Here is a 64,152-nt window from a genome sequence, read left to right on the forward strand (position 1 = left end):
CCTAAATTCAGCATTATTGTATAGTCCCTCAGTAGTGGGTGGGACACACATCTACATATGTATATTTATTTAATAGACATATAGGTTATGTCGCAGTGAATGAGATTTGAAGGACGCACAAGAAAATGGAAGTGATGACTTCTAGAAATGGCGTTTATAAATCACGCTATTAAAATGTTTGTTTTTATTTCATACCCATATTTGTCTGATTGTAGGTTAAAGTAATTTCGTCTTAATAAATTGGATTTTTATCAGCAGTCATGTATTTGTGATCAGGATTTATCAGTTTGGTAACTAAAATGTTTTGCACAGATAAAAATCTTAAGTTTTAAAAACCTCTAATATCTCTGAGTGTTAATATGGAGGAGATTTTTGAATTTAGAGTTAATATGTACAAAACACTACATGAACAAAAAGATGGAGACAATTTAAATTGTCCTGATTTTGAGATTCTAGATGATATTATGAAAAGTCTAGAGAAAGCTTTAGTTAGAGAATTGAAACAAAAAACTGAAATTCTATTTTTAAATAAATATACAAACAAAGGATTAATCCCAAAGGGATAAAAATTGAGTAAAAACTGTTCCTTTCCCCTTAAGAAAAGATTTCCAAATAGAATGGGAGGGCGTTTTGAACAAATCCTCTAATGACTTAATAGATATCCTAAAAAGATCAAGAAAAGATACTATAACTGATTTACGTAGGTTGAAACGCGTTAATGTTTTGTTATCTGCAGCCAGAATAATCTTCACTACCTGTACTGTTTGTGAAGTATTCTCCTTTAACGGCTGAGACTCGGCATATTACACAGAAAGGCTGGGATAATACTGCATAGTCTGCACTGATAAGTGCCAAAGACAAGGCCAATTTACATTAAAGTCTCATCGCAAAGTTTTTGAGGATCATCCAGCGTGCAATTGCACTTAAAGGGACATGAAACCCCAATTTTTCCTTTCATGATTCAGATAGAGAATACAATTTTAAACAACTTTCTAATTTACTTTTATTATCTAATAAAAAAATGGTATCATTTGTTGAAGGAGCAGCAATGCATTAATGGTTTCTAACTGAACACATGGGTGAGCCAATCACAATCCATATATATATGCAGCCACCAATCAACAGCTAGAACCTAGGTTCTCTTCTGCTTGCCTAGATAAAACTTTCAGCAAAGGATAACAAAAGAAGGAAGCAAATTAAATAACAGAAGTATATTGGAAAGTTGTTTAAAATCTTATTCTCTATCTGAATCATGGAAGAATTTTTTTGGGTTTCATGTCCCTTTAAGAGCAGATATACTTTCTCCTCTGACATCTGAAAGCAGATAAGTGGATCAGCTGTATCGTTTGAATCTGACACCCACCAATAGGATTGGAACAGATCGATATCCCATACACATGTGACCATAACGGCAGAGGCGCAAACAACACAGAGTCTAAGCAGCCACAAAGTTTGTCTGTTTTCCCGTGTCTGTAACTACTCCGGAAGCCAGGTACTGTGTATTGTTTCTCTAAGGACATACCCTTGTGCTTTCTACTCATTTGCTGCTTGAAAACAGCACAACAAATTTAGAACTTTGTTGCAATATTCATGTGGCAGCTATTTACATTGTCTCATTTGTATTAATTGACTTTCATTGGTGGCAATTTGTTCTCTATTTGTTTTTAAGCTTTGCTTTTTTGCTGTTTTTTATAGTATCGGAGATGGTTTTTCTAGGCCTAGTTAGGTATTAACACGCAATTATATATACACTTCTTATATATATATATATATACTATTCTTACCTTTAGCCACTGAGCGCTCCTAATTACATATTATGGATTAAAAACCTCATGCATGCATGGTATACCCATCATATCCATATACAAATGGCATCCAGATTGTTTAACAGATAAACACCACTCTATCCAATTGCAAAACACACACATGAATTAACCCCTTCAGGACGGACGCATCCGTTCAAGTTTGGATCTTTAAAGGGACAGTAAATGTAAAAAAGAAAGTTACATAATGCAGAATTATGTAACATTATCTTAGCGACAGCTTTAAAAATCTAAAGATTTGATTAATTTTAGCCCTCAAGTTGCACTTACCTGGTCTCCTCTCCAGGCTCTTCTGATCATGTGTTCTTCTAAAGCAGTTTGCGGGCGCGATTGCGCTATTGAACTGAATGTAGCGCGCTCCCACTCTGGTCTGGTAGCGGTAGCGAGCTACATTTAGTTCTAATCACAGCGTGACCGCTTTTAAGTAGTGATGTCCCGAACTGTTCGCCCGCGAACAGTTCACCGCGAACTTAGCTTGTTCGCGTTCGCCGCTATGGGCGAACATATGCGATGTTCGATCCGCCCCCTATGTGTCATCATTGAGGAAACTTTGACCCTGTATGTCACAGCCTTCTGACACATTAGAGCCAATCAGCATCAGACACTCCCTCACAGACCCTCCCAGCTTCTTGGCAGCAGCCATTTTAGACTCATTACGACCTTGCTTTCTTAGTGAGAGGAGCTTTTGTGTTGCTGCTGCTGACATTATAGGGAAATAGATAGCTAGGATAGTGTATTTCGTGTCCACTACAGTCCTGAAGGACTCATCTCATCTCTGCTGCAAGGAAAGCACCCCAAAAAGCCCTTTTTAGGGCTATAACTTCAGTCATTTTTTTTTTCCGTATTTTTATTTGCATTTGCCTGGCTTTCAGCCTGTGTGTGAGGCTCACAGCATATGCTGTGATTAGTGCCTCCACTGATATCTGCTTAACATTAGTTTAAATTTAACCAACAAAAATTTGAAATTATTTTGCTAGTGTAATTTATTTTCATTTTCTATCAGGCCTGTGTCTCAGGCTCACACAGCATAAACTGTGGTTCATTGCTCTGTGCCAGCCACCACTCATATCTGCTTAACATTAGTTTAAATTTAACCAACAATGAAATTATTTTGCTAGTGTAATTTATTTTCATTTTCTATCAGGCCTGTGTCTCTCAGGCTCACACAGCATATACTCTGGTTCATTGCTCTGTGCCAGCCACCACTCATATCCGCTTATAACATTATTTTAAATTTTAAAAAAAACTTTTAAATCATTTTGTAATCTAATTTCATTTTCTATCAGGCCTGTGTGTTTTCCTGACTTACAGAGCATACTGTGGTTAATAGCTTCCCTACCTTGGCTATCAGTCACGACTCATATGTGCTTAACCTTTTTTTAAATTAAACAAAAAAACTTTAAATCATTTTGCTAGTGTAATCTAATTTTATTTTCTATCAGGCCTGTGTGTATCTGACTTACAGAGCCTATTGTGGTTAATTGCTGCCCTACCAAGGCTAGCAGCCGGCCCACGACTCATATGTGCTTAACCTTTTCCTTTAAATTAAAAAAAAAAAAACCTTTAAATCATTTTGCTAGTGTAATCTATTTTTATTTTCTATCAGGCCTGTGTGTTTTGCTGACTTACAGAGCATACTGTGTTTAATTGTTGCCCTCCCTAGTCTATCAGCCACGACTCATATGTGCTTAACTTTTTTTTAAATTAAAAAAAAAAAACTTTAAATCATTTTGCTAGTGTAATCTTATTTTATTTTCTATCAGGCCTGTGTGTATCTGACTTACAGAGCCTACTGTGGTTAATTGATGCCCTACCAAGGCTAGCAGCCATGACTCATATGTGCTTAACCTTTTTCTTTAAATTAAAAAAAAAAAACTTTAAATCATTTTGCTAGTGTAATCTATTTTTATTTTCTATCAGGCCTGTGTGTTTTGCTGACTTACAGAGCATACTGTGTTTAATTGCTGCCCTCCCTAGTCTATTAGCCACGACTCATATGTGCTTAACCTTTTTTTAAATTCCAAAAAAAAACCTTTACATTATTTTGCTAGTGTAATCTAATTTAATTTTCTATCAGGCCTGTGTCTTTCTCACTTACACAGCATACTGTGGTAAATTGCTGCCCTACCTACCAGCCACGACTCATATCTGCTTTACATTATTTTAAAGTAAAAAAAAAAATTAAAATCATTTTGCTAGTGTAATTTAATTTCTTTTTCCATCAGGCCTGTGTGTTTCTGGCCCACATCCACAACCTAGTTAACATTAACAGTGGTTCCCAGACCGCATGTCTTGTTATTAGATTTTGCCAGGATAATCAGCCAGGCCATATAGACCGCCCCCGATAGGGGGAGTAACAGAGATTAAAGTGCTAAGAATAGTAAAAATTAACACAACCTAGTTAACAGTGGTTCCCAGACCGCATGTCTTGTTGTTATATTTTGCCAGGATAATCAGGAACACCGTATAGACCTCCCCCGATAGGGGGAGTAACAGGGATTAAAGTGCTAAGAATAGTACTACTTAACACAACCTAGTTACCATGGGTCCAAGACCGCATGTTTTGTTATTATACTTTGTCAGGGTAATCATGCAGGCCATATAGACCTCCCTTGATAGGGGGAGTAACAGGGATTACAGTTCTAAGAATAGTACTACTTAACACAACTTAGTTACCATGGGTCCCAGACCAGATGTTTTGTTCTTATACTTTGTCAGGGTAATCATGCAGGCCATATAGAACTCCACCGAAAGGGGGAGTAAGAGGGATTAAAGTGCTAAGAAAAGTTTTACTTAACACAACCTAGTTACCATGGGTCCCAGACTGCGTGTCTTGTTGTTATACTTTGTCATGGTAATCATGCAGGCCATATAGACCTCCACCGATAGGAGGAGTTACAGGGCTGAAAGTGCTAAGAATAGTACTACTTAACACAACCTAGTTACCATGGGTCCCAGACCGCATGTTTAATTATTATACTTTGTCAGGGTAATTATATATCTAACAAATCTATCTATTTATCTTCTATCGATTCTATCTAACTATCAATCTATGTATATCTATCTATCCTATCTATCTATCTTGTGTCCGGACTGTTTTGAGACAGCCACTTGTGTTTTTGACAAATTTGAAGTAGGAGGACAGACCAATCATCTTCTTCCATCTCCCGGTTCCAAAAATGCAGGCCATATAGACCTCCCCCGATAGGGGGAGTAACAGGTTGTAGTAAACTGCTAAGAATAGTACTACTTAACACACCATGGTTCACAGACCGCATGTCTTATTGTTATACTCTGTCAGGGAAATTATATATCTTTCAAATCTATCTATTTATCTATCAAATCGATCTAACTATCAAAGGTATCTATCAAATGTATATTGCATCTATTGATCGATGTAATTTGTATCTATAGAATGTATATTACATATTTTGGTTGATGTAATTCATATCTATCAAATGTATATTGCATCTTTGGATCGATAACATTCGTATCTATCAAATGGATATTGCATCTATTGATCTATGTAATTTGTATCTATCAAATGGATATTGCATATATTGATCTATGTAATTTGTATCGAACATATGTATATTGCATCAATTGAGCTATGTAATCTATGTATCTATCTATCTATCAAATCTATCTATCTTGTGGTTGTGCAAATGGACTGTTTGCGGTTGTTTGCGGTGCGTTACACTTGGAGTTCCTCTGTCACTGTGAAGCGGCCGTAACCCTTACACTACCTGATAGATACGACATCATAACTGATGTTTTAAAGCACGTTATTGCAAACAATTTGGGAATGTTAGGTGATTTAGGCCCTTTATGGGTTAAAACCAGACTCTGCATCAACTATGTAATTTTCCATGGGAGTTTTGACATGGATCCCCCTCCAGCATTCCACAGTCCAGGTGTTACTCCCCTTGAAACAACTTTTCCATCACTATTGTGGCCAGAAAGAGTCCTTGTAGGTTTTAAAGTTCGCCTGCCTATTGAAGTCAATGGCGGTTCGCCGGCTCGTGAACAATACCGGAAGTTCGAGTCCGCCGTTCACGAACCGAAATTTTTAAGTTCGCGACATCACTACTTTTAAGACATGATCAGAAGATCCTGGAGAGACCACCAGGTAAGTGCAACTTTGAGGGCTCAAATCTATCAAATCTTTTGATTTTTAAAGCTGTCGCTAAGATAATATAACATAATGCTGCACTATGTGGAGAATTATATAACATTATTTTTTTAAGTTTTACTGTCCTTTTAAGGAAAAAGGAAGCACATGATCGTCACTGCGATCATGTGCTACAAAAACGGTGCTGACTGCCTGCATTGCTAGGCATGTTCCCCAGTTGGATAAATCGGTGTTTGTACACAAAAGGAGCAGGATGCTGCAAAAGTTATGACATTCCATGTCGTCCTAAGGGCGTTAAAGCCCAGCATTTTTAGGATGGCATGGCCCGTCTCAGGGTTTAACCTCTTGGTTTTCTGTTATTGGCATCTTTATTGGTCATTATGGGTGCCTTTGTGGGAAAATGGAAATAGATTCTTGTGGCAGTTATCAGGCTTGGCTGGGTTTGACTCGGAAAGATTGTGATCACTTTGTTAAAGCATTTTATTCATCTTCTGATCTTTTTGTTCAGGGAGCAGCATCTTAATGAAATAATAACTGTGCCAAATAATGTTACTGAGTGTCCCTATTTGACTACTGGGTATATTAGGATTGCCATATATAATTGCCCTATTGGTTTGACAGTGCCCCTCAGACTCTCTCTACCTCAGATCATCCAAGTCCTGATGAGAATCAATTCTTTATTTTTTACTCTATGATTGTGAGACTAGTCTGCAGTGGTTTTATTTCTGTGTCTATAATGAAAAAAAGTAATCAGAACTATAGTCTTGAGATTTTAATATAGATTGTTTAGTTGTGCGGAATGAAACACTGTTGCAATATATTTGTACTGTTTATTTTGTCCCCCTTTCATGTAATTTAGCTCTGAAAATTGATCATTTTCTAATTCTCAGAACTGCAAATGCACCATGCTGACTTCTTGAGGCTAATCCTGCTACATATATGTTTTTAAAAAAAATAAAATATTTTGGCATGTGACAAGTATTAGAGGACACAGGGAAGTCTCCATGTAAAAGCATAATGCGTATTCTTTCACGCCATCTCCTCTTCCTTGATTCTCCCTTTATCCATCTCTCGATATGTTGATGGCGGGGACAATTGTGGGGTGGGGGAGGGAAGAGAGCTGTTTGGGAGGGATCAGGGGGTGTGATGTGTCAGGTGGGAGGCTGATCTCTACACTAAAGCTCCCTATAAGCTACCTAATTAACCCCTTCACTGCTGGGCATAATACAAGTGTAGGCGCAGCGGCTTGTTACGGCCTTCTAATTGCCAAATTGCCAAAGCCATATATGTCTGCTATTTCTGAACAAAGGGGATCCCAGAGACGCATTTACAAGCATTTGTGCCATAATTGCACAAGCTGTTTGTAAATAATTTCAGTGAGAAACCTAAAATTGTGAAAAATTTAAAAAAAAATTTATTCTATCGCATTTGCAGTGAAATGGTGGCATGAAATATACCAAAATGGGCATAGATCAATACTTGGTGGTGTCTACTACACTACACTAAAGCTAAAATTAACCCTACACACTCCCTACAAGCTCCCTAATTAACTCCTTCACTGCTGGGCATAATACACGTGTGGTGCTCAGCGGCATTTAGCGGCCTTCTAATTACCATAAAGCAATACCAAAGTCATATATGTCCGCTATTTCTGAACCTTGGGGATCCCAGAGAAGCATTTACAACCATTTATATTTAATTGCACAAGCTGTTTGTAAATAATTTCAGTGAGAAACCTAAAGTTTGTGAAAAAGTTTGTGAAAAAGTGATTTTTTTTTTATTTGATCGCATTTGGCGGTGAAATGGTGGCATGAAATATACCAAAATGGGCCTAGATCAATAGTTTGGGATGTCTACTAAAAAAAATATATACATGTCAAGGGATATTCAAGGATTCCTGAAAGATATCAGTGTTCCAATGAAAAAAAAATGGTTTGGAAATAGCAAAGTGCTACTTGTACTTATTGCCCTATAGTTTACAAAAAAAGCAAAGAACATGTAAACATTGGGTATTTCTAAACTCAAGACAAAATTTAGAAAATATTTAGCATTGGTGTTTTTTTGGTGGTTGTAGATATGTAACAGATTTTTGGGGTCAAAGTTAGAAAAAGTGTGTTTTTTTCCATTTTTTAATCATATTTTATACATTTTTTAAAGTAAATGATAAGATATGATGAGAATAATGGTATCTTTAGAAAGTCCATTTAATGGCGACAGAAACGGTATATAATATGTGTGGGTACAGTAAATGAGTAAGAGGAAAATTACAGCTAAACACAAACACTGCAGAAATGTAAAAAAAAGCCCTGGTCCCAGGCGGTTACCAAATAGAAAAGTGCTCTGGTCACGAAGGGGTTAAAGGAACATGAAACCCAAAATGTTATTTTCATGATTCAGATAGAACATACAATTTTAAACAACTTTCGAATTTACTTCTATTATCAAATTTTCTTTGTTTTCTTGTTACCTTTGTTGAAAAGCAGGACGGTAAGTTCAGGAGTGTGCAGCACTATATGGCAGCATGTTTGTAACAATGTTATTCATTAGCAAGAGCACTAAATGGCAGCACTATTTCCTGTTATGTAGGGCTCCAGACGTGCACGCTACCTACCTAGCTATCTCTACACAACAAAGAATAACAAGAGAACAAAGCCATTTTGATAATATAAATAAATTGGCAACTTTTTTAAATCGTATTCATGAAAGAAAATGTTGGGGTTTTATGTTCCTTTAGCACTGTATTTTCACAACAAAATGGACGTATGAAATAAAAAAAGGGCGTCAATAAAGTGAAAAACTGTACTTTCTGATTTTTTTTAAAAGTATTCCACAATGTTTTGGATTTATCCTATTATGTTGCTCATGTGAAATGAATTTATGATTTAAATCACTGGTTTTCAAACCTGTCCTCACGCCTCCCTAACAGGCCGCATTTTGAGGATATCTGAACTGGAGCACAGGTGAAATAATCAGCTAATTAGTAAACGGTCATTAAACCTAAATTCAGCATTATTGTATAGTCCCTCAGTAGTGGGTGGGACACACATCTACATATGTATATTTATTTAATAGACATATAGGTTATGTCGCAGTGAATGAGATTTGAAGGACGCACAAGAAAATGGAAGTGATGACTTCTAGAAATGGCGTTTATAAATCACGCTATTAAAATGTTTGTTTTTATTTCATACCCATATTTGTCTGATTGTAGGTTAAAGTAATTTCGTCTTAATAAATTGTATTTTTATCAGCAGACATGTATTTGTGATCAGGATTTATCAGTTTGGTAACTAAAATGTTTTGCACAGATAAAAATCTTAAGTTTTAAAAACCTCTAATATCTCTGAGTGTTAATATGGAGGAGATTTTTGAATTTAGAGTTAATATGTACAAAACACTACATGAACAAAAAGATGGAGACAATTTAAATTGTCCTGATTTTGAGAGTCTAGATGATATTATGAAAAGTCTAGAGAAAGCTTTAGTTAGAGAATTGAAACAAAAAACTGAAATTCTATTTTTAAATAAATATACAAACAAAGGATTAATCCCAAAGGGATAAAAATTGAGTAAAAACTGTTCCTTTCCCCTTAAGAAAAGATGTCCAAATAGAATGGGAGGGCGTTTTGAACAAATCCTCTAATGACTTAATAGATATCCTAAAAAGATCAAGAAAAGATACTATAACTGATTTACGTAGGGTGAAACGCGTTAATGTTTTGTTATCTGCAGCCAGAATAATCTTCACTACCTGTACTGTTTGTGAAGTATTCTCCTTTAACGGCTGAGACTCGGCATATTACACAGAAAGGCTGGGATAATACTGCATAGTCTGCACTGATAAGTGCCAAAGACAAGGCCAATTTACATTAAAGTCTCATCGCAAAGTTTTTGAGGATCATCCAGCGTGCAATTGCACTTAAAGGGACATGAAACCCCAATTTTTCCTTTCATGATTCAGATAGAGAATACAATTTTAAACAACTTTCTAATTTACTTTTATTATCTAATAAAAAAATGGTATCATTTGTTGAAGGAGCAGCAATGCATTAATGGTTTCTAACTGAACACATGGGTGAGCCAATCACAATCCATATATATATGCAGCCACCAATCAACAGCTAGAACCTAGGTTCTCTTCTGCTTGCCTAGATAAAACTTTCAGCAAAGGATAACAAAAGAAGGAAGCAAATTAAATAACAGAAGTATATTGGAAAGTTGTTTAAAATCTTATTCTCTATCTGAATCATGGAAGAATTTTTTTGGGTTTCATGTCCCTTTAAGAGCAGATATACTTTCTCCTCTGACATCTGAAAGCAGATAAGTGGATCAGCTGTATCGTTTGAATCTGACACCCACCAATAGGATTGGAACAGATCGATATCCCATACACATGTGACCATAACGGCAGAGGCGCAAACAACACAGAGTCTAAGCAGCCACAAAGTTTGTCTGTTTTCCCGTGTCTGTAACTACTCCGGAAGCCAGGTACTGTGTATTGTTTCTCTAAGGACATACCCTTGTGCTTTCTACTCATTTGCTGCTTGAAAACAGCACAACAAATTTAGAACTTTGTTGCAATATTCATGTGGCAGCTATTTACATTGTCTCATTTGTATTAATTGACTTTCATTGGTGGCAATTTGTTCTCTATTTGTTTTTAAGCTTTGCTTTTTTGCTGTTTTTTATAGTATCGGAGATGGTTTTTCTAGGCCTAGTTAGGTATTAACACGCAATTATATATACACTTCTTATATATATATATATATATACTATTCTTACCTTTAGCCACTGAGCGCTCCTAATTACATATTATGGATTAAAAACCTCATGCATGCATGGTATACCCATCATATCCATATACAAATGGCATCCAGATTGTTTAACAGATAAACACCACTCTATCCAATTGCAAAACACACACATGAATTAACCCCTTCAGGACGGACGCATCCGTTCAAGTTTGGATCTTTAAAGGGACAGTAAATGTAAAAAAGAAAGTTACATAATGCAGAATTATGTAACATTATCTTAGCGACAGCTTTAAAAATCTAAAGATTTGATTAATTTTAGCCCTCAAGTTGCACTTACCTGGTCTCCTCTCCAGGCTCTTCTGATCATGTGTTCTTCTAAAGCAGTTTGCGGGCGCGATTGCGCTATTGAACTGAATGTAGCGCGCTCCCACTCTGGTCTGGTAGCGGTAGCGAGCTACATTTAGTTCTAATCACAGCGTGACCGCTTTTAAGTAGTGATGTCCCGAACTGTTCGCCCGCGAACAGTTCACCGCGAACTTAGCTTGTTCGCGTTCGCCGCTATGGTCGAACATATGCGATGTTCGATCCGCCCCCTATGTGTCATCATTGAGGAAACTTTGACCCTGTATGTCACAGCCTTCTGACACATTAGAGCCAATCAGCATCAGACACTCCCTCACAGACCCTCCCAGCTTCTTGGCAGCAGCCATTTTAGACTCATTACGACCTTGCTTTCTTAGTGAGAGGAGCTTTTGTGTTGCTGCTGCTGACATTATAGGGAAATAGATAGCTAGGATAGTGTATTTCGTGTCCACTACAGTCCTGAAGGACTCATCTCATCTCTGCTGCAAGGAAAGCACCCCAAAAGCCCTTTTTAGGGCTATAACTTCAGTCATTTTTTTTTTCCGTATTTTTATTTGCATTTGCCTGGCTTTCAGCCTGTGTGTGAGGCTCACAGCATATGCTGTGATTAGTGCCTCCACTGATATCTGCTTAACATTAGTTTAAATTTAACCAACAAAAATTTGAAATTATTTTGCTAGTGTAATTTATTTTCATTTTCTATCAGGCCTGTGTCTCAGGCTCACACAGCATAAACTGTGGTTCATTGCTCTGTGCCAGCCACCACTCATATCTGCTTAACATTAGTTTAAATTTAACCAACAATGAAATTATTTTGCTAGTGTAATTTATTTTCATTTTCTATCAGGCCTGTGTCTCTCAGGCTCACACAGCATATACTCTGGTTCATTGCTCTGTGCCAGCCACCACTCATATCCGCTTATAACATTATTTTAAATTTAAAAAAAAACTTTTAAATCATTTTGTAATCTAATTTCATTTTCTATCAGGCCTGTGTGTTTTCCTGACTTACAGAGCATACTGTGGTTAATAGCTTCCCTACCTTGGCTATCAGCCACGACTCATATGTGCTTAACCTTTTTTTAAATTAAACAAAAAAAACTTTAAATCATTTTGCTAGTGTAATCTAATTTTATTTTCTATCAGGCCTGTGTGTATCTGACTTACAGAGCCTATTGTGGTTAATTGCTGCCCTACCAAGGCTAGCAGCCGGCCCACGACTCATATGTGCTTAACCTTTTCCTTTAAATTAAAAAAAAAACAAACTTTAAATCATTTTGCTAGTGTAATCTATTTTTATTTTCTATCAGGCCTGTGTGTTTTGCTGACTTACAGAGCATACTGTGTTTAATTGTTGCCCTCCCTAGTCTATCAGCCACGACTCATATGTGCTTAACTTTTTTTTAAATTAAAAAAAAAAACTTTAAATCATTTTGCTAGTGTAATCTTATTTTATTTTCTATCAGGCCTGTGTGTATCTGACTTACAGAGCCTACTGTGGTTAATTGATGCCCTACCAAGGCTAGCAGCCATGACTCATATGTGCTTAACCTTTTTCTTTAAATTAAAAAAAAAAAACTTTAAATCATTTTGCTAGTGTAATCTATTTTTATTTTCTATCAGGCCTGTGTGTTTTGCTGACTTACAGAGCATACTGTGTTTAATTGCTGCCCTCCCTAGTCTATTAGCCACAACTCATATGTGCTTAACCTTTTTTTAAATTCCAAAAAAAAACCTTTAAATTATTTTGCTAGTGTAATCTAATTTAATTTTCTATCAGGCCTGTGTCTTTCTCACTTACACAGCATACTGTGGTAAATTGCTGCCCTGCCTACCAGCCACGACTCATATCTGCTTTACATTATTTTAAAGTAAAAAAAAAATTTAAAATCATTTTGCTAGTGTAATTTAATTTCTTTTTCCATCAGGCCTGTGTGTTTCTGGCCCACATCCACAACCTAGTTAACATTAACAGTGGTTCCCAGACCGCATGTCTTGTTATTAGATTTTGCCAGGATAATCAGCCAGGCCATATAGACCGCCCCCGATAGGGGGAGTAACAGAGATTAAAGTGCTAAGAATAGTAAAAATTAACACAACCTAGTTAACAGTGGTTCCCAGACCGCATGTCTTGTTGTTATATTTTGCCAGGATAATCAGGAACGCCGTATAGACCTCCCCCGATAGGGGGAGTAACAGGGATTAAAGTGCTAAGAATAGTACTACTTAACACAACCTAGTTACCATGGGTCCAAGACCGCATGTTTTGTTATTATACTTTGTCAGGGTAATCATGCAGGCCATATAGACCTCCCTTGATAGGGGGAGTAACAGGGATTAGTACTACTTAACACAACCTAGTTACCATGGGTCCCAGACCGCATGTTTAATTATTATACTTTGTCAGGGTAATTATATATCTAACAAATCTATCTATTTATCTTCTATCGATTCTATCTAACTATCAATCTATGTATATCTATCTATCCTATCTATCTATCTTGTGTCCGGACTGTTTTGAGACAGCCACTTGTGTTTTTGACAAATTTGAAGTAGGAGGACAGACCAATCATCTTCTTCCATCTCCCGGTTCCAAAAATGCAGGCCATATAGACCTCCCCCGATAGGGGGAGTAACAGGTTGTAGTAAACTGCTAAGAATAGTACTACTTAACACACCACGGTTCACAGACCGCATGTCTTATTGTTATACTCTGTCAGGGAAATTATATATCTTTCAAATCTATCTATTTATCTATCAAATCGATCTAACTATCAAAGGTATCTATCAAATGTATATTGCATCTATTGATCGATGTAATTTGTATCTATAGAATGTATATTACATATTTTGGTTGATGTAATTCATATCTATCAAATGTATATTGCATCTTTGGATCGATAACATTCGTATCTATCAAATGGATATTGCATCTATTGATCTATGTAATTTGTATCTATCAAATGGATATTGCATATATTGATCTATGTAATTTGTATCGAACATACGTATATTGCATCAATTGAGCTATGTAATCTATGTATCTATCTATCTATCTATCAAATCTATCTATCTTGTGGTTGTGCAAATGGACTGTTTGCGGTTGTTTGCGGTGCGTTACACTTGGAGTTCCTCTGTCACTGTGAAGCGGCCGTAACCCTTACACTACCTGATAGATACGACATCATAACTGATGTTTTAAAGCACGTTATTGCAAACAATTTGGGAATGTTAGGTGATTTAGGCCCTTTATGGGTTAAAACCAGACTCTGCATCAACTATGTAATTTTCCATGGGAGTTTTGACATGGATCCCCCTCCAGCATTCCACAGTCCAGGTGTTACTCCCCTTGAAACAACTTTTCCATCACTATTGTGGCCAGAAAGAGTCCTTGTAGGTTTTAAAGTTCGCTTGCCTATTGAAGTCAATGGCGGTTCGCCGGCTCGTGAACAATACCGGAAGTTCGAGTCCGCCGTTCACGAACCGAAATTTTTAAGTTCGCGACATCACTACTTTTAAGACATGATCAGAAGATCCTGGAGAGACCACCAGGTAAGTGCAACTTTGAGGGCTCAAATCTATCAAATCTTTTGATTTTTAAAGCTGTCGCTAAGATAATATAACATAATGCTGCACTATGTGGAGAATTATATAACATTATTTTTTTAAGTTTTACTGTCCTTTTAAGGAAAAAGGAAGCACATGATCGTCACTGCGATCATGTGCTACAAAAACGGTGCTGACTGCCTGCATTGCTAGGCATGTTCCCCAGTTGGATAAATCGGTGTTTGTACACAAAAGGAGCAGGATGCTGCAAAAGTTATGACATTCCATGTCGTCCTAAGGGTGTTAAAGCCCAGCATTTTTAGGATGGCATGGCCCGTCTCAGGGTTTAACCTCTTGGTTTTCTGTTATTGGCATCTTTATTGGTCATTATGGGTGCCTTTGTGGGAAAATGGAAATAGATTCTTGTGGCAGTTATCAGGCTTGGCTGGGTTTGACTCGGAAAGATTGTGATCACTTTGTTAAAGCATTTTATTCATCTTCTGATCTTTTTGTTCAGGGAGCAGCATCTTAATGAAATAATAACTGTGCCAAATAATGTTACTGAGTGTCCCTATTTGACTACTGGGTATATTAGGATTGCCATATATAATTGCCCTATTGGTTTGACAGTGCCCCTCAGACTCTCTCTACCTCAGATCATCCAAGTCCTGATGAGAATCAATTCTTTATTTTTTACTCTATGATTGTGAGACTAGTCTGCAGTGGTTTTATTTCTGTGTCTATAATGAAAAAAAGTAATCAGAACTATAGTCTTGAGATTTTAATATAGATTGTTTAGTTGTGCGGAATGAAACACTGTTGCAATATATTTGTACTGTTTATTTTGTCCCCCTTTCATGTAATTTAGCTCTGAAAATTGATCATTTTCTAATTCTCAGAACTGCAAATGCACCATGCTGACTTCTTGAGGCTAATCCTGCTACATAAATGTTTTTAAAAAAAAAAAAATATTTTGGCATGTGACAAGTATTAGAGGACACAGGGAAGTCTCCATGTAAAAGCATAATGCGTATTCTTTCACGCCATCTCCTCTTCCTTGATTCTCCCTTTATCCATCTCTCGATATGTTGCTTGTCCTTTCCTCTTTTACAGCCAAGATATATAAGATTAATTATATTGCAGGCATTTATGTATTATTATATATTCTTACCCTATCATATATATTTTTTCTCCCAAAAATAACAAAGCACCGTAATACTTTTTGAAACATTTCATTTAGATGGTACAATGAAATTTATTATCACGTCCATTTAAAGAGACAGTAAACACCTTGTAATTGCAATACATTCCTGCTGTGTTGCTAAAGATTAAAGGGATAGAAAAGTCAGTAATAAACTTGCATGAATCTGATAGAGCATGTCAGTTTAAAACACTTTTAAATTCACTTCTATTTTCAAATGCACTTTGTTCTCTTCGTATCCGTTGTTGAAAAATAATATTTACATATCCTACACTACTGGGTGCTAGCTGGCGATCAGTGCCTGCACACATTTTTCTTTTGTGATTGGCTTACTAGATGTGTTTAGCTAGCTCCTAGTAGAGTATTACTGCTCCTTCAACAAAGGATACCCAGAGAATGAAGCAAATTCGATATTAGAAGCAAATTAGAAAGTTAAAATTGCTTGATCTATCTGAATCACAAAAGAAACATTTTGGGTTTCATGTCCCTTTAATATATCAGCCAAATTTTAAGGTTTTTAAAACAAATTAAAATCTCTTTTTTGTGCAATTATTTTTTAACAGCCAATCTCCACCACCGTTTGCCTTATTTGGATGAGCCAATTTGGGATTTAGTCAATAGACAATAGGCTAACCACGGTCATAAAGTTAGCATAACATGCATTTATTTGAAGTTATAGGGACAGATATGTAGCAGTTAGCCTTGAAAAGTCACCAGGTGCATTTCAAGTTCTGAGTAATAGAAATTGCTCAATTTCAAGGGGACAAAATAAATAATGAAAATATATTGCAAAGTAGTTTCATTATACATAACTAAATATTTTATAAAAAAATATCAATGTGTTTACTGCCCCTTTAAGTAATGATAAACATAGGAGCTAAATGTATGGCCTTTTTGTAAACAAACAGGTTCGTTTTTCATAAATATTCTGTTGAAAAAGCCAATACACTCAGAATTATTTGCTCACGTTATATAACCGAAGTGCAGTGCCACCTTCTGGTGAAATAACTGCTACAGCCTCAGTAGTTACCAACCAAACAGCGCATGCGAAGCATAATCAACTCGCGCATCAGTACTTTAAAACGCTATTGCGCATGCGTTTTGTTAACGCTAACTTGCCAATGGCTCTAGCAAATGCGCCTGCGCCTTGAGATTTCTGTGCGCAAGTGTGTAGTAACACCAGTTATTGGTTAACCTATTCAGCCAACCAGGAAGCTCAATCTCAACCAATCAGAGAATTTACGGAGATTTGAATCTGAGTAACCGCAACTAAGGCGGGTTCGGGAAAGTATCGGTATAACGTGAGGTGTAAACGGTAAGTATATGATTCATTAACATTTTTAGTAAGTTGGAATTTCTCTGATTCCATTTTGCTGATCAGCAGCTATAAGTGGTTATGCGCAAAGTATCACTGTGCAGCTGGATGCGGAGGTTCAATTACTGCAGCTAAATGAGGGTGTAACCGTGCAGTTGTGTAGGGGGTGCGTGTGCTGTCACTGTGCAGCTGTATAGGGGTGCGTGGGCTCTGTCACTATGTGCAGCTGCATAGGGCTGCGTGGGCTCTGTCACTATGTGCAGCTGTATAGGGGTGCGTGGGCTCTGTCACTATGTGCAGCTGCATAGGGCTGCGTGGGCTCTGTCACTATGTGCAGCTGCATAGGGCTGCGTGGGCTCTGTCACTATGTGCAGCTGTATAGGGGTGCGTGGGCTCTGTCACTATGTGCAGCTGTATAGGGGTGCGTGGGCTCTGTCACTATGTGCAGCTGTATAGGGGTGCGTGTGTTCTGTCACTATGTGCAGCTGTATAGGGGTGCGTGTGCTCTGTCACTATGTGCAGCTGCATAGGGCTGCGTGGGCTCTGTCACTGCAGCTGTATAGGGGTGCGTGTGTTCTGTCACTGTGCAGCTGTATAGGGGTGCGTGTGTTCTGTCACTATGTGCAGCTGCATAGGGCTGCGTGGGCTCTGTCACTATGTGCAGCTGCATAGGGGTGCGTGTGCTCTGTCACTATGTGCAGCTGCATAGGGCTGCGTGGGCTCTGTCACTATGTGCAGCTGTATAGGGGTGCGTGGGCTCTGTCACTATGTGCAGCTGTATAGGGGTGCGTGGGCTCTGTCACTATGTGCAGCTGTATAGGGGTGCGTGTGTTCTGTCACTATGTGCAGCTGTATAGGGGTGCGTGTGCTCTGTCACTATGTGCAGCTGCATAGGGCTGCGTGGGCTCTGTCACTGCAGCTGTATAGGGGTGCGTGTGTTCTGTCACTGTGCAGCTGTATAGGGGTGCGTGTGTTCTGTCACTATGTGTAGCTGTATAGGGGTGCGTGTGTTCTGTCACTGTGCAGCTGTATAGGGGTGCGTGGGCTCTGTCACTATGTGCAGCTGCATAGGGCTGCGTGGGCTCTGTCACTATGTGCAGCTGCATAGGGCTGCGTGGGCTCTGTCACTGCAGCTGTATAGGGGTGCATGGGCTCTGTCACTGTGCAGCTGTATAGGGGTGCGTGAGCACTGTCACTATTTGCAGCTGCATAGGGCTGCGTGGGCTCTGTCACTATGTGCAGCTGTATAGGGGTGCGTGGGCTCTGTCACTATGTGTAGTTGTATAGGGGTGCGTGGGCTCTGTCACTATGTGTAGTTGTATAGGGGTGCGTGGGCTCTGTCACTGTGTAGGGTGTGCGTGGGCTCTGTCACTATGTGTAGCTGTATAGGGGTGCGTGGGCTCTGTCACTATGTGTAGTTGTATAGGGGTGCGTGGGCTCTGTCACTATGTGTAGCTGTATAGGGGTGCGTGGGCTCTGTCACTATGTGTAGCTGTATAGGGGTGCGTGGGCTCTGTCACTATGTGTAGCTGTATAGGGGTGCGTGGGCTCTGTCACTATGTGTAGCTGTATAGGGGTGCGTGGGCTCTGTCACTATGTGTAGCTGTATAGGGGTGCGTGGGCTCTGTCACTATGTGTAGCTGTATAGGGGTGCGTGGGCTCTGTCACTATGTGTAGCTGTATAGGGGTGCGTGGGCTCTGTCACTATGTGTAGCTGTATAGGGGTGCGTGGGCTCTGTCACTATGTGTAGCTGTATAGGGGTGCGTGGGCTCTGTCACTGTGCAGTTGTGTAGGGGGTGCGTGGGCTCTGTCACTGTGCAGTTGTGTAGGGGGTGCGTGGGCTCTGTCACTGTGCAGTTGTGTAGGGTGTGCGTGGGCTCTGTCACTGTGCAGTTGTGTAGGGTGTGCGTGGGCTCTGTCACTGTGTAGGGTGTGCGTGGGCTCTGTCACTGTGTAGGGTGTGCGTGGGCTCTGTCACTGTGTAGGGTGTGCGTGGGCTCTGTCACTGTGTAGGGTGTGCGTGGGCTCTGTCACTGTGTAGGGTGTGCGTGGGCTCTGTCACTGTGTAGGGTGTGCGTGGGCTCTGTCACTGTGTAGGGTGTGCGTGGGCTCTGTCACTGTGTAGGGTGTGCGTGGGCTCTGTCACTGTGCAGTTGTGTAGGGTGTGCGTGGGCTCTGTCACTGTGCAGTTGTGTAGGGTGTGCGTGGGCTCTGTCACTGTGCAGTTGTGTAGGGTGTGCGTGGGCTCTGTCACTATGTGTAGCTGTATAGGGGTGCGTGGGCTCTGTCACTGTGCAGTTGTGTAGGGTGTGCGTGGGCTCTGTCACTGTGCAGCTGCATAGGGGTGCGTGGGCTCTGTCACTATGTGTAGCTGTATAGGGGTGCGTGGGCTCTGTCACTGTGCAGTTGTGTAGGGTGTGCGTGGGCTCTGTCACTATGCAGTTGTGTAGGGTATGCGTGGGCTCTGTCACTGTGCAGTTGTGTAGGGTGTGCGTGGGCTCTGTCACTGTGCAGTTGTGTAGGGTGTGCGTGGGCTCTGTCACTATGTGTAGCTGTATAGGGGTGCGTGTGCTCTGTCACTGTGTAGGGTGTGCGTGAGCTCTGTCACTGTGTAGCTGTATAGGGGTGCGTGTGCTCTGTCACTGTGTAGCTGTGTAGGGTGTGCGTGAGCTCTGTCACTGTGTAGCTGTGTAGGGTGTGCGTGAGCTCTGTCACTGTGTAGCTGTATAGGGGTGCGTGAGCTCTGTCACTGTGTAGCTGTATAGGGGTGCGTGGGCTCTGTCACTGTGCAGTTGTGTAGGGTGTGCGTGGGCTCTGTCACTGTGCAGCTGCATAGGGGTGCGTGGGCTCTGTCACTATGTGTAGCTGTATAGGGGTGCGTGGGCTCTGTCACTATGTGTAGCTGTATAGGGGTGCGTGGGCTCTGTCACTGTGTCGCTGTATAGGGGTGCATGGGCTCTGTCACTATGTGTAGCTGTATAGGGGTGCGTGGGCTCTGTCACTGTGCAGTTGTGTAGGGTGTGCGTGGGCTCTGTCACTGTGTAGGGTGTGCGTGGGCTCTGTCACTGTGCAGTTGTGTAGGGTGTGCGTGGGCTCTGTCACTGTGCAGTTGTGTAGGGTGTGCGTGGGCTCTGTCACTATGTGTAGCTGTATAGGGGTGCGTGGGCTCTGTCACTGTGCAGTTGTGTAGGGGGTGCGTGGGCTCTGTCACTGTGCAGTTGTGTAGGGGGTGCGTGGGCTCTGTCACTGTGTAGTTGTGTAGGGGGTGCGTGGGCTCTGTCACTGTGCAGTTGTGTAGGGGGTGCGTGGGCTCCGTCACTGTGCAGTTGTGTAGGGTGAGCGTGGGCTCTGTCACTGTGCAGTTGTGTAGGGTGTGCGTGGGCTCTGTCACTGTGCAGTTGTGTAGGGTGTGCGTGGGCTCTGTCACTGTGCAGTTGTGTAGGGTGTGCGTGGGCTCTGTCACTGTGCAGTTGTGTAGGGTGTGCGTGGGCTCTGTCACTGTGCAGTTGTGTAGGGTGTGCGTGGGCTCTGTCACTGTGCAGTTGTGTAGGGTGTGCGTGGGCTCTGTCACTGTGCAGTTGTGTAGGGCGTGTGTGGGCTCTGTCACTGTGCAGTTGTGTAGGGCGTGTGTGGGCTCTGTCACTGTGCAGTTGTGTAGGGCGTGTGTGGGCTCTGTCACTGTGCAGTTGTGTAGGGCGTGTGTGGGCTCTGTCACTGTGCAGTTGTGTAGGGCGTGTGTGGGCTCTGTCACTGTGCAGTTGTGTAGGGGGTGCGTGGGCTCTGTCACTGTGCAGTTGTGTAGGGGGTGCGTGGGCTCTGTCACTGTGCAGTTGTGTAGGGGGTGCGTGGGCTCTGTCACTGTGCAGTTGTGTAGGGGGTGCGTGGGCTCTGTCACTGTGCAGTTGTGTAGGGTGTGCGTGGGCTCTGTCACTGTGCAGTTGTGTAGGGGGTGCGTGGGCTCTGTCACTGTGCAGTTGTGTAGGGGGTGCGTGGGCTCTGTCACTGTGCAGTTGTGTAGGGGGTGCGTGGGCTCTGTCACTGTGCAGTTGTGTAGGGTGAGCGTGGGCTCTGTCACTATGTGTAGCTGTATAGGAGTGCGTGGGCTCTGTCACTGTGCAGTTGTGTAGGGGGTGCGTGGGCTCTGTCACTGTGTAGCTGTATAGGGGTGTGTGGGCTCTGTCACTATGTGTAGCTGTATAGGGGTGCGTGGGCTCTGTCACTATGTGTAGCTGTATAGGGGTGCGTGGGCTCTGTCACTGTGCAGTTGTGTAGGGTGTGCGTGGGCTCTGTCACTGTGCAGTTGTGTAGGGTGTGCGTGGGCTCTGTCACTGTGCAGTTGTGTAGCGTGTGCGTGGGCTCTGTCACTATGTGTAGCTGTATAGGGGTGCGTGGGCTCTGTCACTGTGCAGTTGTGTAGGGGGTGCGTGGGCTCTGTCACTGTGCAGTTGTGTAGGGGGTGCGTGGGCTCTGTCACTGTGCAGTTGTGTAGGGGGTGCGTGGGCTCTGTCACTGTGCAGTTGTATAGGGGTGTGTGGGCTCTGTCACTATGTGTAGCTGTATAGGGGTGTGTGGGCTCTGTCACTATGTGTAGCTGTATAGGGGTGCGTGGGCTCTGTCACTATGTGTAGCTGTATAGGGGTGCGTGGGCTCTGTCACTGTGCAGTTGTGTAGGGTGTGCGTGGGCTCTGTCACTGTGCAGTTGTGTAGGGAGTGCGTGGGCTCTGTCACTGTGCAGTTGTGTAGGGGGTGCGTGGGCTCTGTCACTGTGCAGCTGTATAGGGGTGCGTGGGCTCTGTCACTATGTGTAGTTGTATAGGGGTGCGTGGGCTCTGTCACTATGTGTAGCTGTATAGGGGTGCGTGGGCTCTGTCACTATGTGTAGCTGTATAGGGGTGCGTGGGCTCTGTCACTATGTGTAGCTGTATAGGGGTGCGTGGGCTCTGTCACTATGTGTAGCTGTATAGGGGTGCGTGGGCTCTGTCACTATGTGTAGCTGTATAGGGGTGCGTGGGCTCTGTCACTATGTGTAGCTGTATAGGGGTGCGTGGGCTCTGTCACTATGTGCAGCTGTATAGGGGTGCGTGGGCTCTGTCACTGTGTAGGGTGTGCGTGGGCTCTGTCACTGTGTAGGGTGTGCGTGGGCTCTGTCACTGTGCAGTTGTGTAGGGTGTGCGTGGGCTCTGTCACTGTGCAGTTGTGTAGGGTGTGCGTGGGCTCTGTCACTGTGCAGTTGTGTAGGGTGTGCGTGGGCTCTGTCACTATGTGTAGCTGTATAGGGGTGCGTGGGCTCTGTCACTGTGCAGTTGTGTAGGGTGTGCGTGGGCTCTGTCACTGTGCAGTTGTGTAGGGTGTGCGTGGGCTCTGTCACTGTGCAGCTGCATAGGGGTGCGTGGGCTCTGTCACTATGTGTAGCTGTATAGGGGTGCGTGGGCTCTGTCACTGTGCAGTTGTGTAGGGTGTGCGTGGGCTCTGTCACTATGCAGTTGTGTAGGGTATGCGTGGGCTCTGTCACTGTGCAGTTGTGTAGGGTGTGCGTGGGCTCTGTCACTGTGCAGTTGTGTAGGGTGTGCGTGGGCTCTGTCACTATGTGTAGCTGTATAGGGGTGCGTGTGCTCTGTCACTGTGTAGGGTGTGCGTGAGCTCTGTCACTGTGTAGCTGTATAGGGGTGCGTGTGCTCTGTCACTGTGTAGCTGTGTAGGGTGTGCGTGAGCTCTGTCACTGTGTAGCTGTATAGGGGTGCGTGAGCTCTGTCACTGTGTAGCTGTATAGGGGTGTGTGAGCTCTGTCACTGTGTAGGGTGTGCGTGAGCTCTGTCACTATGTGTAGCTGTATAGGGGTGCGTGTGCTCTGTAGCTGTGTAGGGTGTGCATGAGCTCTGTCACTGTGTAGCTGTATAGGGGTGCGTGAGCTCTGTCACTATGTGTAGCTGTGTAGGGGTGTGCGTGAGCTCTGTCACTATGTGTAGCTGTGTAGGGTGTGCGTGAGCTCTGTCACTGTGTAGCTGTATAGGGGTGAGTGAGCTCTGTCACTATGTGTAGCTGTGTAGGGTGTGCGTGAGCTCTCACTATGTGTAGCTGTATAGGGGTGCGTGCGTGGGCTCCGTCACTGTGCAGCTGTATAGGGGTGCATGGGCTCTGTCACTATGTGCAGCTGCATAGGGGTGTGTGGGCTCTGTCACTATGTGTAGCTGTATAGGGGTGCGTGGGCTCTCACTGTGCAGCTGTATAGGGGTGCATGGGCTCTGTCACTATGTGCAGCTGCATAGGGGTGCGTGGGCTCTGTCACTATGTGTCGCTGTATAGGGGTGCGTGGGCTCTGTCACTATGTGTAGCTGTATAGGGGTGCGTGGGCTCTGTCACTGTGCAGTTGTGTAGGGTGTGCGTGGGCTCTGTCACTGTGCAGTTGTGTAGGGTGTGCGTGGGCTCTGTCACTGTGCAGCTGTATAGGGGTGCGTGGGCTCTGTCACTATGTGTAGCTGTATAGGGGTGCGTGGGCTCTGTCACTATGTGTCGCTGTATAGGGGTGCATGGGCTCTGTCACTATGTGTAGCTGTATAGGGGTGCGTGGGCTCTGTCACTGTGCAGTTGTGTAGGGTGTGCATGGGCTCTGTCACTGTGCAGTTGTGTAGGGTGTGCGTGGGCTCTGTCACTGTGCAGTTGTGTAGGGTGTGCGTGGGCTCTGTCACTGTGCAGTTGTGTAGGGTGTGCGTGGGCTCTGTCACTGTGCAGTTGTGTAGGGTGTGCGTGGGCTCTGTCACTATGTGTAGCTGTATAGGGTTGCGTGGGCTCTGTCACTGTGCAGTTGTGTAGGGGGTGCGTGGGCTCTGTCACTGTGCAGTTGTGTAGGGGGTGCGTGGGCTCTGTCACTGTGCAGTTGTGTAGGGGGTGCGTGGGCTCTGTCACTGTGTAGTTGTGTAGGGGGTGCGTGGGCTCTGTCACTGTGCAGTTGTGTAGGGCGTGCGTGGGCTCTGTCACTGTGCAGTTGTGTAGGGCGTGCGTGGGCTCTGTCACTGTGCAGTTGTGTAGGGCGTGCGTGGGCTCTGTCACTGTGCAGTTGTGTAGGGCGTGCGTGGGCTCTGTCACTGTGTAGGGGTGCGTGGGCTCTGTCACTGTGCAGCTGTATACGGGTGCGTGAGCTCTGTCGCTATGTGCAGCTGTATAGGGGTGCGTGAGCTCTGTCTCTATGTGCAGCTGTGTGTGGGGGATGCGCGTGGGCTCTGTCGCTATGTGCAGCTGTGTGGGGGGATGCGCCTGGGCTCTGTCGCTATGTGCAGCTGTGTGTGGGGGATGCGCCTGGGCTCTGTCGCTATGTGCAGCTGTGTGTGGGGGAAGCGCCTGGGCTCTGTCGCTATGTGCAGCTGTGTGTGGGGGAAGCGCCTGGGCTCTGTCGCTATGTGCAGCTGTAGAGATGTCACTGTACAGCAGTCTGCAGCTGCATTGGGAGGCGTAGGCTCTGTCACTATGTGCAGCTTACTGGGGGTGCATGGGCTCTGTCACTGAATCTGTAGGGGGGGTGTGGGCTTTGTCTGCTGCTAAGTGGGTGTGGACACAGCCACCTGAGCATGTAAAACTATACAGATGATCACAAGCAACTGTGATTACCTGATAGGTAACATATACATATGGAATAAATCCTTTTTTAAAGGGAATTTGTAGTGCAAAATTGACACGCTCTGAGAACATTTTTGCTCTACGGGTTTAATCCATCATTTAAAGGGACAGTCTACTCCATTTTATTTAAAAAGATAGCTAATCCCTTTATTACCCATTCCCCACTTTTGCACAGCCAACATGGTTTTATTTAAGTGAAAGTCAATCCTAGCGTTGAAACAAATAAAGGGGACTTTCATTCATGAAGTATAAGATACTTCATGTGGAAAGTGCCTTTATTTGTTTCATCCGATCGCTGTTCTTAGCTGCTACGGCAGCCCACGGCAAAACTTTTTTTTGCCAAGATGTGACGTTTTTACCTCTTGGCCAATAGTCGTACGGTAGTTCCGGCTTGGCACCTATGGGAGCCGGTGAAAACGTCACCTCTAAGCAAAAAATTTTTTTAGCCGTGGTCTGCTGTAGCAGCTAAGAACGGCGATCGGTTGAAGCAAATAAAGGCGCTTTCTACATGAAGTATCTTATACTTCATGAATGAAAGTCCCCTTTATTTGTTTCAATAGTCAATCCTAGCGTTTGTACAACGCTAGGATTGTCTTTCACTTTAATATAATGTACCAGTAGGGAGCTGCAGAGAACTACTTTTTTTTTTTTGTGCCAGTATCCCCTTTTAGAGGCGCTACCATTTTAAATAAAGAAGATTCATGAGTAGATACTGTTTTGTGTGATTTGTGTAGTTAAAGGACCAGTCAACACAGTAGATTTGCATAATCAACAAATGCAAGATAAGACAATGCAAAAGCACTTAGTCTGAACTTCAAATGAGTAGTAGACTTTTTTTTCTGACAATTTTAAAATTTATGTATTTTTCCACTCCCCCTGTACCATGTGACAGCCATCAGCCATTCACAAATGCATACACGTACCATGTGACAGCCATCAGCCATTCACAAATGCATATACACTTATTCTTGCACTTGCTCAGCAGGAGCTGGTGACTCAAAAAGTTTAAATATAAAAAGAATGTGCACATTTTGTTAATGTAAGTAAATTGGAAAGTTGTTTAAAATGGCATGCTCTATCTGATTAATGAAAGTTTAATTTTGATTGAGTGTCCCTTTTAAAGGGACATTATACACCAATGTTGAAGCACATACAAGTGATGCCGCATAGCTGTAAAAAGCTGACTAGAAAATATCACCTGAACATCTCTATGTAAAAAAGGAAGATATTTTACCTCAAGATTTCCTAAATATTCACACCCCACTATAGAGACTTTAAGCAGCCAGTCAGGATGCTTGTCCCAGGACTTGCTAGGGAGTGTGCATCTGTCATGTGCAGGTACAGTCATGTTATTTTCCTATTCAGTTTAAAGGGACACTAAACCCAATTTTTTTTTAATGATTCGGATAGAACATGCAATTTTAATCAACTTTCTAATTTACTCCTATTGCCAATTTTTCTTCATTCTCTTGCTATCTTTATTTAAAAAGCAGGGATGTATAACTTAAGAGTCGGCCCATTTTTGGTTGAGAACCTGGGTTATGCTTGCCTATTGGTTTGCTAACTGTATCCACCAATAAGCAAGCGCTATCCATGGTGCTGATCCTAAAATGGGCCAGCTACTAAGCTTTAAATTCCTACTTTTTAAATAAAGATAGCAAGAGAATGAATAAAAAATTGATAGTAGGAGTAAATTAGAAAGTGGCTTAAAATTGCATGCTCTATCTGAATCATTAAAGAAAAAATGTGGGTTTAGTGTCCCTTTAAGTAAGTTCTTCGAAATCTCGTGAGATTACAGCAGAGGCAAAGCTTTACCTCTGCACTGCTGATTGGCTATTGTGTTTTTTACAGCTGGTCAGCAGCTGAAGTATAACTGTTTACACAGCACTTTCTATTGTGAGCTGAAGCAAAGGTGATATTTTCTTGTCCGCTTTTTAGTTATGCTTTGACACTTTCAATTGATTTAGCATATGAGTATTATGTCCCTTTAATTTTATGTGCATGAATACTGTATATTAAATTTTATGACATTTTAACTTGTTTATACGGATTCATGTAATTTTGTTCCCCCTCTTATTCTCACCAAAAAGGGACAAGATAAAATGGATATTCGGTCACAGTTTACTAACAGATACAAAAAGGATCTCAGTACAGAATATATAAGAACGAAAGTTGCCCGGCGTAAATCTATATCACAAAAAGAGAACAGACACAATGAGTTTAAGAAAAGCAGAGGGTTGTCACTGGCAGATGTGAATATTTCCATTGTGAAGGAGTGTGAGCTACCGTCACTAGAGGAGGTGGCTGAGATAAGTGTATCCAAAGGAAATGAAAAAGCAGATGGTAAGTTTTACGTTTTTTTTTTGTATTTTCCACTCCCATGTTATGAACACAAGTCACAATTAAAGTGATGTTAAAGGGACAGTTCACCCAAAAACTTTCTCCCCTTTAAATTATTCCCAATGATCCTTTTTACCTGCTAGAGTGTATTAAATTGGTTGCAAGTAGCTCCTTTACTCATATTTCAGCATTTGAAATAGCTGATTTAGCTTGGGGTTTCCCAACCTATACAGAAAGTTTTGATACTGGCGTATACGCTATTGAATAGCCTAAGTAAACACAGCCAGCAGAATAGATTACACCCTCAGTGGGGGGCATGATAGTTGAGTAATAAAATGATAATTTTCCATTGTTCTCTCTATGTATTGAGCTTTGGTGTTCCAGACAAATATAAGATAAGGAAGCAAGTGTGTGTACATAAAAGTTATAACATAATGAGATCTGATATTACCTGAAGCTCAACCTATTGTAATAGGCTGTGGTTTAAAGCACAAAACCAACTACTTCAGATACACAAATAAACCTGAAAATGCAATTTCTCAAATATTTTATACTCTGCAGTTGGTATAACAAGTCATTTATAATACATTTATGGAAAAACAATTTTACAGTGTACTGTCCCTTTAATGTCAGGCCGCCTGCTTTAGAGCATCATAAATCTAAATAGTAATGTTACATCTTGCATAAACTCATTGAATCAGCAGTATTTACATCAAAAACATAGTTTTTTATTTACAGTTTAATTCCCTCCACTTCTCAATAAACCTATAAACTGGCTAGTTTGTTAGACTCATAATTTATTTATGGCGACTACCCTTATTGCAATATTGGCAAATGTTATTCAAAAAAGCAAGCATAGAGATATTGGGATCTATTTCAAAGAGACAGGGAGTACAGCACTCTTTTTACAAGTAAATCTCAATACTTTATTAGTATTATTTTGATTTGACAGAGATGCACATATAGCAGAGTAAAATCTCACACACAATCTACTAAAACCATTTAGAGTCTGTATTGACCCACATACATTGGCTTTTATCCGCGTCTTATCTTACACATATATATATTCTCTATAAAAAGAGGTCTTCTAGATTGTACTACAGCCCAGAGACGTTTGTGTGCACACAGTTATCTGTTCCACTCTTAATATTAGTAGCATAACCATGAAAAGCAGTTGGCAGAGCCCTGGGGAAGCCCTGGAAACAAAGGATTATGGGTGAAACGCACATAGGCAACTATGTACTTTGAGCAAACAAATTATCCTTGGTATTCCCACTTCACCATTTTGTAGAAAGCAAAGCCGGTGATTTATATTTTTAGATCTGTGGGCAGAATTTATAAAAGTACTGCAGATGCTGCGGTCTGGAAACTATGCTGGAGGAAAAGATTGATGCGAGTTGCGGCAAATTATATACTCACATTCCCTTTTTATAGCAACTGCTGGAATACTAAATATGCTTTTCTACTAACTGCTTTTAATGGTCATGTTACTAATAAGAGTGAACCGACTGTGCACACAAATATCTCTGGGCTGTAGCACAGTCTATAAGAGCTCTTTTATAGAGAATCAATATATATGTAAGATAAGCAGATAATAGCTAATGTATGTGAGTCAATACAGACTCTGTATGGTTATAGTGGATATGTGTTTGAGATTTTACTCTTCTATATGTGCGTCTGGGAAATCAAAACGATACTAAGAAAAGTGTTGAGATTTACTTGTAAAAAGAGTACTGTACTCCCTGTCTTTTTAGGCGGATCTAAAGAGAAAAAAAAATATATATATTTCTTACACTGACAAGCGTGTAGTGCAGCTAATAGGAGAGGCACCACACACACACACTGTATTTCTATAGCAGAACACACTCTCATGCAGCTACTAATAGATAGCATTGGATGTTACTGAAGCCTCGCAGGTGAAGTTGTCTTCCGATAGCAGTCTAATGTAAACAGTAAATACCCATAATATAGCAAATTCACTGCTATATTCACGCGGCCCATCACACCCAGTTGGTTTGGAGATATTAAAGCTTCTCAAACTCAGCTCCCTTAAGCCCTAGTAACCCCAAGACCCACAGTTTGAAAGGCGATCACCTGCTCTTTCAAACACTGTGGTGTAATGATAAACCACCACTTTAAAAAAACAAAACATTTTATTTAATAAGGGGGTTTCTAGGTACTTAGAACAGACGATCAAAAAGGCCTAGAGAGGCCCAAGCATAGAGGCTTGTGGGCTCTCCCTTATGTGCAGATCAAACCATTTAAAAACAAACACTTTGTTGTAGTTTTTTCACATCATGATATCTACATCAAGTAATGATATAACATGAATATGCTGGTGGGTCTGCTGAAATAATGTGTGTGGGTATCTCACTGAATAAACAACCTTTTTAGGATGTGAATGTGAGCTGCAACTAAAAACTCCAAATCCGTTCAGCAGTTATGGGGTTAAAATATCATGGCTGTTGCAGTATCTTATGTTCCTGGTATAGCAAGTGTTCACACAACATTTCCCAACAATATTAGTAATATCAAATGCTAACTTCAATTCGATTCCCTACCCCTCTTTTTTTTTTTTTTTTTTAAATAAAGGTTGCAAAATTAAAGATAAAATGCTGAACGAGCGCCGTGAACTGCTGCTGCGATTCAAAGAGGAAAAACAACTGAGAAAATTAAAAGAGCAGAGAGAGAAAGCAAGTCGTGGGATTTTCAAATGTGGTGTTTACAAGCCAGATGATACGCTCGCTCCGGTTGTGAACTCTCAGACGACCAGCAAGGCCAAACCAAAGGAAAAGGTGTTTGATTTGTTTGTTTTTAACCTCATTTGGTATTTTGTTTTTTTAATACTTTGTATTGAAAGAAAGGAGTTGACATGACCGTTAATTAGTACATTACAATGCTCAGTGTACATTGACCATCATATATTTAGTGACCTGTCATATTGAGTATAAAATAACTGTAATCCGTCTAAATATTACAGCTATTCTCGTTTGGTACTACGTTTAGAATTTTATATCTTCAAATTTTAATGTACAGAGCGTTTTGTGTCATCAAATAGTTTAGATTGAAACAATTTGTAGAGCAATACTGGGCTGCCTTAGCAGTTTAGAACGGTGATCGCTTTGAACAAATAAAGGAACTTTCAGCATGAAGTATTTTATACTTAATGAATGACAGCCCCCTTATTTGTTCCATTGATAAATCTTAGTGTTTCACAGGATTTACCATCACTTTAAAATTAAGACACATTTGCACTTGCACAGGATGAACTTTTTTTTTTTTTTTAGCCACTCCCTCCTACAGCCACACGAGTTACAAGATCAATGGCCAAAGTGGAGCCAACAGTGAAAAAGACAACCCGTCCCCAACAAACTATGGTTGGTCCTTTTTTTATTTTTTACTGTGCATGGTCACTTTTTGTCATTTCAATAACACTTTCTTGTCTTATTGCTGCTAAAGTGTGACCGTACTTAACGTTTGTTTTTGCAGGCCACAGTGTTTAACAGCAGCAAAAACACAAGTGAGCGTTCTATACCGAAAGGTCGCGGTCTGTCTGCAACTGCAAAGAAACCTGATAAAGAGACTAAAGGTAATTTCTGCTAGGAGGACTGCAGCCTTCTTTACTGTAATAAACTCTGTGACCAATGTTCATTTTATAAGTAGATCTTTGTGAATTTAAAGTCCCGGTCTCAAAATGAATTATAGGTCAACTTAAAGGACCAGTAAATACAGTAGATTTGCATAAACAGATTCATAATAAAAAGACAATACAATAGAACTTAGTCTGATCTTCAAACGCGTAGCAGATTTTTTTTTTTTCTTGACAAATTTCCAAATTATATCTATTTCCACTCTTACTGTATCATGTGACAACCATCAGCCAATCACAATTACATATAGATATTCTATAAATTCTGATATACATGCATAGTAGGAGCTGGTGACTTAAAGTGAATGTAAATTTTGATGCTAAAGTGCCCGGTTTTTAAAACTGATTAAAAATAGGGTCACTTTAATTCATCAAAATTTACATTTCACTCCTGTTGTGACAAACTTACCTTTTAAACTTCACAGCAGTTCCAGCTTCCTCCGGTCTCATAAGCCGTTTCTGATGTCAGAAATGATTGATAGGTCATCCTCCAATCACAGCTCCCCCCACCGGGCACTTTAGCATCAAAATTTACATTCACTTTAAAGCGTAAATATAATAAGACTGCACATTTTGTTAATGGAAGTAGTTTTTTGAAAGTTGTTTAAAATGCCATGCTCTATCTGAATCTTAAGTTTAAATTTAACTTGTTTGTCCATTTAATGAATTCCATTATCCTTTAATGTGTAATGCACTTTTTTTTTGCTTTTAGTTTTAACTGCTCCACTTGCAACTAGAGCTGCAGCGCTTACTGGAAGTAAACTGCCCTCCAGAAATACTACAGGTAATTTATCTTAATCAAGATGGACCCCACATGCAGGACAAAACTTATTCCTTTGGAAACTTGCAAATGACAGAGCTTGTTACCTGCTAGGGCTCTGTCAATAGCTCACGTTATGTTAAATATTTTTTTTATCTTTCTTTTAATACATCACAGTTTGGTATTATACTAATATGTAAATCTGTTAGGTAGATAATAAACTGCAGATGCCTATGGCCATTATATCTGCTATTTTTTAGGTTTATTTTTATTCCTTATTTTGTTTTGTTGCTCTCTTTATTTTATTGTCGCAATGCATTTCTGCTCATGATGATTATATGGGCCGACTTCTGTGAGCGACCATTTTTATCTGCAGTTAGTAGATGGGTTTTCCAGACATTTGGTAGACAATAGTCTCCTCTAAGTAGTGACAGACACCTGAAGAGATTTGTTTACTCATTAAATTCCATTTTTTGTTTTGCAGTTTCCAGACCTCAGAAAAATATTATCAAGGAAAAGACAAATCAAACAATCAACCAGCAAGCTGAAACTGTTGAGGTAGGCTGCTTTAGCAATAAACATGCTCTGTATTCAAAGGACCATATCATATATAAACCTTTTAAAAATTGTTAATTTTAAAGGGACATTTCTTCTGTTAAGTGTGATCAGTCCACGGGTCATCATTACTTCTGGGATATTACTCCTCCCCAACAGGAAGTGCAAGAGGATTCACCCAGCAGAGCTGCATATAGCTCCTCCCCTCTACGTCACTCCCAGTCATTCTCTTGCACCCAACGACTAGATAGGATGTGTGAGAGGACTATGGTGATTATACTTAGTTTTATATCTTTAATCAAAAGTTTGTTATTTTAAAATAGCACCGGAGTGTGTTATTACCTCTCTGGCAGAGTTTGAAGAAGAATCTACCAGAGTTTTTGCTATGATTTTAGCCGGAGTAGTTAAGATCATATTGCTGTTCTCGGCCATCTGAGGAGTGAGGTAAACTTCAGATCAGGGGACAGCGGGCAGATGAATCTGCATAGAGGTATGTAGCAGTTTTTATTTTCTGACAATGGAATTGATGAGAAAATCCTGCCATACCGATATAATGTCATGTATGTATACTTTACACTTCAGTATTCTGGGGAATGGTACTTCACTAGAATTACACTGTAAGAAGTACATAAAGCTGTTTAATAACTAGAAATTATGTTTAACGTTTTTGCTGGAATGTAAAATCGTTTTCATTTGCTGAGGTACTGAGTGAATAAATGTTTTGGGCACTATTTTTCCACTTGGCAGTTGCTTAATCTTTTTTCTGACAGTTTCTGTTCTCTCTCACTGCTGTGTGTGAGGGGGAGGGGCCGTTTTTTGGCGCTTTTGCTACGCATCAGATATTTCAGTCAGCAGCTCATTGTATTTCCTGCATGATCCGGTTCATCTCTACAGAGCTCAGGGGTCTTCAAAACTTATTTTGAGGGAGGTAATTTCTCTCAGCAGAGCTGTGAGAATTATAGTTGACTGAGACAAAAAACGTTTATTCTGTAATTTGTTTCCTGCTTTCAGAATTTGTTATCTTTGCTAATGGGATTAAACCTTTGCTAAAGTTGTGTTGTTTATAAGGATTGAGGCTATATCTGTTTCAATTTATTAATTTTCAACTGTCATAGATCTTCTGTGCTTCTTAAAGGCACAGTACGTTTTTAATATTATTCTAATTGAATTGTATTCCAAGTTGCAAGTTTATTTGCTAGTGTGTTAAACATGTCTGATTCAGAGGAAGATACCTGTGTCATTTGTTGCAATGCCAAAGTGGAGCCCAATAGAAATTTATGTACTAACTGTATTGATGCTACTTTAAATAAAAGTCAATCTGTACAAATTGAACAAATTTCACCAAACAACGAGGGGAGAGTTATGCCGACTAACTCGCCTCACGTGTCAGTACCTGCATCTCCCGCTCGGGAGGTGCGTGATATTGTAGCGCCGAGTACATCTGGGCGGCCATTACAAATCACATTACAGGATATGGCTACTGTTATGACTGAAGTTTTGGCTAAATTACCAGAACTAAGAGGTAAGCGTGATCACTCTGGGGTGAGAACAGATTGCGCTGATAATATTAGGGCCATGTCAGACACTGCGTCACAGGTGGCAGAACATGAGGATGGAGAACTTCATTCTGTGGGTGACGGTTCTGATCCAAACAGACTGGATTCAGATATTTCAAATTTTAAATTTAAACTGGAAAACCTCCGTGTATTACTAGGGGAGGTGTTAGCGGCTCTGAATGATTGTAACACAGTTGCAATACCAGAGAAAATGTGTAGGTTGGATAAATATTTTGCGGTACCGGCGAGTACTGAGGTTTTTCCTATACCTAGGAGACTTACTGAAATTGTTACTAAGGAGTGGGATAGACCCGGTGTGCCGTTCTCACCCCCTCCGATATTTAGAAAAATGTTTCCAATAGACGCCACCACAAGGGACTTATGGCAAACGGTCCCTAAGGTGGAGGGAGCAGTTTCTACTTTAGCTAAGCGTACCACTATCCCGGTGGAGGATAGCTGTGCTTTTTCAGATCCAATGGATAAAAAATTAGAGGGTTACCTTAAGAAAATGTTTGTTCAACAAGGTTTTATATTGCAACCCCTTGCATGCATTGCGTCGATCACGGCTGCAGCGGCATTCTGGATTGAGTCTCTGGAAGAGAACATTGGTTCAGCTACTCTGGACGACATTACGGACAGGCTTAGAGTCCTTAAACTAGCTAATTCATTCATTTCGGAGGCCGTAGTACATCTTACTAAACTTACGGCGAAGAATTCAGGATTCGCCATTCAGGCACGCAGGGCGCTGTGGCTAAAATCCTGGTCAGCTGATGTTACTTCTAAGTCTAAATTGCTTAATATACCTTTCAAAGGGCAGACCTTATTCGGGCCCGGGTTGAAAGAGATTATCGCTGACATTACAGGAGGTAAAGGCCATGCCCTGCCTCAGGACAAAGCCAAAGCTAAGGCTAGACAGTCTAATTTTCGTTCCTTTCGTAATTTCAAAGCAGGAGCAGCATCAACTTCCTCTGCACCAAAACAGGAAGGAGCTGTTGCTCGCTACAGACAAGGCTGGAAACCTAACCAGTCCTGGAACAAGGGCAAGCAGACCAGGAAACCTGCTGCTGCCCCTAAAACAGCATGAATTGAGGGCCCCCGATCCGGGATCGGATCTAGTGGGGGGCAGACTTTCTCTCTTCGCCCAGGCTTGGGCAAGAGATGTCCAGGATCCCTGGGCGCTAGAGATAATATCTCAGGGATACCTTCTGGACTTCAAATACTCTCCTCCAAGAGAGAGATTTCATCTGTCAAGGTTGTCAACAATCCAGACAAAGAAAGAGGCGTTTCTACGCTGCGTACAAGAGCTCTTGTTAATGGGAGTAATCCATCCAGTTCCACGATCGGAACAGGGACAGGGGTTTTACTCAAATCTGTTTGTGGTTCCCAAAAAAGAGGGAACTTTCAGACCAATCCTGGACTTAAAGATCCTAAACAAATTCCTAAGAGTTCCATCGTTCAAGATGGAGACTATTCGGACAATTTTACCTATGATCCAAGAGGGTCAGTACATGACCACTGTAGATTTAAAAGATGCTTACCTTCACATACCGATTCACAAAGATCATTACCGGTACCTAAGGTTTGCCTTCCTAGACAGGCATTACCAGTTTGTGGCTCTTCCATTCGGATTGGCTACAGCTCCAAGAATCTTCACAAAGGTTCTGGGTGCTCTTCTGGCGGTACTAAGACCGCGGGGAATCTCGGTAGCTCCATACCTAGACGACATTCTGATACAAGCTTCAAGCTTTCAAACTGCCAAGTCTCATACAGAGTTAGTACTGGCATTTCTAAGGTCACATGGATGGAAGGTGAACGAAAAGAAAAGTTCACTCGTTCCACTCACAAGAGTTCCCTTCCTGGGGACTCTTATAGATTCTGTAGAAATGAAGATTTACCTGACAGAGGACAGGCTAACAAGACTTCAAAGTGCTTGCCGCACCCTTCATTCCATTCAACACCCGTCAGTGGCTCAATGCATGGAGGTAATCGGCTTAATGGTAGCGGCAATGGACATGGTACCCTTTGCACGCTTACACCTCAGACCACTGCAACTGTGCATGCTAAGTCAGTGGAATGGGGATTACTCAGACTTATCCCCTTCTCTGAATCTGGATCAAGAGACCAGAAATTCTCTTCTATGGTGGCTTTCTCGGCCACATCTGTCCAGGGGGATGCCATTCAGCAGACCAGACTGGACAATTGTAACAACAGACGCCAGCCTTCTAGGTTGGGGTGCCGTCTGGAATTCTCTGAAGGCTCAGGGACAATGGAGTCAGGAGGAGAGTCTCCTGCCAATAAACATTCTGGAATTGAGAGCAGTTCTCAATGCCCTCCTGGCTTGGCCCCAGTTGACAACTCGGGGGTTCATCAGGTTTCAGTCGGACAACATCACGACTGTAGCTTACATCAACCATAAGGGAGGGACAAGAAGCTCCCTAGCTATGATGGAAGTATCAAAGATATTTCGCTGGGCAGAGTCTCACTCTTGCCACCTGTCAGCAATCCACATCCCGGGAGTGGAGAACTGGGAGGCGGATTTCTTAAGTCGTCAGACTTTTCATCCGGGGGAGTGGGAACTCCATCCGGAGGTCTTTGCCCAAATACTTCGACGTTGGGGCAAACCAGAGATAGATCTCATGGCGTCTCGACAGAACGCCAAGCTTCCTCGTTACGGGTCCAGATCCAGGGATCCAGGAGCAGTCCTGATAGATGCCCTGACAGCACCTTGGGACTTCAGGATGGCTTACGTGTTTCCACCCTTCCCGATGCTTCCTCGATTGATTGCCAGAATCAAACAAGAGAGAGCATCAGTGATTCTAATAGCACCTGCGTGGCCACGCAGGACTTGGTATGCAGACCTGGTGGACATGTCATCCTGTCCACCTTGGTCTCTACCTCTGAAACAGGACCTTCTGATACAGGGTCCCTTCAAACATCAAAATCTAACTTCTCTGAAGCTGACTGCTTGGAAATTGAACGCTTGATTTTATCAAGACGTGGGTTTTCTGAGTCAGTTATTGATACCTTAATACAGGCTAGGAAACCTGTTACCAGAAAGATTTACCATAAGATATGGCGTAAATACCTATATTGGTGTGAATCCAAAGGTTACTCTTGGAGTAAGGTTAGGATTCCTAGGATATTGTCTTTTCTACAAGAAGGTTTAGAAAAGGGTTTATCTGCTAGTTCATTAAAGGGACAGATCTCAGCTCTGTCCATTCTGTTACACAAACGTCTGTCAGAAGTTCCTGACGTCCAGGCTTTTTGTCAGGCTTTGGCCAGGATTAAGCCTGTGTTTAAAACTGTTGCTCCACCATGGAGTTTAAACCTGGTTCTTAATGTTTTACAGGGCGTTCCGTTTGAACCCCTTCATTCCATTGATATAAAGTTGTTATCTTGGAAAGTTCTATTTTTAATGGCTATTTCCTCGGCTCGAAGAGTCTCTGAATTATCAGCCTTACATTGTGATTCTCCTTATTTGATTTTTCATTCGGATAAGGTAGTTCTGCGTACTAAACCTGGGTTCTTACCTAAGGTAGTTACTAACAGGAATATCAATCAAGAGATTGTTGTTCCTTCTTTGTGCCCAAATCCTTCTTCGAAGAAGGAACGTCTACTGCACAACCTGGATGTAGTCCGTGCTCTAAAATTTTACTTACAGGCAACTAAGGAATTTCGACAAACGTCTTCTCTGTTTGTCGTTTACTCTGGGCAGAGGAGAGGTCAAAAAGCTTCTGCTACCTCTCTTTCTTTTTGGCTTCGTAGCATAATTCGTTTAGCTTATGAGACTGCTGGACAGCAGCCTCCTGAAAGAATTACAGCTCATTCTACTAGAGCTGTGGCTTCCACTTGGGCCTTCAAGAATGAGGCCTCTGTTGAGCAGATTTGCAAGGCTGCAACTTGGTCTTCGCTTCATACTTTTTCCAAATTTTACAAATTTGACACTTTTGCTTCATCGGAGGCTATTTTTGGGAGAAAGGTTCTTCAGGCAGTGGTTCCTTCTGTATAAAGAGCCTGCCTATCCCTCCCGTCATCCGTGTACTTTTGCTTTGGTATTGGTATCCCAGAAGTAATGATGACCCGTGGACTGATCACACTTAACAGAAGAAAACATAATTTATGCTTACCTGATAAATTCCTTTCTTCTGTAGTGTGATCAGTCCACGGCCCGCCCTGTTTTTAAGGCAGGTAAATATTTTTTAATTTATACTCCAGTCACCACTTCACCCTTGGCTTTTCCTTTCTCGTTGGTCCTTGGTCGAATGACTGGGACTTGCACTTCCTGTTGGGGAGGAGTAATATCCCAGAAGTAATGATGACCCGTGGACTGATCACACTACAGAAGAAAGGAATTTATCAGGTAAGCATAAATTATGTTTTTACCCCAAATCTTTCTCTTCTTTAATATGTTCCCAATGATCCATTTTATTTGCTGGCGTGCATTAAATTGTTTACAAATGGCTCATTAACCTTTATATTGGCATTTGAAATAGGTGATTTAGCCTCTAGTATCTCTACCTATACTGAACATTCCTATACCTAGGTATAGGCTATTGAGTAACTATGTAAACTCAGACAGCAGAAGAAATTACACTCTCAGTGGGAGGTTCAAGAGATAAAGCTCTAAAATGCTCATTTACAATTGTTCTTTCTAACTATTGTACAGAGATAAGAAAGGGAAGCATTTGAGTGAGAAGATAACAAGTTCTGATCCGTCAGCAAGCAAGCCTATTTTGATGGGCTGTGGTTTCAAAGAGCAAATCCAGCTATTTATTTTGCATAAAGAAACATAAATGAGCAATTTATCATACATTTTATACACTGCAGCTGGTATATCAAGTCATTAGGAACACGTTCAGGGAAAAACAATTTTACAGTGAACTGTCTCTTTTTAAAGATCACATTGCTGTACCTTGTTAAATGAGTCACTTCCTGTGGGCACATACCGCTGTGTATAGGTGCACTTCTGTCTCATTTCCAGAGTAACTGAGACAATTTGTGTAGCTGCTGAATCATAGAGCGGGAGATTTTATAACGGTTACAAAAACCATTGGTGCAAATAAAAGTATATTGCTGAAATTCTTCTTGATATGTTCTGATGTGTTTACTTTCATGTCCATTTAACCCCTTGAGTGCTGACGGCTCTGAGCCGTCGCAGATTTTCTCAGTCAGGTGCTAACGACAGCTCAGAGCCGTCGCTAGCACTCGCCCACTTTGATGGCAATCAAAGGGCTCCCACCCCGGCCATCTGTCCTGAATAGTGAGAGACTTCACGTTTCGCACGGTGATGTCACGCGCAATGACATGACTTGTATCTCAGGCATCTAAGCAGCTTCAGACCACCAAGACCAACTGTTGGAAAGGTAATCGCCTAACCTTTCCAACGGTATAAGTCTTGGGGATTTTGGAAATAAATAAATATATTTAAATTAAAAAAAAAAAAAAAAAAAAAAGCTAAAAACCTACTTAGCAGCCAAAGGGTTAAATCTGTAAAATGTGATCCGAAAGTGCAAATTAATCCATAGTTCAGAAAGAGCATGACAAATGTACTTTATTCTCTCTGTATTTAAAAGCCTACCAAGGTATGTCCAGGAGCAACAATGCACTACTGGGGGCTAGCTGCTGACTTGTAGCTGCACTTAAATGCCTCTTGTCATTGGCTCACATAGCTAGCTCCCAGTACTACATTGCTGCTCTGGTGCTGACTTTGTGTTAACTCCTTTGATCAGTATTTATGATTGCAGTGGTGTTTGTATTGATGTTCTGAGTTACCACTAATCTATTTTGCCTTTATTATGATCCATATTAGAATTAGCAAAGACTTTGTTTACTCAGATGTCAGGGGTTCAGTTTGTCTTCTAAAATATTTACCCGCAGACCACACACCTGCTAGGTCAAGTAAAGATGTTGTTGTGTGTGTACTCCCTCGCACTCGCGCTCCCTCGCCCTTACTCCCGCCCTCATTTTCATATAACTGCATGTAATAGACACTACTATAAAGAATAAGATGCACAGATGCTGATATAAAAATCCATGATAAACCTTTAAAAAATTACTTACCAACTCTGTTTAGCTCTGTTGAAAAGGTAGCTGGAAAGCCCACTGCAAGTAGGAAATAAGACTCCCCCCTCCCCCTTCTTTTGCATATGAAAAGACCCTTTACACAAACCGGCGCAAGCTGGAGAAGTTAGTTGACAGTATTCACATAAAACTTTCGGGCTTGGTTAGGAGTCTGAAAATCAGAGCAATCTTATTTAAAAATAAGCAAAACTATACATTTAAAAAAAAAATAAAAAAAAATTATGGGGTATATAAATAGATCTACAAAACATTTATGCAAAGAAAAAAACAAGTGTATAATGTCCCTTTTAAAGGGACACTGAACCCAAATTTTTTCTTTTGTGATTCAGATAGAGATGATACTCTAAGACCTAATCACTACCAAATATAGTAAATTAACCTATATGATCATATGTCAACCTTTTATAGTTGTATTTAAAGCGACGCTGAACCCAAATTTTTTCTTTCGTGATTCAGATAGAGCATGCAATTTTAAGCAACTTTATATTTTACTCCTATTATCAAATTTTATTCATTCTCTTGGTGTCTTTATTTGAAATGCAAGAATGTAAGTTTAGATGCCGACCCATTTTTGGTGAACAACCTGGGTTGTCCTTTCTGATTGGTGGATACATTTATCCACCAATAAAAAAGTGCTAACCAGAGTTCTGAAACAAAAAAAAGCTTAGATGCCTTCTTTTTCAAATAAAGATAGCAAGAGAACGAAGACAAATTGATAATAGGAGTAAATTAGAAAGTTGCTTAAAGGGACACTGAACCCAATTTTTTTCTTTTGTGATTCAGATAGAGCATGCGATTTTAAGGAACTTTCTAATTTACTCCTATTATTTTTTTTCTTCGTTCTCTTGCTATCTTTGTTTAAAAAGAAGGCATCTAAGCTTTTTTTTTGTTTCAGAACTCTGGATAGCGCTTTTTTATTGGTGGATGCATTTATCCACCAATCGGCAAGAACAACCCAGGTTGTTCACCAAAAATGGGCCGGCATCTAAACTTTCCTGAATTTCAAATAAAGATACCAACAGAGAGAAGAAAATTTGATAATAGGAGTAAATTAGAAAGTTGCTTAAAGGGACAGTCTAGTCAAAATTTAAACTTTAATGATTCAGATGGGGCATGCAATTTTAAACAACTTTCCAATTTACTTCTATTATCTAATTTGCTCAATTCTTTAGATATCCTATGTTGAAGAAATAGCAATGTACATGTGTGAGCCAATCACACAAGGCCTTTATGTGCAGCAACGAATCAGCAGCTACTGAGCATATCTAGATATGCTTTTCAGCAAGTGATATCAAGAGAATGAAGCAACTTAGATAATAGAAGTAAATTAGAAAGTTGTTTAAAATGACATGCTCTTTCTAAATCATGAAAGAAAAAAATTGGATTTCATTTCCCTTTAAAATTGCATGCTCTTTCTGAATCACAAAAGAAAAAATTTGGGTTCAGTGTCCCTTTAAATCACAGACTGTAGATTAAAAATTATTCATCTTTGAGATAAGATGTAGCTTTCAATTTTCACCACTAGAGGGAGTAAAGGATTATTTGAAGTTGGATTTCTACAACAGACTTCACTTAGCTTTATGTTCCTATGAGCTTGATATATTTAGCTACCCCTTCTCCCCCAGGACTACCAGCCTTTTGACACCAGATTGATCCCCCCACAAAAGTTTACTTTGTAAACGAAGGAAACTGTATCCTTAGACCATTATCCCTAAATGATTATAACAAGTACAGGTTTATTACACAAGCAATTAACTAATTTCCTTTGTTTTGTTTACTTCTCTGAGGGACTTAACGATTTACGGAGTGCTATCTCACTTCAAGTATTCTATATTAAGTCCCATAGGAATATAACTTCGCTTCTATATATACAAGACCCCCTAAATCTTGACATTACTGTTCCCAATTACTCATGTTTACATTATTCATAGCCCAAGAGTGGCATTAGTTAGCAAGGGGAATAGTTAAAGGGACACTGAACCCAATTTTTTTTCTTTCATGATTCAGATAGAGCAGCAACTTTCTAATTTACTCCTATTATTTTTTTTCTTCGTTCTCTTGCTATCTTTATTTGAAAAAGAAGGCATGTAAGCGAAGGAGCCAGACAATTTTTGGTTGAGAACCGTGGACAGCACTTGTTTATTGGTGGGTGAATTTATCCACCAAACAACAACCCAGGTTGTTCACCAAAAATGGGCCGACATCTAAACTTACATTCTTGCTTTTCAAATAAAGATACCAAGAGAATGAAGAAAATTTGATAATAGGAGTAAATTAGAAAGTTGCTTAAAATTGCTGCTCTGTCTGAATCACGAAAGAAAAAATTTGGGTTCAGCGTCGCTTTAAATACAACTATAAAAGGTTGACATATGATTATATAGGTTAATTTACTATATTTGGTTGTGATTAGGTCTTGGAGTATCATCTCTTTTTAAACTATGATACCCAGAACGGATAATAGGGTTGCACCGATACTAGTATCAGTATCGGTGCCGATACCAAGTATTTGCATGAGTACTTAAACCGATACCTCCAATTCCTACCCATACGCCATCTTGTGGCGTTTTTCAAACTGCATGTTCCCATTTCATTTTACGCTGGAGTGGAGACTTAACTAAAGATTGTTCACTTCTGTTCTGCCAATACAAATGGCTGTTATTTGTATTATTGTAAGTCTGAGAGCAGTGCTCCAAAAGCTGCTACTTTACAGCTGGAAGCCTACCTGGGAGAGATCACTGTACCTCATTCAGACAAACCCCTGAAGTACTGGGCATTTAATTAACTGAGATGTAATTGCCCAAAAATATATTTCTGACCCATGCAGTAGTGTGAAAGACTGTTCAGCTTAGCGTCAAACGTCCTTACTGATAGCAGAAACAGACTTATAGCTGAACATGCAGAGATGCTTCTGTTCCTTAATAAGAACTTACTGATAGCAGAAACAGACTTATAGCTGAACATGCAGAGATGCTTCTGTTCCTTAATAAGAACTTACTGATAGCAGAAACAGACTTATAGCTGAACATGCAGAGATGCTTCTGTTCCTTAATAAGAACTTACTGATAGCAGAAACAGACTTATAGCTGAACAAGCAGAGATGCTTCTGTTCCTTAATAAGAACTTACTAATAGCAGAAACAGACTTATAGCTGAACATGCAGAGATGCTTCTGTTCCTTAAAAGAACTTACTGATAGCAGAAACAGACTTATAGCTGAACATGCAGAGATGCTTCTGTTCCTTGATAAGAACTTACTGATAGCAAGAACAGACTTATAGCTGAACATACAGAGATGCTTCTGTTCCTTAATAAGAACTTACTGATAGCAGAAACAGACTTATAGCTGATCATGCAGAGATGCTTCTGTTCCTTAATAAGAACTTACTGATAGCAGAAACAGACTTATAGCTGAACATGCAGAGATGCTTCTGTTCCTTGATAAGAACTTACTGATAGCAAGAACAGACTTATAGCTGAACATACAGAGATGCTTCTGTTCCTTAATAAGAACTTACTGATAGCAGAAACAGACTTATAGCTGAACATACAGAGATGCTTCTGTTCCTTAATAAGAACTTACTGATAGCAGAAACAGACTTATAGCTGAACATGCAGAGATGCTTCTGTTCCTTAATAAGAACTTACTGATAGCAGAAACAGACTTATAGCTGAACAAGCAGAGATGCTTCTGTTCCTTAATAAGAACTTACTGATAGCAGAAACAGACTTATAGCTGAACATGCAGAGATGCTTCTGTTCCTTAATAAGCACTTACTGATAGCAGAAACAGACTTATAGCTGAACAAGCAGAGATGCTTCTGTTCCTTAATAAGAACTTACTGATAGCAGAAACAGACTTACTGCTGAACATGCAGAGATGCTTCTGTTCCTTAATAAGAACTTACTGATAGCAGAAACAGACTTATAGCTGAACATGCAGAGATGCTTCTGTTCCTTAATAAGAACTTACTGATAGCAGAAGCAGACTTACAGCTGAACATGCAGAGATGCTTCTGTTCCTTAATAAGAACTTTCTGATAGCAGAAACAGACTTATAGCTGAACATGCAGAGATGCTTCTGTTCCTTAAAAGAACTTACTGATAGCAGAAACAGACTTACAGCTGAACGTGCAGAGATGCTTCTGTTCCTTAATAAGAACTTACTGATAGCAAGAACAGACTTATAGCTGAACATACAGAGATGCTTCTGTTCCTTAATAAGAACTTACAGATAGCAGAAACAGACTTATAGCTGAACATGCAGAGATGCTTCTGTTCCTTAATAAGAACTTACTGATAGCAGAAACAGACTTATAGCTGAACATGCAGAGATGCTTCTGTTCCTTAATAAGAACTTACTGATAGCAGAAACAGACTTATAGCTGAACATGCAGAGATGCTTCTGTTCCTTAATAAGAACTTACTGATAGCAGAAACAGACTTATAGCTGAACATGCAGAGATGCTTCTGTTCCTTGATAAGAACTTACTGATAGCAAGAACAGACTTATAGCTGAACATGCAGAGATGCTTCTGTTCCTTAATAAGAACTTACTGATAGCAGAAACAGACTTATAGCTGAACATGCAGAGATGCTTCTGTTCCTTGATAAGAACTTACTGATAGCAAGAACAGACTTATAGCTGAACATGCAGAGATGCTTCTGTTCCTTAATAAGAACTTACTGATAGCAGAAACAGACTTATAGCTGAACATGCAGAGATGCTTCTGTTCCTTAATAAGAACTTACTGATAGCAGAAACAGACTTATAGCTGAACATACAGAGATGCTTCTGTTCCTTAATAAGAACTTACTGATAGCAGAAACAGACTTATAGCTGAACATGCAGAGATGCTTCTGTTCCTTAATAAGAACTTACTGATAGCAGAAACAGACTTATAGCTGAACATGCAGAGATGCTTCTGTTCCTTAATAAGAACTTACAGATAGCAGAAACAGACTTATAGCTGAACATGCAGAGATGCTTCTGTTCCTTAATAAGAACTTACTGATAGCAAGAACAGACTTATAGCTGAACATGCAGAGATGCTTCTGTTCCTTAATAAGAACTTACTGATAGCAGAAACAGACTTATAGCTGAACATACAGAGATGCTTCTGTTCCTTAATAAGAACTTACAGATAGCAGAAACAGACTTATAGCTGAACATGCAGAGATGCTTCTGTTCCTTGATAAGAACTTACTGATAGCAAGAACAACTTATAGCTGAACATGCAGAGATGCTTCTGTTCCTTAATAAGCACTTACTGATAGCAGAAACAGACTTATAGCTGAACATGCAGAGATGCTTCTGTTCCTTAATAAGAACTTACAGATAGCAGAAACAGACTTATAGCTGAACATGCAGAGATGCTTCTGTTCCTTAATAAGAACTTACTGATAGCAGAAGCAGACTTATAGCTGAACATGCAGAGATGCTTCTGTTCCTTAATAAGAACTTACTGATAGCAGAAACAGACTTATAGCTGAACATGCAGAGATGCTTCTGTTACTTAATAAGAACTTACTGATAGCAGAAACAGACTTACTGCTGAACATGCAGAGATGCTTCTGTTCCTTAATAAGAACTTACTGATAGCAGAAACAGACTTATAGCTGAACATGCAGAGATGCTTCTGTTCCTTAATAAGAACGTACTGATAGCAGAAACAGACTTATAGCTGAACATGCAGAGATGCTTCTGTTCCTTAATAAGAACGTACTGATAGCAGAAACAGACTTATAGCTGAACATGCAGAGATGCTTCTGTTCCTTAATAAGAACTTACTGATAGCAGAAACAGACTTATAGCTGAACATGCAGAGATGCTTCTGTTCCTTAATAAGAACTTACTGATAGCAGAAACAGACTTATAGCTGAACATGCAGAGATGCTTCTGTTCCTTAATAAGAACTTACTGATAGCAAGAACAGACTTATAGCTGAACATACAGAAATGCTTCTGTTCCTTAATAAGAACTTACTGTTAGCAGAAACAGACTTATAGCTGAACATGCAGAGATGCTTCTGTTCCTTAATATGAATTTGCTACTAACTTTTGAAAAAATATTCTAATTGATAGATTGCCCGTTATACTGCTAGTTCTCATCCTAAACAATTGTGCTTAAAACATACTGTACTCTGAGGAACACCCTTAGCCAGGGCTGGACTGGGAATAGAAAGCAGCCCTAGAAAAATATGAAGACGAGCCCCATTTTCTGTTGAGTCAGTAAAATGCAAATGCACCATTTTTCTCAAAGGGGATTACTGGGTACTCCTTCCCCAATATTAATTTCAGAATTAAATTATATAACTTTTGATTAAGTACAAATGTCAGATTGATGAGTTATATAGGCACCCTACAACCCAATTGCATCCAGTAATCACCCCTTTAAATGGTAGCTTCCTTGGTATCGGTGAGTATTTGAAAAAAGTATCGGTACTTGTCTTAAAAAAAGTGGTATCGGTGCAACCCTAACGGATAATATAGATTTTATTTTTTATTAATGTGCTACCTAAGCTAAAAATTATGTACCATGATTTATATTGTAACATTGCTTTTGTTCATATGACATAACCTTTTGTTTGTATGTAATATAACCTCAATAAAAATACAAAAAAAAAAAATTGTTAAGCTTTGGCTGATATGTTATTTTATAACACAAAAATGTCTCATAATTACAAAGTGTTAACTGTCCCTTTTATCTGTAATTTAGTTTGCATAGTTTTTGCAGCCCATAAGCTACCTGGGTGCGCTTTTTATCGGCGCTGTGACGGATATAAAAATGACTTCCTGCTCTGATCAATTTCCATGTAGCAGGGACAGCGTTATTTATCAAGCCTGATGCTCTCCAGTCTTATTGGGGAACAGTGCGGAAAATAATTTAATGAGTTAAAATACAGGAACAGTGGGGATCCTAAATAATGAAAGTGCATTGCATTATTTATTTATTTTTAACTATGAACATTTCAGTGGAAAATGTTATGCCCATTTAAACCAAACCTTAAAGGGACAGTCTACTTGCTAGTAAAAGGCTTTTTTTTATTGTTTTAAAATCTTTTTACTACCCATTCCCCAGCTTTGCATAAACAACATTGATATATTAATATACTATATAATTTCTACATTTCTGCCTGTTTTTAAGCCCCAGCAGGCCACCCCCTTATCTCACTGCATTTTATTAGCTTTTCACAACCAGACAGTGTTAGTTCATGTGTGCCATATAGATAACCTTGTGCTCTCTCCCGTGGAGTTATATCTGAACCAGCGCTAATGGCTAAAGTGCAAAACTGGGGAATCGGTAATAAAGGGATTATCTATCTTTTTAAACGATAAAGCATTTCAAGTAGACTGTCCCTTTTAAGGGATGTTAAACATAAATTGTAAGCTGAGAATAATGCACGTTCATATCTGAAGAATTCTGCAAATACTAATGTAGCTTCTAATGTAGCTTTATTTTGTTTTGTGGGTTTTTTTTCCCTACTGATTTTCGAGCCCGCAGAACAAAAGTAGATGACTGTATTAACCGGAGCCTCACTAGGAAAAAATAAACTAGCACAAATTTCAGATGCATTTTACAGTAAAATTAAAATGATGAATGTATGTTGCAATAATGCCGTACTTTCAATAATGATACATTTTATGGCTTGTATACATTTTGAGTTTAATGCCCCTTTTAATGTAGCGCTCTCATTATCTGTGGACCTTTTTATGTTCTCTTGCAGAAGAGTATAGCTGTTAGTAAACCTATTTTGGAAGAGGATGTAACACCGGCTGTTTTAAAGGATGATGCTATGAGAAATTTGGAAGATTTGAAGAAAGAAAGGAAACCTTCTTTTGCACCCCAGAATTTTACATTCCAACCATTGGATGGGTTAGCTCCCTTCAAATTCCAGCCGAGCACTCCTCCTTCCATGCCTAATGCTACACCGTGCTTTACGTGGAGCCCAATGAGATCGGAAAGGTACTTTTATCCCCTCTGCAATGTAACCTGCCATTCTATGGATTTTTGATCATGTTAATAACAATTGGATGTCTCTTTACACATCTTTTGCTCATATTTAATATTGTTTAATATCCCAGGCTTGATTAGCTTTGTCTCCTCCGTCTGTTGTTTTCTTGTGGTTTACCCCTTAAGGATCAGGAATTTCAGAGAAAAACTTGCCCAAAAGAACAGAGAATTTTTAGCAACTGTTTTTTTAAAACAGAAATAGAGCCTTGTGTTTTTTTTTTGTTTTGTTTGTTTTTTTCTTTAGTAGGCAACCCAAGGTATTGTTCAAGGCCCATTTTGGTATATTTCATGCCACAGTTTTACCACCAAATGCAATTGTTTAATTTTTATTTTATTTTTTTGGCTTTTTCACAAACTTTGGGTTTCTCACTGAAATGATTAGCTCACAACTACTGCAGCCATAAGACAAATTGTTGTAAAAGCTTCTATGGGATACCCTTTGTTCAGAGATAGCAGACATGCATGGCTTTGCCATTTTTTGGGGGGGATTATAAGGCTGCTAATCGCAGCTGTGCAACACATTTCTGAAAATCCCAGCAGTGAAGGGGTTAAAGTGGTTTGGTTAAAAGCTGTAGTGTGATTACCCCCCACTGGTCACCACAGATTTAGGTACTGGGAGATAGTCTGCCGCAGTGTAGACATGATGGTTTGTGTGTATATAGTGTGTGTGTGTGGTTTATGGATTGTATGTAACCTTTCTCACCCAGCCACTTCCCTGATCTCCACCCCCTAATCAGCTCTCTAACCATCCTCCTCCTCCTCTCAATAGAAATGCTGCCATCTTAAACATCCCAGAGTCTCTACCACATGAAGACTGTGAAAGAGTGTTAGACCAGATGCCTTCAGTAGAACAAAGTCCGAAGCCTGACTCCTCTAAACTCCAGATGGACACACATTCATCAAAAACTGAGGCGAAAGGCAAGGCTCCACGTACATGATACGAGAGATTTCTCATTTATAGCGTATTTGTGTAAAAACCTATCCATGTTTTTCTCTAGAATGTACAAATGAAGAATGTCCGGTTATATCAGACTCTGTATCTCCCGAAACCCATGAATCTGTTACTGAGACTGCTCCGAATGAAAATGTCCCAGCAGCCCCTGCTGAGGAGCCAAAGCATGACGTGCCTTACTTCAGGTTTTATTTCTACTCTTGATTTTGTTAGATAATGTGACCAGTATTACAGTAAACCATAAAATGTCTCCTGCATATCATAGTAATTAGTAGTTTGTGGGTGGGTTCCATTAAAGGGTTAAGTTATAATTGTGTATTTTAGACATTTGAGAGAATATGTAGTGCTGCTGCTATTCGGCTAATGAGCAAACCTCCTAAAGCTTTTTAACTTGCAAGCATAAAACCCTTTTAAATAAAAAAATAGTTTGGGCAGTGTAATACTTGGCAATATAACATTTTAAAGGGACAGTCTACCATAGAATTGTTATTGTTTTAAAAGATAGATAATCCCTTTATTACCCATTCCCCAGTTTTGCACAACTAACACTGTTATATTAATATACATTTTACCTCTGTGATTACCTTGTATCTAAGAACCTTCTGACAGCCCCCTGATCACATGACTGTGACTGTTTATTATCTATTGTCTTAAATTTAGCATTGTTTTGTGCTAGATCTTAAATAACCCCCTGTGCCTGAACACAGTGTTATCTATATAGCCCACGTGTACTTTCTGTCTCTTTGTGTTGAAAAAAGATTTAAAAAGCCTGCGATAAGAGGCAGCCCTCAAAGGCTTAGAAATTATCATATGAGCTTAACTAGGTTTAGTTTAAACCAAGAATACCAAGAGAAAAAAGCAAATCTGATGATAAAAGTAAATTGGAAAGTTGATTAAAATTAAAAGTCCTATCTGAATAATGAAAGTTTAATTTAATTTATACTAGACTGTCCCTTTAAGCTATCCAAAACACAAATTACCTAATTTAATATACTTTTTTTTTTGTTAATTTTAGCTTAATATTGGCTTCAGTTTTAGCTTATGTGGTCATTAAAGTCAGCCAAGTTGTGTGGCTATCAAATAAGTCCTGCGAGAACACTGAAATGTGACTTCGAAAAGCAGCAGGGCAACTTCATTGTGGCTAGAAAGGTTTCTGATTTCTGTAACTTGACCAGGTGTGCGTGGGGGTGATGTGTAAAACAATTGTATCTTCTCTGTCAGGAATATTCTGAAATCTGAGATTCGCAGACTGACAGCAATGTGCACCCAGTGGGAGGAAAAATTTGAAATAGACATTCCAGAGGAAGGTAAGATATAGTATCTTGTTTCCTGATATATTGAGCATATATATATAAAAAAACAAATGATACAGGACAAATGGTTGATTTAAATAAGTGAGAAAACTAACTATGCTATTTAAATGATACTAATACCAAAAGGTGGTGCAGACCCTATTGAATATTATCAATCTAAAGACTATAAGAAAAGAAATGGAACATATAAATAAATGAACCATGCAAAAGATAAGGAATCAAGCACTCTTTTATAAATAATCAAGCAAAATTTAGCATACAAATAAAGAAGCTACAATTCTGATCCATAATATTTCACAAGGTTACCATTTAAAGCCATAGATAACCAACAAATATTTATAAAATTTGTAATATACCTCTGTTACGTGACTGAACACAGAACCCTTAAGGTGTGCACAACTTTAAATCTTTATATTGCTGTATTTAATATCCAGATAGTACCCCACTCATACTACACCCATGCTGCGCACAGTACCCAAGATCATACAAGGGATATTACTGGGCAGGATAATAACTGGGATCTAAGTATACAGGGAGTGCAGAATTATTAGGCAAGTTGTATTTTTGAGGATTAATTTTATTATTGAACAACAACCATGTTCTCAATGAACCCAAAAAACTCATTAATATCAAAGCTGAATAGTTTTGGAAGTAGTTTTTAGTTTGTTTTTAGTTATAGCTATTTTAGGGGGATATCTGTGTGTGCAGGTGACTATTACTGTGCATAATTATTAGGCAACTTAACAAAAAACAAATATATACCCATTTCAATTATTTATTTTTACCAGTGAAACCAATATAACATCTCAACATTCACAAATATACATTTCTGACATTCAAAAACAAAACAAAAACAAATCAGTGACCAATATAGCCACCTTTCTTTGCAAGGACACTCAAAAGCCTGCCATCCATGGATTCTGTCAGTGTTTTGATCTGTTCACCATCAACATTGCGTGCAGCAGCAACCACAGCCTCCCAGACACTGTTCAGAGAGGTGTACTGTTTTCCTTCCTTGTAAATCTCACATTTGATGATGGACCACATGTTCTCAATGGGGTTCAGATCAGGTGAACAAGGAGGCCATGTCATTAGATTTTCTTCTTTTATACCCTTTCTTGCCAGCCACGCTGTGGAGTACTTGGACGCATGTGATGGAGCATTGTCCTGCATGAAAATCATGTTTTTCTTGAAGGATGCAGACTTCTTCCTGTACCACTGCTTGAAGAAGGTGTCTTCCAGAAACTGGCAGTAGGACTGGGAGTTGAGCTTGACTCCATCCTCAACCCGAAAAGGCCCCACAAGCTCATCTTTGATGATACCAACCCAAACCAGTACTCCACCTCCATTTGCCTAATAATTCTGCACTTCCTGTAGTAGAATACTATTGATGTACAGATGTACAATAATATCACACATTATTACAGCATAGTCAGCAGTATGATAGACCTTAGCATCAAATGCAAAACATATATTGTGGCAAACAACCAGCTGCGATGACAGTTCCCAATATGTATTAAGTCTCTGAGCAAGCAAAGTCAAACCAGGATGACCCTCCACAAATAGCGGACTTGCCAAAAATTTCAAACATCGATAATGTACAAAAATTATTCAGTGTGTCAATACACTTATCTGTATCCAGAATTAGGGACTGTAATCCAAGTATGGTTGTTATGGATTACAGTCCCTATTTCTGGATACAGATTTAGGGACTGTAGTCCGCTATTTGTGGAGGGTCATCCTGGTTTGACTTTGCTTGCTCAGAGACTTAATACATATTGGGAACTGTCATCGCACCTGGTTGTTTGCCACAATATATGTTTTGCATTTGATGCTAAGGTCTATCATACTGCTGACTATGCTTTAATAATGTGTGGTATTATTGTACATCTGTACAGGAAAACTTCAGTGTGAGGAACGGTTTCTTGCTATACAGCAATGATGTATGTTCAGTAATTTTTTCTGTAGAGACTGTGATTACTCAGAAAGGCTGACGGTATCCCCATAAGGGGAAGGGTAAGCAGTAATCCTAGTCTTAGAAGGGGCTTTACTAGCTTGAATAAAGGGCTTAACTTATGGGCACTCAGTTTGAATGATTTATAACCAAATGTTTGTGTGTTCTGGGACTAACGTTTTTTATTATCTGAAGGGACAACTGTATGAGGGTACACTTGGCTTTTTTTGGGGTTTTGATAACCCACATGGCTGAAAAAACGCTTGGTAGATTTTTCTAAAGGCCTTGGTAGCATCGAGTGCGGTGGGCGGGCCTAATTTCGCGCCTCAGTTGCGCAGTTGGTTTCCATAGACAAGCAGCAAGCTTTTACACCTGAGGGTACTGGGGAACTTCTTGGGCCTAATCGAAGCTTTATCCACACATTATCAATCCCTAAGGGCAGGTAGGCGCCACAGCAGAGCTGTGGCAAGGTGCTGACAGGGGTTTTTACCGTTTTTTGGCACTTTTTCAATTCGGTTTTCTTATTTGGGGGTTAAATGTTAAATAGCTTGTGGTGCAATCTTACCATAGCTTAGTGTGTCTACTGCAAAAATTTCAGAAATTTTGAAGTAATTTTAAGCAGTTTTGCAGTTTGTGTATGTCATTTTTTTTTTGCTCTTAAAGGCACAGTACCGTTTTTGAAAATTGTTTTTTTTTTTCATTAAATAAGGTGTTTTCCAAGCTTGCTTGTCTCATTACTAGGCTGTTCAACATGTCTGACACTGAGGAAACTCATTGTTCAATTTGTTTAGAAGCCATCGTGGAACCCCCTCTTAGAATGTGTCCCACTTGTACTGATATGTCTATAAATTGCAAACAGCATATTTTGACTTATAAGAGTTTGGCACTGGACGATTCTCAGACAGAAGGAAATCGGGTTTTGCCATCTAGTTCTCCCCAAGTGTCACAACCAGTAACGCCCGCACAAGCGACTCAAAGTACTTCTAGTGCGTCTAATTCTTTCACCTTGCAAGCTATGTGGCCTCAGTTATGAATACTTCCCTCACTGAGGTTTTATCTAAACTGCCTGGGTTGCAAGGGAAGCGCAGTAGCTCTGGGTTAAGAATGAATGCTGAGCCTTCTGACGCTTTAGTAGCCGTATCCGATATTCCCTCCCAATGTTCAGAGGTAGGGATGAGAGATTTTGTCTCTGAGGGAGAGATTTCTGATTCAGGAAAAATGTTCCCTCAGACATATTCAGATATGACGGTTTTTATATTTAAGCTAGAACACCTTCGTTTATTGCTCAAGGAGGTTTTAGCGACTCTGGATGATTGTGACCCTATTGTAGTTCCAGAGAAATTGTGTAAAATGGACAAATATTTAGAGGTTCCTGTTTACACTGATGTTTTTCCGGTCCTAAGAGGATTTCGGACATTGTTACTAAGGAGTGGGATAGACAAGGTATTTCGTTCGCTCCCCCTCCTGTTTTTAAGAAGATGTTTCCCATATCTGACACCATGCGGGACTCATGGCAGACGGTCCCTAAGGTGGAGGGAGCTATTTCTACTCTGGCTAAACGTACAACTATACCTATTGAAGACAGTTGTGCTTTCATAGATCCTATGGATAAAAAATTAGAGGGTCTCCTAAAGAAAATTTTTGTTCATCAGGGTTTTCTTCTTCAGCCTATAGCGTGCATTGTTCCTGTAACCACTGCAGCTGCCTTTTGGTTTGAGGCTCTGGAAGAGGCTCTTCAGGTGGAGACCCCACTAGAGGATATTCTGGACAGAATTAGGGCTCTTAAGCTAGCTAATTCTTTCATTACAGACGCCGCTTTTCATCTCGCTAAGTTAGCGGCAAAGAATTCAGGTTTTGCCATTTTAGCGCGTGGAGCGTTATGGCTTAAGTCCTGGTCGGCTGATGTGTCATCAAAATCTAAGCTTTTGACCATCCCTTTCAAAGGTAAGACCCCATTTGGGCCTGCACTGAAAGAGATCATTTCAGATATCACTGGGGGGAAGGGTCATGCCCTCCCTCAAGATAAGTCAAATAAGACAAGGACCAAACAAAATAATTTTCGTTCCTTTCGAAACTTCAAGGGTGGTCCTGTTTCCTCTTCCCCTGCTGCAAAGCAAGAGGGGAACTTTGCTCAATCCAAGACAGTCTGGAGACCTAACCAGGCTTGGAACAAGGGTAAACAGGCCAAGAAGCCTGCTGCTGCCACTAAGACAGCATGAAGGGGTAGCCCCCGATCCGGGACCGGATCTAGTAGGGGGCAGACTCTCTCTCTTTGCTCAGGCCTGGGCAAGAGACGTTCAGGACTCCTGGGCCGTAGAAATTGTAACCCAGGGGTATCATCTAGATTTCAAAGTTTCTCCTCCCAAGGGGGAGATTCCATCTTTCTCAATTGTCTGTAAACCAGACAAAAAGAGGCGTTCTTACGCTGTGTAGAAGACCTTTTTACCATGGGAGTGATCGGCCCAGTTCCGAAAACAGAACAGGGACAAGGATTCTACTCCAATCTGTTTGTGGTTCCCAAAAAAGAGGGAACCTTCAGACCAATTCTAGATCTCAAGATCCTAAACCAATTCCTAAGAGTTCCATCCTTCAAGATGGAGACCATTCTGACTATTTTACCAATGATCCCGGAGGGTCAATATATGACCACCGTGGATTTAAAGGATGCGTATCTACACATTCCTATCCACAAAGATAATCACAAGTTCCTCAGGTTTGCCTTTCTGGACAAGCATTTCCAGTTTGTGGCTCTTCCCTTAGAGTTGGCCACGGCTCCAAGAATCTTCACAAAGGTGCTAGGCTCCCTTCTGGCGGTCCTAAGGCCGCGGGGCATAGCAGTGGCGCCTTATCTAGACGACATCCTAATTCAAGCGTTGACTTTCCAACTAGCCAAGTCTCTCACGGACTTAGTGTTGGCCTTTCCAAGATCTCATGGGTGGAAGGTGAACGTGAAAAAGAGTTTTCTCTTATTCCTCTCACAAGAGTTCCATTCCTGGGAACTCTGATACATTCGGTGTACATGAAAATTTTTCTGATGGTGGTCAGGAAATCAAAGATTATTACCACCTGCCGAGTTCTTCATTCCATTCCTCGGCCGTCAGTGGCTCAGTGTATGGAGGTAATCGGACTTGTGGTAGCGGCAATGGACATAGTTCCGTTTGCTCGCTTGCATCTCAGACCACTGCAACTATGCATGCTTAAACAGTGGAATGGGGATTATGCAGATTTATCTCCTCAGATAAATCTGGATCAAGAGACCAGAGACTCTTCTATGGTGGTTATCACAGGATCACCTGTCCCGGGGAATGTGTTTCCGCAGGCCAGCGTGGGTTACCGTGACGATGGACGCCAGCCTTCTGGGCTGGGGTGCAGTCTGGAATTCCCTGAAAGCACAGGGTTTGTGGACTCAGGAGGAGGCCCTCCTACCGATAAATATTCTGGAATTAAGAGCAATATTCAATGCTCTTCAGGCGTGACCTCAGCTGGCTTCGGCCGGATTCATCAGATTTCAGTCGGACATCAGCAGTGGGGAACAAGGAGTTCCTTGGCGATGATAGAAGTTTCCAGGATAATCCGATGGGCAGAGACTCACTCTTGCCATCTATCAGCGATCTCTATCCCAGTGGTAGAGAACTGGGAGGCAGATTTTCTAAGTCGTCAGACTTTTCATCTGGGGGAGTGGGAGCTCCATCCGGAGGTGTTTGCTCAACTGGTTCAGCTATGGGGCACACCAGAATTGGATCTGATGGCGTCTCGTCAGAACGCCAAACTTCCTTATTACGGGTCCAGGTCCAGGGATCCTCAGGCAGTACTGATAGATGTAGTAGCAGTACCCTGGTCATTCAACCTGGCTTATGTGTTTCCACCTTTCCCTCTCCTTCCGCGTCTCATTGCCAGAATCAAACAGGAGAGAGCTTCAGTGATTTTGATAGCACCTGCGTGGCCACGCAGGACTTGGTATGCAGACCTGGTGGACATGTCATCTCTGCCACCATGGACACTGCCACTACGACAGGACCTTCTGATTCAAGGTCCGTTCAAGCATCCAAATCTAATTTCTCTGCAACTGACTGCTTGGAGATTGAACGCTTGATTTTATCAAAGCGGGGTTTCTCTGAGTCGGTCATAGATACCTTGATTCAGGCTCGAAAGCCTGTCACCAGGAAAATCTATCATAAGATATGGCGTAAATATCTTTTTTTGTGCGAATCCAAAGGCTACTCATGGAGTAAGATCAGGATTCCTAGGATTTTGTCCTTTCTTTAAGAAGGATTGGAGAAAGGATTGTCAGCTAGTTCCTTAAAAGGACAGATATTTGCTTTGTCTATTCTATTGTGAAGAAGGTAGTGGACCCAGGCGCCTACCCTAAGGAGGCTAAGGTGAAAGAACCAGAAGAGGGCTTAAAAATGATTTAATAAAAGTGAATCCTCACAGATACCACTTTACACGAAACACTTCAATAAATGATTTTTAAAAAACAATTATAAAAACAATGATGTGGTTATATTATAAAAACACACTTCATGGATCCATGAGTGGGGGATAAAACCATCAATAAGTACAGAAATGAATCAACAATTAAACAGTTTCAGAAATGAATCAACAGTAAAAAACAATAATGGTAGTCCTGACCTCTCTAAAAAATAGAACAAGGTGTAAAAATAGTGTAAAAGATGTGTCAATGTCCACAATAATTCACAAAAAATCCAAAAATGAAGGTGGTTCAAACAGCTAGGTGCTAGTAGAATCCAGTGATGAAATAGTGGGAAATGAATCCAAATCAAATAAGTTGATATCCAATGTATAATAAAGTATAGTGAAAAAAGTAGTGAAAAAAGTAAAAAAAATTTTTTTTTTTGATTGACATTTACTATCATGTTCTTCAGGGGGTTCTGTTTTGAACCCATGCATTCCATAGATATTAAGCTTCTATGTTGGAAGGTTCTGTTTCTAGTTGCTATCTCTTCAGCTCAAAGGGTTTCTGAATTATCTGCATTACAATGTGACTCGCCTTATCTTGTTTTCCATGCTGATAAGGTGGTTTTGCGTACCAAACCTGGGTTCCTCCCTAAGGTTGTTACGAACAGGAATATCAATCAGGAGATTGTTGTTCCTTCTCTGTGTCCTAATCCTTCTAAGAAAGAACGTTTATTGCACAACTTGGACGTGGTTCGTGCTTTGAAGTTCTATTTGCAGGCAACCAAAGATTTTCGTCAAACATCTTCTTTGTTGTCTATTCTGGAAAACATAGGGGTCAAAAGGCTACGGCTACCTCTTTCCTTTTGGTTGAAAAGCATCATCCGTTTGGCTTTTAAAAATGATGCTTCTGTTGAACAGATTTGTAAGGCTGCGACCTGGTCTTCGCTTCATACCTTTTCCAAACTTTACAAATTTCATACTTTTGCTTCTTCGGAGGCTATTTTTGGGAGAAAAGTTTTGCAAGCAGTGGTGCCTTCCGTTTAGGCTCCTGTCTTGTCCCTCCCTTCATCCGTGTCCTAAAGCTTTGGTATTGGTATCCCACAAGTAAGGATGAAAATGTGGACTCGGTACATCTTGCAAAAGAAAACAAAATTTATGCTTACCTGATAAATTTCTTTTGCAATGTACCTAGTCCACGGACCGCCCTGTCTATTCAAGACAGACAGTATTTTCTTCTGTTAAGTGTGATCAGTCCACGGGTCATCATTACTTGTGGGATATTAACTGCTCCCCTACAGGAAGTGCAAGAGGATTCACCCAGCAGAGTTGCTATATAGCTCCTCCCCTCTACGTCACCCCCAGTCATTCTCTTGCACCCAACGACTAGATAGGATGTGTGAGAGGACTATGGTGATATATTTAGTTTTTATATCTTCAATCAAAAGTTTATTTTATAATAGCACCGGAGTGTGTTATTCCTTCTCTGGTAGAATTTGAAGAAGAATCTACCTGAGTTTTTCTATGATTTTAGCCGGAGTAGTTAAGATCATATTGCTGTTTCTCGGCCATCTGAGGAGAGGTAAACTTCAGATCAGGGGACAGCAGGCAGATTAATCTGCAAAGAGGTATGTAGCAGTTTATTATTTTCTGACATGGAATTGATGAGAAAATCCTGCCATACCGTTATAATGTAAACTCAGCCTTGAATGCAGTAGATGTAGCTGATATCAGGCTGTCATGTATGTATATTTTACACTTCAGTTTTCTGGGAAATGGTACTTCTCTGGCTTTTAAACTGTATACATAGACTTAACCTATTTTGCAGGGACTTGCAATAGGTTTTAAATGACAATTAATTATTGAGGTAAAACGTTTTTTTGCTGGCATGTAAAAACTTTTTTTTCTCTGAGGTACTGGGTGAAAAAATGTTTTGGGCACTTTTTTTCCACTTGGCAATAGTTTTGATTTAAATTAGAGCAGTTCACTGATCCCTCTCACTGTTATGTGTGTGGGGGAGGGGCCATTTTGGTGCTTTCACTATGCATCAGAAAAACTCAGTCAGAGGTTCATTTTCTTCCTGCATGATCCGGTTCATCTCTACAGAGTTCAGGGATCTCAAGAGTCTTTTTTGAGGGAAGTAATCATTCACAGCAGAGCTGTGCTGATTGTATTGACTGTGATATAAAAAACGTTTATTTGTGTATTTTTTTTCTGCTGCCTGGGTTAGTTATTTGCTGAGGGGAACAATCCTTTGCTAAAACTGTATATTCTGACAAAGATTGATGCTATAACTTAATTATTTTATCTGTTATAATATTTTCTGTGCTTCTTAAAGGCACAGTTCGTTTTCATATTATTTGTAAATTACTTTGAAAAGTATTTCCAAGTTGCTGTTTATTTGCTAGTGTGTTAAACATGTCTGATTCAGAGGAATATCTCTGTGCTATATGTGTTAATGCCAAAGTGGAGCCCAATAGAAATTTATGTACTAAATGTATTGATGCTACTTTAAAAAATAGTCAATCTGTACAAATTGAACATATTTCACCAAACAACGAGGGGAGAGTTATGCCGACTAACTCGCCTCACGTGTCAGTACCTGCATCTCCCGCTCAGGAGGTGCGTGATATTGTAGCGCCGAGTGCATCTGGGCGGCCATTACAAATCACATTACAAGATATGGCTACTGTTATGACTGAAGTTTTGGCTAAACTACCAGAACTAAGAGGTAAACGTGATCACTCTGGGATGAGAACAGAGTGCGCTGATAATGCAAGGGCCATGTCTGATACTGCGTCACAGTTTGCAGAACGTGAAGACGGAGAGCTTCATTCTGTGGGTGACGGTTCTGATCCAAATAAACTGGACTCAGACATTTCAAATTTTAAATTTAAGCTTGAGAACCTCCGTGTGTTACTAGGGGAGGTATTAGCGGCTCTGAATGATTGTAACACAGTTGCAATCCCAGAAAAAATGTGTAGGTTGGATAAATATTTTGCGGTACCGACGAGTACTGACGTTTTTCCTATACCTAAGAGACTTACTGACATTGTTACTAAGGAGTGGGATAGACCCGGTGTGCCTTTCTCACCCCCTCCTATATTCAGAAAAATGTTTCCAATAGACGCCGCCACACAGGACTTATGGCAAATGGTCCCTAAGGTGGAGGGAGCAGTTTCTACTTTAGCTAAGCGTACCACTATCCCAGTGGAGGATAGCTGTGCTTTTTCAGATCCAATGGATAAAAAATTAGAGGGTTACCTTAAGAAAATGTTTGTTCAACAAGGGTTTATATTGCAACCTCTTGCATGTATTGCGCCTGTCACGGCTGCAGCAGCATTTTGGTTTGAGTCTCTGGAAGAGACACTTCAATCATCCACACTAGATGACATCACACACAAACTTAAATTCCTTAAGTTAGCTAATTCATTTATTTCAGATGCCGTAGTACATTTAACTAAACTTGCGGCTAAAAATTCAGGATTCGCCATTCAGGCACGCAGAGCTCTGTGGCTAAAATCCTGGTCAGCTGATGTTACGTCTAAATCTAAATTGCTTAATATTCCTTTCAAAGGGCAGACCTTATTCGGGCCCGGCTTGAAAGAGATTATTGATGACATTACAGGAGGTAAAGGTCATGCCCTGCCTCAGGACAAGGCCAAAGCCAAGGCTAGACAGTCCAATTTTCGTTCCTTTCGTAATTTCAAAGCAGGAGCAGCATCAACTTCCTCTGCACCAAAACAGGAAGGAGCTGTTGCTCGCTACAGACAAGGCTGGAAACCTAACCAGTCCTGGAACAGGGGCAAACAGGCCAGAAAACCTGCTGCTGCCCCTAAGACAGCATGAATTGAGGGCCCCCGATCCGGGACCGGATCTAGTGGGGGGCAGACTTTCCCTCTTCGCCCAGGCTTGGGCAAGAGATGTTCAGGATCCCTGGGCGTTAGAGATCATATCTCAGGGATACCTTCTGGACTTCAAATCCTCTCCCCCAAGAGGGAGATTTCATCTGTCAAGGTTGTCAACAAACCTAACAAAGAAGGAAGCGTTTCTACGCTGCGTACAAGATCTTTTATTAATGGGAGTGATCCATCCAGTTCCGCGGTTGGAACAAGGACAAGGGTTTTACTCAAATCTGTTTGTAGTTCCCAAAAAGAGGGAACCTTCAGGCCAATCTTGGATTTAAAGATCCTAAACAAATTCCTAAGAGTTCCATCGTTCAAGATGGAAACTATTCGAACAATTTTGCCCATGATCCAAGAGGGTCAGTACTTGACCACAGTGGATTTAAAGGATGCTTACCTTCACATACCGATTCACAGAAGTCATTACCGGTATCTAAGGTTTGCCTTTTTCTTCACAAAGGTTCTGGGCACTCTTCTGGCGGTACTAAGACCGCGAGGAATTTCAGTAGCTCAGTACTTAGACGACATACTGATACAAGCTTCAAGCTTTCAAACTGCCAAATCTCATACAGAGATAGTACTGGCATTTCTAAGGTTGCATGGATGGAAAGTGAACGAAGAGAAAAGTTCTCTCTTTCCACTCACAAGAGTTCCCTTCCTGGGGACTCTGATAGATTCTGTAGAAATGAAGATTTACCTGACAGAGGACAGGTTAACAAAACTTCAAAATGCATGCCGTGTCCTTCATTCCATTCAAGAGACCAGAAATTCTCTTCTATGGTGGCTTTATCGGCCACATCTGTCCAGGGGAATGCCATTCAGCAGGCCAGACTGGTCAATTGTAACAACAGACGCCAGCCTACTAGGTTGGGGCGCTGTCTGGAATTCTCTGAAGGCTCAGGGACTATGGAATCAGGAGGAGAGTCTTCTTCCAATAAACATTCTGGAATTGAGAGCAGTCCTCAATGCTCTTCTGGCTTGGCCCCAGTTAGCAACTCGGGGGTTCATCAGGTTCCAGTCGGACAACATCACGACTGTAGCTTATATCAACCATCAGGGAGGGACAAGAAGCTCCCTAGCAATGATGGAAGTATCGAAGATAATTCGCTGGGCAGAGTCTCACTCTTGCCACCTGTCTGCAATCCACATCCCGGGAGTGGAGAACTGGGAGGCGGATTTCTTAAGTCGTCAGACTTTTCATCCGGGGGAGTGGGAACTTCATCCAGAGGTCTTTGCCCAAATACTTCCACGTTGGGGCAAACCAGAGATAGATCTCATGGCGTCTCGACAGAACGCCAAGCTTCCGCGCTACGGGTCCAGATCCAGGGATCCGGGAGCGGTCCTGATAGATGCCTTGACAGCACCATGGACCTTCAGGATGGCTTATGTGTTTCCACCTTTCCCGATGCTTCCTCGATTGATTGCCAGAATCAAACAGGAGAAAGCATCAGTGATTCTAATAGCGCCTGCATGGCCACGCAGGACTTGGTATACAGATCTGGTGGACATGTCATTCTGTCCACCTTGGTCGTTACCTCTGAAACAGGACCTTCTGATTCAGGGTCCTTTCAAACATCAAAATCTAACTTCTCTGAAGCTGACTGCTTGGAAATTGAACGCTTGATCTTATCAAAGCGTGGTTTTTCTGAGTCAGTTATTGATACCTTAATACAGGCTAGGAAGCCTGTCACCAGAAAGATTTACCATAAAATATGGCGTAAATACCTATATTGGTGCGAATCCAAAGGTTACTCTTGGAGTAAGGTTAGGATTCCTAGGATATTGTCTTTTCTACAAGAAGGTTTAGAAAAGGGGTTATCCGCTAGTTCCTTAAAGGGACAGATCTCAGCTCTGTCCATTCTGTTACACAAGCGTCTGTCAGAAGTTCCAGACGTTCAGGCTTTTTGTCAGGCTTTGGCCAGGATTAAACCTGTGTTTAAAGCTGTGGCTCCACCATGGAGTTTAAACCTTGTTCTTAACGTTTTACAGGGTGTTCCGTTTGAACCCCTTCATTCCATTGATATAAAGTTGTTATCTTGGAAAGTTCTATTTTTAATGGCTATTTCCTCGGCTCGAAGAGTCTCTGAGTTATCAGCCTTACATTGTGATTCTCCTTATTTGATTTTTCACTCGGATAAGGTAGTTCTGCGTACTAAGCCTGGGTTCTTACCTAAGGTAGTCACTAACAGGAATATCAATCAGGAGATTGTTGTTCCATCCTTGTGCCCAAATCCTTCTTCGAGGAAGGAACGTCTTTTGCACAATCTGGATGTAGTTCGTGCCCTTAAATTTTATTTACAGGCAACTAAAGATTTTCGACAAACGTCTTCCCTGTTTGTCGTTTACTCTGGTCAGAGGAGAGGTCAAAAAGCTTCTGCTACCTCTCTCTCTTTTTGGCTTTGTAGCATAATTCGTTTAGCTTATGAGACTGCTGGACAGCAGCCTCCTGAAAGAATTACAGCTCATTCCACTAGAGCTGTGGCTTCCACTTGGGCCTTTAAGAATGAGGCCTCTGTTGAACAGATTTGCAAGGCTGCAACTTGGTCTTCGCTTCATACTTTTTCAAAATTTTACAAATTTGACAATTTTGCTTCCTCGGAGGCTATTTTTGGGAGAAAGGTTCTTCAGGCAGTGGTTCCTTCTGTATAAAGAGCCTGCCTATCCCTCCCGTCATCCATGTACTTTTGCTTTGGTATTGGTATCCCACAAGTAATGATGACCCGTGGACTGATCACACTTAACAGAAGAAAACATAATTTATGCTTACCTGATAAATTCCTTTCTTCTGTAGTGTGATCAGTCCACGGCCCGCCCTGTTTTTTAAGGCAGGTAAATATTTTTTAAATTATACTCCAGTCACCACTACACCCTTGGCTTCTCCTTTCTCGTTGGTCCTTGGTCGAATGACTGGAGGTGACGTAGAGGGGAGGAGCTATATAGCAACTCTGCTGGGTGAATCCTCTTGCACTTCCTGTAGGGGAGCAGTTAATATCCCACAAGTAATGATGACCCGTGGACTGATCACACTACAGAAGAAAGGAATTTATCAGGTAAGCATAAATTATGTTTTTTATTGAAAACTTCAGTCACCTTTATAGTTTCTCCTTTTTCTTCTTTGGTCGAATGACTGGGGGGTGGAGTTAAGGGGGGAGCTATATAGACGGCTCTGCTGTGGTGCTCTCTTTGCCACTTCCTGTTAGGAAGGACAATATCCCACAAGTAAGGATAAAACAGTGGACTCTGCACATTGCAAAAGAGAGAAATTTATCAGGTAAGCATAAATTTAGTTTTTTCAACTAAAAACAAGCAAAGGATTTCCTTCTATCTGTAACTGGCCTCTATTGGATCATGTAGTTTACACTAGAATTAATATAATCAGAAGTATATGAGGCTAGTCTAAATTATATATGACTATAATAGGCCAATTGCCCTCCTAAGAATAGCAAGAGGTCACTTTTTGGTCTAAAATATTCAAACTCGACAAAGGGTAAAATTTATATATGAAAATGACCATTTATGGGTCACATTATTATGCATGACTATTGTATGGCCTAGAAAGAAAATATAAAACTTGGATATATGAGGTATATGAAGCTGTGCATGCATATGTATGCTAAAAGCTAGTAATGATTTAATAACCCAATTCTTTCTTTTTAGAAGGTGACTAGCAGTGTCGCTATACTTTTGGACCCTGGTATAAAATTTTACTGAGTATTCTCAACTGCAAATTATACATTTACTGGTGCTAATAATAATAAAGCATATGCTACGTGTGCACAATAAATGAAAGGTTGCCCTATAATTGAGCACTTCCACAAAAAAAAAATCTTGACTATGGGGGGGTTATACATATTCATGGGTGCTAATATTGGACACATACTCCAAGTGCTCAAGGAATGTAAATAGCCTTAAAGG

At 40.6% G+C, this 64,152-nt stretch overlaps 1 protein-coding gene across 1 annotated transcript; it reads left to right on the forward strand.

Moving 5' to 3' along the window:
• The first annotated feature begins 17,034 nt into the window (after positions 1 to 17,034).
• DLGAP5 (DLG associated protein 5) lies at positions 17,035 to 49,974 on the forward strand. Its single transcript, XM_053689219.1, has 11 exons — positions 17,035 to 17,134; positions 26,837 to 27,089; positions 29,679 to 29,881; positions 30,374 to 30,463; positions 30,576 to 30,675; positions 31,448 to 31,519; positions 31,980 to 32,053; positions 47,411 to 47,649; positions 48,467 to 48,615; positions 48,696 to 48,834; positions 49,871 to 49,974. The coding sequence occupies exons 2-11, from the start codon at positions 26,849 to 26,851 to the stop codon at positions 49,965 to 49,967; spliced, it is 1,404 nt and encodes a 467-aa protein (XP_053545194.1). The 5' UTR covers positions 17,035 to 17,134; positions 26,837 to 26,848; the 3' UTR covers positions 49,968 to 49,974.
• Positions 49,975 to 64,152: the final 14,178 nt, after the last annotated feature.

This window comes from Bombina bombina, chromosome 1 (genome assembly GCF_027579735.1).
Source record: "Bombina bombina isolate aBomBom1 chromosome 1, aBomBom1.pri, whole genome shotgun sequence".
NCBI lineage: Eukaryota > Metazoa > Chordata > Amphibia > Anura > Bombinatoridae > Bombina > Bombina bombina.

What these genes read in the sequence shown, in the direction of transcription:
- DLGAP5 (XM_053689219.1), top strand. Translation starts at nt 26,849, where the DNA reads ATGGATATTCGGTCACAGTTTACTAACAGATACAAAAAGGATCTCAGT. An exon ending in GCCCTCCAGAAATACTACAG is followed by an intron (nt 31,520 to 31,979) that starts GTAATTTATCTT and finishes TTTGTTTTGCAG; the next exon opens with TTTCCAGACCTCAGAAAAAT. An exon ending in CATGACGTGCCTTACTTCAG is followed by an intron (nt 48,835 to 49,870) that starts GTTTTATTTCTA and finishes CTTCTCTGTCAG; the next exon opens with GAATATTCTGAAATCTGAGA.